Here is a 72089-nt window from a genome sequence, read left to right as displayed (position 1 = left end):
AGCTATAAGAAGGCGCGGTGGCCCGGCAGAAGAACCGAAGAGGGGGACAAGACCCCCGAAGTCGGGAGAAGAGGCCGGCGGCGGGGAGGAAGAAAGCCGGACTCCTCCACTAGCAAAAGAGCTACAAGAAGATAGCAGAGGAGTCCGGCGAGAAGACCCCCGAAGACGGAAGACCCCCGGAGCTGTGCAATAAAGTATTTTATCTCGTGTGTTGTGTTTTTTTTTGGTACTTTTATTTTACAGGTGAATGGGTAGGGGTACATTGTACCCCATACTCATTCACATAGGGTGGGGGGCCGGTATCCGGGGGCCCCCTTATTAAAGGGGGCTCCCGGATTCCAATAAGCCCCCCACCCGCAGACCCCGACAACCAACGGCCAGGGTTGTCGGGAAGAAGCCCTTGTCCTCATCAACATGGGGACAAGGTGCTTTGGGGTGGGGGGGCCGCACGGCCCCCCCTTCCCCAAGGCACCCCCCATGTTGAGGGCACGCGGCCTGGTACGGCTCAGGAGGGGGGGGGGGCTCGCTCACCCCCCTTTCCTGGCCAGCCGGGTAGTGTGCTCGGACAAGGGTCTGTTGTGGACTTGGGGGGCACCCCCACGCCGATTTTTTTCGGCGTTGGGGTTCCCCTTTAAGTCCATTCCAGGCGGCGGGGCCAGCGACCTCTCCTTCGTGGCCCCCGCCTACTTGGAGACGCGCTCGAAATGAGCGGACTTTCCTCTGCGTGTGTGGGCGAGTCCGTTCATTTCAAAAGTAGAGCGGATTGTATGGCGAACTTAGTCCGCCGTATTAGTCCGCTCAAAAAGTGCCGTGTGTGGGCAAGTCCGTTCATTCAAAAGTTTGGACGGACTGTCTGTCGGATTGTCTGACGAACTTAGTTGGGCAGACAATCCGCCCGTGTGTACGCGGCCTTAGGCCGCGTACACACGGGCGGATTGTCTGCCCAACTTAGTCCGCTGAACCGTGTTTCAGCGGACAATCCGCTCGTGTGTGGGCTTCAGCTGACTTTTTCAGCGGACAGTCTGACGGACTTTATCTTTCGGAATTTCCGTAATTTTGTCCGCTGAAACTTGGTTTTGTCCGTCCAAACTTGGTTTCAGCGGACAGTCCGCTCGTGTGTAGGCAAGTTGGACGGACTAAGTATCGCGCATGCTCAGAAAGGATTTACACGGCCGAAGGTTGCATTGCAGTGTATTGGACGTCGTTTTTCTAGTCCCGTCGTACGTGCTGTACACGTCATCGCGCAAGTTTTCAGCGGACTGTCTGTTCATCGTGTGTGGTCAAGTCCGTTCATTCAAAATTTGGACGGACTGTCTGTCGGATTGTCTGACGAACTTAGTTGGGCAGACAATCCGCCCGTGTGTACGCGGCCTTAGGAATGAACAGAGAAAGGAACTACAAATGGGTCAAATTTTGGCGAAGTGGTCCAATCCCAGTTAAACTTTGCAAAGAAGAGCTTCCCCCTAAATGGTTGGGATTTTGAATGACCATCAACACCAGACACAAGTACACAAAATAATACACAATTTTTTATTATAAATTACAAGATATGCATATCACTACCAGAGGGACATGTGGGCTAAACTGTATCCTCCTGGTGTATTAACAAATGAACAATCACATAAACAAAATAAAATATAATTGATAAAAATGCTTGTCCTATATCACCCACACCGTGTGTTAATACACCAGGAGGATACGGTTTAGCCCACATGTCCCTCTGGTGGTGATATGTATATCTTGTAATTTATAATAAAAAATTGTGTATTATTTTGTGTACTTGTGTCTGGTGTTGATGGTCATTCAAAATCCCACCCATTTAGGGGGAAGCTCTTCCTTGCAAACTTTCTCTTAGGAATCACCATCCACCCTTCTTTGTTCATCATCTCTTCAGGAGTTTCCACGAGGACATAACTTCCATCCCTGAGCAGCTCAGGGACAGTACTGGAGGCTCTCCTCAGCACTCTCGCTCCTCCTGGTGCTTACCGATGTGATACACTACTCCGTGCTTAACAGAGAGAACATCACAGAACGCTTGAAGTTCAGATGGTATATCAACTAGCTCAGAAGAAACAGCCCAACCTCCCTCAATAAACTAACTTCTAGAAAGCACTATGTACTGCTATATAATTAGTTTGCGGTGTAGATGTGCAGGAATCACCTGTGTCAGGATAGACATGAGCCATGATCTCGATAGGAGGAACACTCCTGTTTTCTAAATCAGGAACAATCATAATTACATGTAAACTTCCATCAAAAGGATATGACTCAGTGTTCAACCCGCATAATTCTATTCTCCCAGTAGACTGAAGAGGTATGTTGCTCAACTACTTCTAGTATTGTAATAGTAAAAAAGGGTATCTTGGGAACCTGTGTCAAAAGAGCTGTATGCCCGTTGACAGTAACTTTAAAAAAGATGTAAGGGCTTCTTTAAATTTTTTTTTTTTTTTTTTAGATTTATACTTAACTAGATGGATACAGCATCAGTCCGATGCTGCATCTGGCCCCCGGCACCCCTGCAATGAAAACTGAGTGATCGAACACCGCTGATCACTTGTTTCTGACAGCTCAGTGAGCAGAGAGCTATAGACTGTCAATCACAGCTCTCTGCTCATCTTTCTCCACGCTCATTGGGGCTAGCTGAGAGGCTGAGACGGGTGTCAGTCCAGGCACTTGGCAGATCCAGACTCCCATTGTTAGGATGACGAGGTGACTGGACTGATATCCGCGACGTCAGCAGAGAGCAGACTTCAGTCTGCTCGCTGCTGAAAACAGGTCACATGAGTGCATAACGGACTACACTCCTGTGATCTATAGGAGAAGCCCAGCCAAAAGAGCTTTGGCTGGACTTCTCCTTTAACTATAGATATAGACTCTGTGAGAGGTTCTCTTGGCTTTGGCTTAAAAATGCCCACACCTGCATCTTTGCTTCTGTACAGGGAATGCCACACTTAGCACTGTTTCCCCAGAGTCCTCATGACACTGTTTTGCAGAATGGCCACTGTGACCTCACCTGAAACACCTTCAAGAATCCTACTCATCTGTGAAGCAACTGGTTAAGCAACCAAAGATTTGGGTGGGTAAGACTCAGAATGTTCTCTTTAGGAGGAGTTAAAACAGTGATACTCTTTTGGAATAGGTTCACCTTCTTAGGAGTACAAAACTGAATATCAGCCTCTTGTTTCTTCACTAGCTTCAATAACTCATTGAGAGAAAGAATTCTGTCAGATAACACTATTTTGAGGATGAACTGTTGTAGCAGTGTGATAGATCAAACATGACAAGATTAATCGATTAATTTGTCATTTTGAACAGGACTACCCCCTTAGACACTGGTTAGTGTGCTCTTTCCAGACTTCAAATCTTTCTTCTTGTGGCACAAGGAACAGTACCAGAAAACACTTTGAACATGTGCTGTGCTCACATTTCAGTCAGTCACTAAAGATCCACTGGCATTGTCACTAGGGTGTTCACTATCATTATCTACCCTGTGAGAATTGTTAGCTGACATGTGTTCCTTTTTTACTTGAAGGAAAGTACAGGAAAGTCGACCAAAACATCTAGGTGCAGGTTACGCTCTTTAGGAGCAGGCTGCGGAATCTGGATTATATTGCTCCTCCACCAAACAGGCTGTCCCCACCAGCACTCCAAAAAAGCTGCATTATTTTGTGTCTTTTTATATCTATATTATAAGTTTTAGGGGTTCTATCAAATCCATTACTACTTCACTAGTGGGGTCTTTTTTTAGTTCATTATTTCTTTTACAGGGAATCCATACTAAGGAATCTTTAACGTTGTTACTGTTGACCTTTGCTTCTAAATATACCAATGCTTGGGTTTAATGTTGATACAATGGTCATACAGTTTAGCATGTTTGTCCTGAGTCAGTGACTTGTAAAGTGGTAAAGCCGGGGGCAGCTAGGAAAATAGCATTTTCAAAAGGAAGTCAACAGGTTTAATGTTTAAAATATTATATATAATATAAGAAAACTCAAGGATGAAAGCAACTCAGTTACTAAAATAAAAAAAATCAACAAAGAGTAACTGAAATGCTAAAATACTTTCCTATCCTGATGCTCCGCCATATTTCCTTTCTGTTCTAGCTACACAGCCAAAACCAAAAGCCATCAATCATGAGATCTCTGTTAAATGAAAGGATAAGATTTGGTTGATCATCTCCTACAGCAGAGATCCACATGACCAAATGCCTACATTTTTGGCTTATGTGAACAGTACTTAGGGGATGAGGGGACAGCATTTTAACAAGGAAGTTGTGTTATAAGGTCAATTACTCTATCCATCCAAATAGACTGTAGGCATTTAAGAATCAGGCTGCTTTAACTGCCTAAATTAAATGTATCAGCAAATTTGTTTTCTTGTCTTTCAAGGTGTAAAGGTTAACTTACCCTTTAAAGTGAATAGGCATCCTATGGCTCACAGTGTGCAGCTGTCTACAGGTCATGCTGACAAGAGGAGAGGCATATGCTCTGAACTGTGGGATGCAAGGGGCATATCAAGATCAGAACATCCAACTGGAAGCAATTATTCATATTGTTTAATAATTTGCCTAAGCATGTCAGCTGTCACAAGGAGAGAGACGAGCAGTGACCTGTCTTTGGTAAAGGAAGCTGCTGAACAAAGGCAAAGTTTCATTCTGGTTACTGCATAGATCTGGAGGCTGTAGTACATGAAGATTCAAATAAGCATACGCACAATTCTTGTATTTAGACAATATTTGCTTATCCAGTTCAGTTTTGAGTGAGGTAGTGTAACAATGCTTGTAGTAGGGTGACCACATTTCCAAATGGCCATTCAGGGACACACCCCCCGCCCAACCCCCCCCCCCTGCACCCACCCAAAAAATATGTTTTTTGATACTTTTTTTTGCCAATTTTTGGGGAAAAAAGCAAACAGTGGCAACCAGTTTAGACAGGTGGTATGCAATGTGTAGAGGGGGACATGGAGGAAGAACGGAGGGGGACACGGAGGAAGAATGCAGGGGGACACGGAGGAAGAATGGAGGAGGACAGCAGAATGGAGGGGGACATGGAGGAAGAACGGAGGGGGATAGCAGAACAGAGGGGGACATGGAGGAAGAACAGAGGGGGACACGGAGGAAGAACAGAGGGGGACACGGAGGAAGAACAGAGGGGGACACGGAGGAAGAACAGAGGGGGACACGGAGGAAGAACAGAGGGGGACAGGGAGGAAGAACGGAGGGGGACACGGAGAAAGAACGGAGGGGGACATGGAGGAAGATCAGAGGGGGACACGGAGGGGGACAGCAGCAGAACAGAGGGAAACAGCAGCAGAACATAGGGGGACACGGAGGAAGAATGGAGGGGGACACGGAGGAAGAACGGAGGGGGACACGGAGGAAGAACAGAGGGGGACACGGAGGAAGAACGGAGGGGGACACGGAGGAAGAACAGAGGGGGACACAGAGGAAGAACAGAGGGGGACACAGAGGAAGAACAGAGGGGGACACAGAGGAAGAACAGAGGGGGACACAGAGGAAGAACAGAGGGGGACACAGAGGAAGAACAGAGGGGGACACTGAGAAACAACGGAGGGGGACACTGAGAAACAACGGAGGGGGACACTGAGAAACAACGGAGGGGGACACGGAGGAAGAACAGAGGGGGACACGGAGGAAGAACAGAGGGGGACACGAAGGAAGAACGGAGGGGGACAGCAGCAGAACAGAGGGGGACACAGAGGAAGAACAGAGGGGGACACAGAGGAAGAATGGAGGGGAACAGCAGCAGAGCAGAGGGGGACACGGAGGAAAAATAGAGGGGGACATGGAGGAAGATCGGAGGGGGAGACGGAGGAAGATTGGTGGGGGACAGCAGCAGAATGGAAGGGGACACTGAGAAAGAATGGAGGGGGACATGGAGGAAGAACGGAGGGGGACACTGAGAAACAACGGAGGGGGACACTGAGAAACAACGGAGGGGGACACTGAGAAACAACGGAGGGGGACACTGAGAAACAACGGAGGGGGACATGGAGGAAAAACGGAGGAAGAACAGAGGGGCACACTGAGGAAAAACGGAGGGGGACACAGAGGAAGAACGGAGGGGGACACGGAGGAAAAACAGAGGGGGACACAGAGGAAGAACGGAGGGGGGCACGGAGGAAGAACGGAGGGGGGCACGGAGGAAGAATGGAGGGGGACAGCAGCAGAACAGAGGGGGACACAGAGGAAGAATGGAGGGGAACAGCAGCAGAACAGAGGGGGACACGGAGGAAAAACAGAGGGGGACATGGAGGAAGATCGAAGGGGGAGACGGAGAAAGAACGGTGGGGGACAGCAGCAGAACGGAGGGGGACACTGAGAAAGAATGAAGGGGGACATGGAGGAAGAACGGAGGGGGACACTGAGAAACAACGGAGGGGGACACTGAGAAACAACGGAGGGGGACACTGAGAAACAACGGAGGGGGACACTGAGAAACAACAGAGGGGGACACTGAGAAACAACAGAGGGGGACACTGAGAAACAACGGAGGGGGACACGGAGGAAGAACAGAGGGGGACACTGAGGAAAAACGGAGGGGGACACAGAGGAAGAACGGAGGGGGGCACGGAGGAAGAACGGAGGGGGGCACGGAGGAAGAACGGAGGGGGACAGCAACAGAAAAGAGGGGGACACAGAGGAAGAACGGAGGGGGACACAGAGAAAAACTGGAGGGGGACAGCAGCAGAAAGAATGGAGGGGGACAGTCAGCAGCAGAATGGAGGGGGAGGGGGACAGCAGCAGAATTGTACACTAACCTGGACTCCTGGAAGTTTGTCAATGTCTGTAAATTCACTGCAGGCAAACTTGGGGACCTCGTGGGCGGGAGGAGCCTGGGCTCTGGAGGAGGACTCTGAGTGAGAGGAGACGAGACTCAAGATGGCTGGAGACCAATTTAAAGCGGGAGTCCGCCGGGAGTCCGCCGTTTTTTTTTTTTTTTAAAGCCAGCAGCTACAAATACTGCAGCTGCTGACTTTTAAAATAGTGACACTTACCCGCCCAGCGCGCCCGCGATGTCGTCACCCGAAGCCGATCTCTCGATCGTCTCTCGGGTGCTGCCGCCGCCATCTTGGGCATGGGAATCAGGAAGTGGAGCCTTTCGGCTTCATTTCCCGGTTCCCTACTGCGCATGTGCGAGTCGCGCTGCGCAATAAGGATGGTCCCTGTCTCTGGGATCCGTGTGTTTCCCAGCAGGCAGCGGGGGACTTTCGGAAAGGGGCGTAGATTCTGCGGAAAGGGGCGTACCTTCTGCAGAATCTACGCCGGAAGTGGGTGCAGATGCCTGTACTGTACAGGTACCTGCACCCCCCTCCCCCCTGAAAGGTGCCAATTGTGGCGCCGGAGGGGGGGAGGATTCCAATGAGCGGAAGGTCCATTTTAGGGTGGACCTCCGCTTTAAGTGAGGCGCTCTGTCCCTGTGTCGTCAGTGGCGTCACTCTGGCTGGGGTACGTACTGTGCGGGAGCCTGCGCGGGGGGGGGGGGGTGCACTGCCCACACTGACTGCTAGTGCCAGACCAGTTCCTTCTCAGCCCGCCCCTCAGGCTGACGTCACTGGTTGCTAGATGCGGGGCGGCCCCTAGCCTAGCAACCAGACTGCCAGCATATAATGACTCATCCTCCTGTGCTGTCTGTGTAGTGAGTGTGACTGTGGCGGCGCTGCGGCGGCAGACAGGGAGACTCGCGGAGCAGACACTCTGGTGATCACTGTGTTTTTTTTCATTCCGGGACACTGTATTGTCCCGGAATGAAGGTGCCCGGGACACGGGACAAAAATGTTAAATCAGGGACAATCCCGGGCAATCCGGGACACGTGGGCACCCTAGCTTGTAGGTGTCATACTGGTCCCTTAACAGATCCACTAACATTACAACCAAAAGATATTTTGTTTGTGATATCAATGCATTTAGAATTTTTTATATAACAAAAATATATATAATGATAGCAAGGTCTCCCTACTTGGTGGTTCTACCAGTCTCTAAATTCAGAAGTTCAGAATGTCTCAAATTTATATAATTCCTTCTAGGCGCACTTTATAATGAAATAAAGGCAGGTTCTTATTTTTCTGAATTTAGTGTTTTTGGCACATACTGTAAACCCCTCCACCATCTGTTTAGCATTTCAGTAGTTATTTAAGAAAGGATCTAGAGGTTTTTATTCCAGAACAATTTTGGATTTGGTTTGGACCGAATTTTGCTTGTTCTGAGATTCCGCAAAGGGCCAAACTAAATTGTTGAGCCTCTGTTAGCAGCAGGAAGTGATACATTTAGCAGCATTATTACTACTGCTGCTAAATGTGATAGCCTTAACTCAGGTTGGCTGTTAGGAAGTAAGGATGAGCTCAGGTGTGTTTGCATACTCCACGTGCAGAGCTCGCAATGAAGTCGGCGCAGTGCTGCGCTAATCACAGGCAGTGAGACACTGCCCGATCTCTGCAGACACGCATCGGGGCAATGTCTCACTGCCTGTGATTAGCGTAATGCTGCGCCGACTTCATGGTGGGCTCTGAAAGTGGAGTATGCGAAAACGCCTGAGCTCATCCTTATTAGGAAGCCGACAGCTACTGGCAACCTAACAACCATGACGTATCCCCATTCAGCTGTCAGCTGAGGATTCCCAGCTGACTGTAAACTGTAGACAAGGGATTGTGTGATATTTACATTTTTAAATACAGGAAGGGATTTGAGGACAGAGTCCTCAATCCTCTTCTTTATTGCACCCACACACTAAACAGGAAGTTCTCTGTACAAAGTGCTTCCTGTTCTTTCACAAAAGAGGACATAGTAAACATGAATTGTCAATTCTTGAACATTTGATTTGCTGGTCCTCTTCTTCCTCCACAGCACACTGTCTTTGCCACTACAAGCAGGGAAAGCAGCTGGGGGATCACTGGGAATAGCAGATACAGTGGGCTGTACAGGGTAAACAAAGTGGTGTTGAATGCTGGTACCTGTTTGTCAGTGGATCTCCCCTCCTGGACTCAGGCAGTTTTCTCCACCACTGAAAGCAGGCAGAGAAGCAGGGGGGATCAGATGGGAACATAGAGGGACCAGGCTGTGCAGGGGACATAGTATTATTTTTTTGCTAACATGTAGCAAAGAGGATATGTATCATTAAGAGAAAAGGTTACCGATGTGGACAGCCGCACTCCAATATAAACGCCTTTTAAACGCCATAGCTATGACTAAGCACCATTGAGAGTGTGAAACACATCAGTTAATCTATCCCGTACGCTGCTGTTGTTTGAACTTTTGTTATTTTTATACAATAAAGAGGTTTATATTGGAGTGCAGCTGTCCAGATTCTCCTTCCTCATTGATATATATCAGTAGAGTGGTGCGTTGCAGTGGAGGGGGGAAATTCACTTTTTTAATTAATTGCTACAATAAGTGGCTCGTCAGTCGCTAGTCTTGACTGTTCATTTAATCAAGAGTCAGAAGGACAAATCTGATATAAGTTCATGATCACTGAAGGGGAATTTATTAAAACTGGAGCAGCCAGAAACTAGAGCAGCTGTGCATGACAACCAATCAGCTTATATCTTTCATTTTTGAAGCTTGACCAAACAAGCTAAAGATAGAAGCTGATTGGTTGCCATGCAGAGCTGCTCCGGATTCTGGCTGCTCCAGTTCTGATAAATTCCCCCTACTGTATTTTTTCTTCTGACATAAAATGTGAAATAGCATTATACATTATGTAGCGGCGGCTCCTGAAGAGCACGCGCTATGCGTTTTTCAGAGCTAAACTTTGCCTAAACTGCAGTTTGGTTTGGGCTTATTTGTCTAAATTGGACCTCTGCATCAGTCTGACTGGACTGTGAGATGTTCAGCCTGGCCACAGGTGGCACTGTCTCTTGTGCCAGGCGTGGAACTATGGTCTGGTTGGGTGCTTGAGTTACTCTCTGAGCCAGGTCAGTGGGAGTGGCCCTCTCGCTGAGCCCTCTGGGAGAGGGTATTTAAGATGCGGACGTCACGTGGTTAGGGGTTCCGGTCCAGTATGATGTGCTGACTTCATGGTCCTGGTCCTCCTGACCAGCCCCCAGGAAGGCCTGGGGTGCGGATCCACCCGACTTTAATGTCTCGGGGCTGGCTAGCCCGAGGCAAGGAAACTAAAGCAGGATTCTGAGGTGGTTGGGTGCCGTCTCTGGTTTGGGAGAGACCCAGTGTACTTCAAGCATTCCAGGGGAGGACTCTTTAGAAAAACACCACGTACAGGTTGGTTTTCTTAACAAGAGCCTGCAAGCGCTGAAGTAACCGAGAGAATCCAGTCTTGTGGATATCGCCAAGCAGGCTGAAAGATCCAGGTATCCTACAAGCATTTCAACTTTAGTTTCCCTACATGTTCTACAACAACGTCTGTGGCAGAGACATTATTTTGTACGTTCTACAACAACGTCTGTGGCAGAGACTTGTTCCTGAGTAAGTACCTTGTTGACTGCTAGGCCTTGTGAGAGAGGAACTGTCCAATCTGAGTGACCATCCAGCTGCGAATGGCTATTCTCTGGATGGAGTCAAAGTAAGCAAGTTCTTCAATGTTTTTTTGACTTTGACACTAAGAGTACCTGAACTTCCTTATCAACCTTCTGATCCCAAGTTGAACGATTGTTCAATTGACTGAGTTTTGCAAATAAAATCCATTCAAGTGGATCTGTTGTCAGTCTCAAGTTACTGGGCTATTTACCACAGGACATCCCCTAGACATGCCACAAGGAGAACGGAAGGTAACGGTAAGCCCAAAAATAACCAGCAGCTCCTTCGGGGGTTAGTGCTACAATTATATTTGAAGCCAATTAATTATCAGCCCTAAATCGCATTCTTCAATCGGCTTACAACTGGTCAGTCACCTTGTGCCCTTTATTTAGCATATAAAGATTGCATTTTTATTAACTCCAAACAGAAGGTTTAGACGGTCATTCCATGTGTGAATTGTAGTATGTGCCTGTGGTTTCCATGACTGCAACACACATCATCAGCCTACCACAGCCTACCTAGTAATCTGGCTTCCTGCTTGTTAACCAAACGAAGCAAACCTGTTGCAAACACCCTAATTTACCAAGGGAGGGAGCAATCTGATTTCACGTCGAGCTTGCATTGTTATGCTTCCATTCTGCACGTTAATCTCAGATCACCAAAAGACCCCCTGTTACAAAGCATTAGGCTCTTTAGAAGATTGCGATCATACTCACAGAAATAATTATACTAGAACTATAATAAAAGGATGTGCAAGCAGATTTCATTGTCAAGAAGAACATTAAGGCTGCAGATCGCACAGCAACACTGTGCGTCCCCATTCTCTGGTTCAGGGATGAATCAGGGCTGAATCTTTGCATGAATTTGGCCCTGAAACTGAGCTAAAGACGCACAATGTTTCTGTACAGTGTGCTCCACAGCCACCCCGGTGATATGTGAACCGGCTCCATAGAGAGTCAATCACATTCTCCTGCTATGCGAATTGGAATGCGGGGAAACTCGCATCCAATTCACATAGGTGTGAACCCAGCCTAAGTGTATATCAGGTAGTGTCATGCTTCATTTATGCCCCAACTCACCACTCACCATTGTGAGTCTGAAGCTGGCCATACACCAGTAAAATTGAATTCAAACATTTTCTTTTTAAGAACATTTATTCAATTTTCAAATCATTAATGGGGTCAAATCATCATTCAATTTCAACCAGAGTAACAAAAAAAAAAAAATCAAAGGAGCAAGATAGAAACTTTTTCTTTTGAGAAAAAGTTTCGAACAGTGAGTGCCGTTTTTGTACAGGAAATTTGAAGGGCATTCATCAAGTCATCAAATTTCCTAAAAAAAAATTATGAAATTTGTGCAAATATTTGAATAAATGCTTGTTAAAAAATCTACTTGTGTATGACCAGCTTCAGCCTGCAATCACACCTTAGTTGGTGATTTTAAAGTATTGTTTTTCTGACTTTCAGGCATTTTACAGGTTTTTTAAAAATCATTTTTTGCATGTGTATCAAGCTTCAAGCATTTGTTTCCTGGGCAGGGCAAGGAAAGAGAGCAGTTCTATAGAAGTAGAGCTGCACAATTAATTGTCAAGAATCGTTATTGCTATTTTTTCCCCGTTGCGATCTTGACCAAAGTTTTTCCAGATTCTATGCAGAGAATTCTCTCTGCTCTGCTAAAGCCACAGCTGTCAAAAGAAAGGAAAACAAAAAAAACAGGCAGTCTGCCAAGAATCACAACATTCTTTAGCAGTGGAACTCAAGTATAAACATTGCAACAATTTGTCAAAGCAATACACTTTGGTGTGTAAATGAGGAAAGTTTAACCACTTAATATAGATAATTAGAAAGAACGGGACTGTGCATGTTGTTCATAGTCAGGCATAGGGAAACAAGCACATAAACACTTAAAGGCATAGTTTACTTTTACCACAAACTAATATAAGGAGTGCCTGTGGATAAAACAAACTGGGCATCTTTGACTAAAGTTGAACAATGCCCTTGCTTTAGGTGTAGGCCATTTATGTAGCTCCTGAAACTTGACTGAAAAAGATCACATAATCCCATCCTGCCTTGTTGCTAGGACGTTGCTAAGAGACTCCTAGCTCTTACACTTCACCTCCACCATCACAGGAGAGAGTTTTCTTAGATTTAGATTTTTCAGTGTTCCAGCTCCCTGATGAAGTCACGTGGGCGTGATGATATACACGTCAGGATTGAGCGAAAGGTAGAATGGAAGTGACGCAGGCGTACAAGCTCGCTGCTCATGGAGTATATTTCCATTCTTATTTTGCTTAATGTGAGTAAAAATAGCTGTTCTTTTAAGAATAAACTTTGGAAAACAATATCACACTATTGGAGATTCCTTATTTATATAACACCACTACGGAGGGTATCAGGTAGACCATCATAGATGAGGCATTATCGATAATCTAGTTCCACAGGCTGGGCTCACTATAGAAAGATCCCCAGAGGCAGGTGGAGATATACGGACCCCCTATAAGAGCCATCTATACAATGCTGTTAGCTTACAGCAGTAAAGTAAGAGGCTTGTGAGCACTGAAGTATCATAGCAATTGTAGGAAGAGACATCGATCACCTTATTTTTACTGCTTTGTAATGCGGAGGAGATAGATCGCCTAGTTTTAATTACCGCATCAGATTCGGCATTGTCTGCACTTGCACTTTTTGCGTTAGTTATTGTTTTTGCATGTTACTGGCACTGTATATTTATATTCTGGTCACTTTGTGTTCTATTTATATTGGTCATTAATATTATATTAATATTTATTTTTATTTTTATGTGTTCAATCATAATATGTGTTGTTTAGAAGTACACGGTTATTTATTACATCCTATTTTCATTATTGAATTTCACATATTGGCCCTTGACAGCGCAACATCATCACTATTAGTGAATAATGCCCTTGCTTTAGGTGTACGCCATTTATGTAGCTCCTGAAACTTGACTGAAAAAGATCACATAATCCCATCCTGCCTTGTTGCTAGAACGTTGCTAAGAGATTCCTAGTCCTTACTCTTCACCTCCACCATCACAGGAGAGCGCTTTCTCAGATTCAGATTTTTCACTGTTAGAGAGTTCACCCCTGTGCACTTTAATGTAAAATCTTCTTTTTTTTCTTCCTGTTTTCATCACTGTATTACTGATGCAGTGGTATGCATTTTTCCATAGGCAGCAAGGCACCTAGGTTCAGATTAGTAAAAAATTTGGAATTCTTTTTAACTCCTGTGGACATAAAGCCTAATAGTCACCTCTTTTAGGAAACAAAATATGCAGTTAGGGGTTTAAAGCATATCTAAACCTAAAAACAAACATGTAATAAATCACAGCTTACAAGTTCTTAGATGTGGTGGCTGAAAATCTATGTTTTTTTCAGACTCTGTTCTTTTTATTTTTATCTGGTGATCCGACTAATAACAAACTTCCTAACTTAGGGTGGCTAAGCTCAATCAACACACTAACTATGGAGAAGCTGTGTTGTCATCTTAGGCTGATCTCCAAATATGGACTACAAACATGTCTTCTCTCTTCATCTTCATTACTTGAGGGACAAGGTAGTTCATACTAGATAGCTTGGAACGATAGTATTGCTTGTGATTTCAGTTCAGCTTACAGAAAGTGACATGGCTACTACTTTTCTTGCATGATCAACATGTAGGCAAGTGTGATTTATTTTTCCCCTGTAGGTGGCGCTGTGTTGCAAACTGCCTTATAGAGTGGATGGAGTAAGAGAGGAGCCTTCTTTTTCTGTAGCCTCCATAGGTGCCATCTCCATAGGTGTCCGATTGGACATTGCAACCATGGATGACCTCAGTGCCTGGTACGGTTCAGGAGGGGGGGGGGGGCGCTTGCTCGTCCCCACCCCTTTTCCTGACTGGCCGGGCTGCGTGCTCGGATAAGGGTCTGGTATGGATTTTGGCGGGCCCCCCACACCATTTTTTTGGGCGTAGGGGGTTACCTTAAAATCCATACCAGGTGACGGGCTTGCAAGGTGTCAATCTCACCGATGAAAGCGGCGAGATTGACTTCTTTCTCTAATCCCGTCATACCTGCAGTCACGTTCAAAATGAATAGACTTTAGTCCATGTGTGGGCAATCCGTTCATTTTGGAAAGTCCGTTGGACCTCTGCCAATAGTCAGGCGGGAAGTCTGTCGGACCTAGTCCACCAGAAAGTCAGTTCGTGTGTGTGCAAGTCCGCTCGTTCGAAAAGTCTGGTGGACCTCTGGTGCAAAGTCCAGTAGGTTGTCCGCCGGACCAAGTCTGCCGGAAAGTCTCATTGTGTGTACGCGGCATTAGATTTAAAGGAGTAGGTACCTGGAAGCTTGCCTCGTCAATCTTGTATAACCTTTCACAATTAGGTTGTCTGGGTACTGCTGCCACTGTTTACATACTGTCTGAAACTCTCTGTAGCAAGTAGTAGGCACTGATATCAAAGACTTCATATCAAGGGCTTGTGTGTAGAGGATTGCCCCGGTTGTTATCTGTTACCTGTTACCGTCTATTATTAACCAAATAATACATTTAAAACCCACTGTTGAACATTGTTTGCTATTCTTCCCATTGGGATACCCACCACACACTTTAATAACTTTTCTGTTTCAATATGTTTATTGAAAATTTTGAATAAACAGGAATAAACAAGACTACAATGTGCTCCTTGTGCGCCCTCGCAGGGGCTACAAAACATGAATATGAAACCGAAGGGCAAACCATCACATTATACTTATAAAAACACAAGAAGGGAAGGAAAAAGTGTAGGGAATGGTATCGAGACTGGCTCCAGTACCAAGCAATTCGTTCCTTTATCGTTTCCGGAGGGCAAGCCCTTCTCCCACTACTCCCTCCTAAGGGGGGCAGCAGTATTTGTTAGCAATGAGAGAGATTGCAAAGAAGAGTGAAAAGAGATAGGGAACAGAAGAAGGAAAGGTTGGGAGAAAAGAGGGGGAAGAAAGGAGGGGGTGGAGACGCCTCGCCAAAGGGAAGTTAGACCAAGCCCAGGCCTGCAGCTAGGAGCCCGGGGAACTCATAGGAGATCCACGGCTCCCAGATTTTTAGAAACTTAGCATGAGAATTATGGACAATACTGGACATACGTTCCTGAAGTAACATAGCAGTCATGCGGGTTTTAACCCCTTGAAAATCTACCCGTTGGGACTTCCAGGCTTGGGCAATGGTCCGCTTGGCCGCTATAAATAAATAAGTAGCCAGCTTTTGTTGAGGGCCTCGCAAACCAGGTACCGGGCAATGTAGAAGATCTAGCTTAGCGTCCCTTCAGATCGTAAGGTGGAAGAGTGTCTGCAGCAAACCGAAAATCCTAGACCAGAATCCCACCAGCCTTGGGCAAGCCCACCATGTGTGCAGAACATCACCTCGCTGTCCACAGTTGCGGAAGCATCTGTCAGTACTCCCAGGGAAAGCCCGGGCTGTGCGGGCAGGTACCCAATACCATCGGAACATTACTTTATATGCAGCCTCTAGGGTATTTGTGTTGAACGAGCATTTGGCGACCGTTTTCCAGGCCCTGCTCCAGTCCTCTGGGTCTACTGGGGCCTGAAGGTCCTTTTCCCATTGAGTCATATAAGAGAGGGGTGCTGATGGCGGGCGACCATTCAGAGAGGCATAAATGGCCGAAATAAGACCTGGGGACCCTGGGGCGTGCTGGCATGAATGTTCAAAAAAAGTTTTTTGGAAGGGGTAGGTGGACATGCGGCGCAACGTTGCAATCCAGTGCTTTAATTGGATAAAGTAATAATGCTCATTAGCCGGCGCCTCATGTGTTTCCCGGATACTCTCCCAGGAGGGGAATAAGCGTGAGGAAAGAACATTTTGGACTCGTGGGTAGCCATGTGAGGACCACCAGGAGAATGCCTGGGGCTCCTCCAGACCCGGGGGGAAAAGAGGGTTATGAGTGATGGGAAGTAGGGGTAGAAAGGGGGACATCAGATTACTGGAATAGCGAACTCCCACACCCGCAGACCATGGAGCAGCATGGGGCTTAGGGAGGGAGGGCGCAGATTCCTGGGGAGCCAGAGGAGTGCCTGAAGTGCACAAGGGTCACAGCCAGGCACCTCCAGGAGCACCCACAGAGGGACATCCGCGGTTGCTTGGAGCATAGTCAACGGAGAGATCTGGGCTGCTGTGTAATATTTAGAGATATTGGGGACCCCCAAGCCTCCCCGGAGCCTATGGGTATAAAGGGTCGCTCTAGGTACCCTGGGGCGTTTGCGCGCCCATATAAATTGGAGGATTTTATTCTGCAAGAGTGTAAGGAAAAAAGTGGGTACCCGGACAGGCAAAGTACGAAAATAATAAAGGACTTTAGGAAGAATCGTCATCTTCACCGCCGAGATCTTGCCTACCCATGAGAGAGTGGAGAATTGCCAGGCTTGCATAAGGGTGGACACCGTTCGCAACAGGGGATAGTAATTGGTCGAGAAAAGGGAAGAATAAGACGACACTTTAATAACTTTTAAGTCTCTGGCCTGTCAGACTTGTTAAGTCACTGAAGTCAGAATTTCTGATCTGCATACTTGTCATGGGCAGGAACAGATGGTATTGAAGGCAATGGGTCAGCATGACAACCAGGCAGCTAGCATTTTCAGAAAGAGAGGTGAGCCACGACCACCTCAATCTCTTAAACCAAATTCCCTTTAAAACAACCCAAACAAATCATAGATCATGAAAAAAGTAGGTTTTTACCTACCTGGCTGACGCCTGATTTGCTAAAACATTCCTTTTTTTCTGAGCTTAGTGCACTGATACTCTCCAATGCCTCTGGAGTGTTGAACAGGGGGGTCCCCCACTGGCCACTCTAGTTCCTCCTGCCATCACTGCAGGACAAAGTAGGGATGTAGCAAAATTAAAGATGATCATACACCACTATAAAAAAAAAAAAACTGATTCCTCCATCAATGCTATACAGTGCAGATAGACAAAGCCACCCAAAATTTTATCGAAATTTGGCCTTCACCGTGTATGGCCAGCTTTAGTGATGTAGCTACATAGTGGTGCCATTCAAAGTGTATGGCACAGCAACGCACTGCACTACTACTGTCAATTCCTCTCATGCCGTTCCTATGGTATTCAGTCATACGCATAAATAAGAGAACACAATTTGCCTGCCAGCATGTTATTCATTTCCTTTGTCAAACATATCAATGTTAATTTCAGATGTATTTACAATGCATTTCCATAGATGTGTCTGAACCATAAAACAATGTATTTAAACTGCTCTGCGTATTTCTTGTAGTTGCTGAAAAAAAAAAGTAAACACAAAGAAACCTTAATTACATGTACATTCTTTCATATTTGCATAGAGTACTTCTAGTTAGCCAACGATAAACACTTTTATTTGAAAACATGGATTTTAAATCTGCTAAAGGCATTAATGAAGCCGATGAGTTTACTGCATGTTAGCACTCCAGAAAGGAAGCCTGTTCTAAAGATGGTGAATGCCATTACTATCGCTCCTAAAAATGCTAGTTGTCTGGCTGTTATGCTGCTCTAAGGATTTTCTTACTTTGAGTAACTGACCCACAATATGTATGCAGATCAGGAATTCTGACTTGAATGCTTCTGCTTCTGCAAACTTTCATCCCATTTAAAAGGGCTCCCGACAGGAATGCCCGCTCTCACCCCTCCTTTTTGCCCTCTCGCTGGAGCCCTTCCTAAACAGGATTAGATTGAATCCGGACATCTCGGGCATTCAGTGGGCGACGTCTCCCATAAAGTTTCCACCTATACGGATGAACTATTATTCTCCCTGACCAACCCCCATATCTCTTTGCCAAATCTACTGAAAGAATTTGATCAGTATGGAACACTATCGAATATGAAAATGAACTACTCCAAATCGGAAGCAATGAGAGTCACTTTGCCCGTTCCCTTCAAGCACTCCTTCAAACTTAACTTTAACTTTAAATGAACTCCCTCTACATTGAAATACTTGGGCACCCACACCCCACCGAACTTAAAGGACATATTAAAAGTGAACTTTCCTCCCCTACTAAGTGAAGTCCGCTCCCTTCTGGACAAATGGAATCTGGGATTGCATTCCCGGTTTGGACGTTGTAATATCATCAAAAATAGCATCCTGTCTAAATTTTTGTATCTATTTAAGACCCTGCCCATCTCAATCCCTCCGTCCTTCTTTCGGCAAATTTATTTCCTCTTTACCAAGTTCATCTGGTCACACAAGTGGCCTAGGATCAGCAGACACCTCTTGACACTGCCTAAATTCTATAGAGGAATAGCTGCACCGAACGCTTTCAAATACTACCGAGCGGTAGTAGATTGGTGCAGACATAGGGACCTTAAATTATGGACACATCTAGATCAACAATTTAGCCCTATTCCTCTGAATAGAGAGTCATGGTGCTAGACCTCCTTACCTGCCTCCCTCAAGTCCCACCCTATAATAGGCCATACTCTCCATGTCAGACACATGGCCTGCATGAAACTGGAACTCTCCTCTGCCCATTCTCCACTATTCACCATATTGGGAAACCCCAGATTCCCACCAGGAATGGCGTACGGCCCATTCTGGGACCTTCCAGAAGGGGACTGCTTCCAAGCTTCTCATTTTTTGCGTACAAATGCCTGGTCCACACTTTCCATGTTGATGCTGCAAGGTGGTCAGTATAAACTGCCCTTCTGGCAAGCGCTGCAACTTCATCACTTCCTTTGTACCCTAGGCCCCTCGACTCAATTCTGCGATCAGTGGACTCTGTTTGTATTGTACTGTGAAGACAAGAACCCCCTCCCTCACACTCTATCAAAGATGTATGCCCTGCTCGTCTCCCCTCCAGATGACTTTATCTTGCCGAGCTTTAGAAAATGGGAGGAGGACCTTGATAGGGGCTTTACTGCTACACAATGCCAAAACATCACCTACCTATCCCTGAAATCATCCATCTGCACACGCACACAGGAATCCAACTATAAAATATTGATGCGCTGGTACCTTACCCCGTCGACTTTGAGTAAATGCTTTCCAGGAACCTCAGAACGCTGTTGGAGATGCGGAGACAACAGGGGAACCCTCCTTCATATTTTCTGGTCCTGTTCGAAGCTCCAACGATACTGGTCAGAGGTACAGAGGATCTCTCAACAATTCCCAGACTTCCCTATCCCGAGAGACCCAGCCTTCTTGCTCCACTGCTCACAAATTCCAGTTAGGACATACAAAAAATATATCCTCCGTCACTTAACTAACGCTGCCAAAGCCTGTGTCGCCTTGTGTTGGAAAGACTCCAATCCCCACTCCATACTATGTGGCTTAACAGGGTTAGGAATATCAATACCCTGGAGGATCTGGTGCTTAGTGCCCAAAATCAAAGAGAATGATATTCAAAGACTTGGACACACTGGAATATGTTCATATATTCAGATGAAGGAAAGTCCCTCCTGGAGAATTGAGGTCCTCCAATTAATTGTACTGTTGCACCCATGCATCTCATCACCCTACTACTTCCCCACCTCCTTCTTTTCTTCTTTTTGCTCTCCTTTTCTCATCTACCCCACTATTTCCCCACTGAGACACCCTAAGGGGTGACTATACGTCTTTATATTATAGTTCTCTCCTACACGAAACTGAAACATTCGCTTGCTCATCACAAGCGACATGTACATGGGTACCATCTAATTGGTTGAAGGGAGAAAGATACTGGACTGTTAGCACTGTCACACTAACCTGCCATTGAGCAACTCATCCTCAGACTAGGTTATGGCTCTTCCGACATAGCACCATATATATATTTTTGTCTCTTTCTCTGCTGATATGTGTTGTGGCAGTTATGTTATGTTATGTTATGTTATGTTACTCTTCTATATCTAATTTAATAAATAAAGAATTTGAAAAAAAAAAAAAAACTTTCATTTTCAGAAGCAGGTCAGCTCCATGTTTCTCTAAGTTTCTCTTAGGCCCCATGCACACTGGGCATTTGCCCATTTCTTCTACACGCCTTTCTCCTGGCAGAAGAAAAGCAGTATCAAAAGTGCTCTTAAAGTGACCTTTTTGTAAATGTGTTTAGGGGCATCAAGCTCTTGAGCTTCCATGCATTTCATTCAATCACATGACACACCTAGTATTAATGCAAGTTTAGATGCATTTAAACATGCCTACATGCTTTTAGGCACGTCGGGAGTTTATGAAGTGGAAAAATGCTCCTCTGCTGCCCCTAAAAGCCTCTGCCTCAAAACACCTGTAAATGCCTATGTTTGCATTGATACATAGGCTAACATGGAGGGGCATTTAGAGGCAGAAAAAAAAGTCATATGCCCTTAAAAGTGGTGTTTTTGATGCCATGTACATGAGGCCTCAGTAGAGGTTTCCTTTCAACTACTGATGTCTTCAGGCTGACATTAGCTTGTCTGAGTTATGCACTATGTGTCTATTGAGATATTGAGAAGAGCAGGAAAGGGAGCTGTTAGAGGTGCTGATATAATATCATTTTGTGAGATAACATGCCGATTAAAAAAAATAAATAAATAAATATATAATCGCAGTACCAGTCGTTAAGTGACAGGAAATGGACCAGGCACCCTGCACAAAAGATTACTACAGATTCCAGCTACCTGCAAGACACGGCTAAGTAATGTGACTTAAGACCCTTTTCACACTGAGCCACCCCGGGCATCAGTGGTAAAGCGGCATTATTTTTATCGCCACTTTACTGTCGTTTTACCATCGCTATTCGGCTGCTAAGGGGGCGGTTTTAACCTGGGCTTTCACACTGGGTTTTCAGCTGAGGCTTTTTTTAGTGCTGTAGTGCCTGAAAAATACCTCCCGTGTGAAAGGGGTCTAAAGCTTCGTACACACACTAAGAATATCGGATGAATGATTGTCCTTTTTTTTTTTTTTGCACGCTAGTCTCATATCGAAAGCCAATAGGTTACTAACGTAGAAACTCATATGACAAAATACAACTTCGGAAATTATGTAATGTATTGTAATCTAATCTTTACTTTCTAAGAATGTAAGTCTTGGTCACGCAATTATTTTTTCGTACAAATGCCATTCTTATTACACGAAAATCGCTTGTGGTGTTATTGTATGAGAAAAAAAAATCGTGTTTGTCCCTTCGGGTGCTTTCGCATTGAACTGTCATGATCAGCTCTCAAAAGCTGTGTACTAATGACACAAAAACAGAGGACAGCTCCAAAAGCAGTATTTTTCATCCGATTTTCTCATCCTGTGTACTAGTCAGAGAATTTTTCAAATTTTTTTTTATTTTTAGCTAGATTTCACCTTAATAGGTATAGTCTTGAGGAAGGAAGGGAAAGGAGGGTGATGATTAAAACCTTTAAATGCATTAAAGCTAATCTCCAGCTTTTAGCGAAATTTAAATATTTTGTTTGGACCAAGCTGCGACTCTTAGCTACATATAGTATACAGTGCTGTGATCTGGCAGGGAGTTGGGAACTTCCTACCCTATACCCATAACAAAATCAAGTCTATAAAGTAAATCAGCTACAATACTAGGCAAAACAATAGGAGAGACTCTACAAGAGGGACCATATGCAGTCCACACTTTTGTACCTAACCGATTGTATCTGATCTCCCCTATGCCCCCCCATATAACTTCATTTGGGTCTGTCTATTATCTGCTCAGGCAATAGACACTGCATTCTAGGGGGGGGGGGGTGTTACTTGTTCCCCCATACCTGAAAGTAGTTATTTAGTAATTTGTATATTTATTTCAGTGGTCTGGCAGTGGGTATATTTGTCTAAACATGTATATTAGTTATGAGCTAAACATATCTGGCTCAGTCCAGGGCAGGTTCAGAGAACAGTACTAATGTTTAGGTCAAATCTGAACCCCATTGAAGTCAATGTTCAAAAATAGTAATGGACATTTCTAGGTTAACAGACAAGGGATTGTCAAACAAATGGCGCGGGGGCTGGGCACTTCCCTGAGGAACATGTACCAAAAGAAAAAAAAAGTAAAAATTCAGATTGACAGGAAGAAGCAATTGTACTAATGCTTAATATGAAACATAAAAATTTCAAAAAAGCAGAAATTTTACTGGGAGAGAGATCCTTCTCAACAAAGGACCCCCTGGCAAGGTATCCCCTCCATGTTGAGGCCATGTGATCTGGTATGGTTTAGTAGGTGTATCCCCCTCACCCCCTTTCTTGACCTGTCAGGCTGAATGCTCAGATAAGGGTCTTGTGTGGATTCTTGGTGAGACTTTACACTTTTTTTCTTCTGGATTTTTTCATGGGATTCCCTCTTAAAATCCATACCAGATGCTAAGGATCTGGTATATAATTTGGGGAGGACTTCACACCGGCATCCCCACAGTAAGTGAGTGAAGCTGGTGACGACATTGGTAGGGATGAGCTGAACCCGGTTCGCACCAGCACTTGCGAGCAGACAAAAAAATCGGATGAACACCATTAAAAGTCTATGGGACACGAACATGAAAAATCAAAAGTGATAATTTTAAAGGCTTATATGCAAGTTATTGTCATAAAAAGTGTTTGGGGACCCGGGTCCTGCTCCAGGGGACATGTATCAATGCAAAAAAAAGTTTTAAAAAAGCAGTTTTTTCAGGAGCAGTGATTTTAATAATGCTTAAAGTGAAACAATAAAGTTGAAATATTCCTTTAAATATTGTGCCTGGGGGGTGTCTATAGTATGCCTGTAAAGTGGCAAAGTTTTTCCGTGTTTGGAACAGTGCCACAGTAAAATTAAATTTCTAAAGGAAAAAATTTAATTTAAAGTCTGCTCTAGCAAAACCTTCAGGAGCCGTTTATATTATTAATATTGTGGGTCGGTATTGATAGGAGCGCAAATAGAAGTATAGCAATTGCCCATAGCATTCAGTCTGATTTACCCAGTAATACTAGATTAAGGACAATAATGAATGTGATTGCTTGCATGCTTTTTGCAACATAAAAGGTAGAATGACCTTTAGTTGGTATCTCTGCAGTTGTCCTGTTAAAGGTCAGCCTCAGCTGTCACTGTAAGGGTAAAGCTATTTTAGGGCCTCTCTCCCCCTCTCTGCTGCTGCCATTGGACACCTGTTGCTGCAGCTTGATTGGATACTGGGATAGTTTTCCTCTGGATATATAAGACTGATATACTAAGTGCGACTAGGGGCCATTTCAGGGACCAGGACATCTGACTACTCCACAGGTTTGTTCCCCACATTCAAGCCACGAAGTACATTTAGTGGATATTAGCCCCTTGTGATAAAAGCTGTACACAGTTTATTGATCCATACATTAGTCATACATTTAGGTTCAACATCTACAATGCCTCACCGTCTGGTAATTGTGAGACATGGAGAAAGCTCCTGGAACCAAGAAAACCGGTTCTGTGGCTGGCATGATGCTGATTTGAGTGAGAAGGGAAGAGATGAGGCTAAAAGGGGGGCTCAGGCAATTAAAGAAGCAAAAATGGAGTTTGACGTGTGCCACACATCAGTTCTGAAGAGGGCAGTTCACACCCTGTGGTATATACTGGATGGCACAGACCAGATGTGGCTGCCAGTGTACAGATCCTGGAGGCTTAATGAACGTCACTATGGAGGCCTGACAGGACTCAACAAAGCAGAAACAGCTGAAAAGCATGGAGAAGAACAGGTGAAGATCTGGAGGAGATCCTTTGATGTCCCTCCACCACCAATGGGAGAAGACCACCCATACTACAAGCTCATCAGTAAGGTAAGAAACTGCATTAACTTATGTCTGATTACTAATAGCACTCTTCACTTCTGATGCCTTCCTTTCTCCATTAGATACATAAAATTGTTCTTACCCCTGAGTGATAACTAAAGATTAAGTATGCACAGCATAATTTTCACTGTATATCAGTGGCATTATATACAGTATATGCCGTGAGTACACATAAGGACATTTTATATTGCATTGTAAGATTTTCACATTGGATTGTATCTAATAAAACACCTCTCATTATGGCAGCAAAAAAAAAGCCCTGAGACCAGTAATATTCAGTGAGATATGATAAGTTTTTTGATGATTTAAAGATGAGCTCTAACGCAGCCTTAACAGTGTTAAAGTGATTGTAAAGGTTTGTTTTATTTTTTGTTTAAATAACAAACATGTTTGTTTTATACAGAGCAGCCCAGATCCTCCTTTTTTGGGGTACCCCGGTAGCGCTCCTGGTTTCTCCTCTTCATTGGGTGCCTACACGGAGAGCCACTTTCCATGGGGGCACCCATGTGGGCGTGCTCACGAGTCCCGCTGCTGCATCTATTGACACAAACAGCAGAGTTTGGCCCGCCCCCTGCAACACTTGTTTTGATTGACATAAATTTACCCAATGAGCTGCTGGGCTTGTGCTCATCGCTGGATCGATCAGGTTCAGGTAAGAAAAAATGGGGGGGGGGGGGTGTACGGGGGGCAGCTGAAGCACAGAAGGTTTTTCACTTTAATGCAGGGGTCGTCACTACCAGGCCATGGCCTTTCTGCAGCCGAGCTGCGGGTGCGAGTGGTCGGCATGATACACCTGGGCAGGCGGCATGAAAGAGAGAGCTGGGTGGATGGAAGAAGCGGGCGGGCGAGAAAGCATAGATGACATCATCTCTCCCCTCCCTCCCCCGTATCTCCGCTCTTCCGCCCTCAAAGCCGGTGTTCTGTCAGCCTCAGTGTCAGAGGTGCGGCGGGAGCAGAGAGATTGCATCATCTCTTACTGCCCACCCCGCATCACCGTTCTCCTGCGGCTTCTCGCTGTGAGAAAACTGAGCATAGAGCTCTCCGTGTTCAGCGGGCACAGATCCCCCCACCCCAAAAGTTAATCAGGAATGGCCAAGGGCGAAGCCAGAGAGTGACAGCCGAAGGAGTCCCGGACTCTCCCTCTGCCAGATGAGACCAGCTGTAACATGAGGAGGGAGACATCCTGCTACATCCAGAGGGGTGATAACAGAGATGTGACATCATCAGGGATAGGTGAGCTGTGTGTGGGAGTACAGGATGGGGTGTGCTGGGACTTGTAGTTCACCCCCTCAGCTGTCTGCCTGACCTACCACAAGGGGCGCTCCACTCACAGTGCTTGCTGGATGTCTGGCAGTGATCACCCTGCAAATGCTGAGTGCCTGGCTGTCCCTGGGGTCTGATCCTCCATGCCTGGGAGAAGCGTGTAGCCAGTGACAGCACAGCTTCAGATCTACATGGGGGGGGGGGGGGGTTCATACTAGCATGGCCGCCAGGCACCTGACATTTTCAGAATGAGCAATGACAGCCTCCATTTTCCTCTCCATTCTACAGCCAGATCCTCTGCTGCTATTCTGCCACAGGCAATGTAACAGGTGGTGTGGCAAGTGACATTCCACATCTGGTGACAGGCTGCGGCACGAAGCTCTGAAGGGATGGCACAGGTATGCTGTCCTTTCAGAGCGCATGTGCTGGTGACATCACTAGCTGCATGCAGTGTGAATATCTCCTAAACGGTGCAGGTTTAGGAGATATTCACTGTACCTACAGGTAAGCCTTATTATAGGCTTCCCTGCAAGTACAAGTCAAAAAGAAGAGTTTATTAGCACTTTAAGCAAGCCATAGACTATGCAATTTTCTTTCCTTCAACCAGGAGTGGAAGGAAAGAAAATCGAGCAATGTTCTTTCCTTCAATCCCTCCCACATGTGCAATTGTATTCTGACAAGCTGGTTGTTCTGACAACCCAACAGGTTGGTTGTACTAAATAGACTTCGGTACAACTAGCCTGCCCATAGATGGATGAACATTTGGACGGTTCAGCAGGAATTTTGATCAGTCTATCACCAGCCTTAGACTAGAATGATTCACCTACCAACATAGGGGTTGCCTGTAGAATTTGAAAACCCAGGTCTCAGTCCACTAGATTTAGTTACTGACAGGATGCAGCTCCCTCCCCACAGCCCTAACTTATACGTACCTGAGCCCGATCTCAATCCAGTGATGTGCACGAGAGCAGTGTATTCACCTCTCTCCCTCCTCACAGACTATGCCATTCGCTGTCGCTGCTGTCAATCACAGCCAATGAGGAGGGAGCGGGGGGGTGAGGCTGAGCAGTGCTCAGCGCACAGAGCCTGATCAGGAGCGGGCCTGCACGAGTGCCCTGATAGCAAGCGGCTTGCTATGCTAATGTCATGAGAGGAAATCCATAAGCCGCACATCGGAAAGAAAACCCATGTGCATGAAGTGAGATGAATGGCAGCCTCAGCCCAGGTTCCAGCCTGGCCTCACTTGGCATCTTGGAGCTTAATCATGATTAAGTGGCCTGGCTGGAGTCCGTACTGAGGCTGCCATTCATCTCACTTCATGCACATGGGTTTGCTTTCTAATGTGTGGTTACCTCTCTTGACATTGCTGCAGCTTGGAGCTAGGTCAAGCTCCCTGTCCCTGACTGCACTCACAGTACTCTAGTTTACCTCTATACCTGAGCGGCACATAATTTTGTCTTTTTGGCTTGGTGGGCACAGGAGTGAGGGTGGGGGACCTGAGAAGAGGAGGATTGGGGCTGTTCTGTGCAAAACCATTACACAGACCAGGTACAGTGAAGGAAAATGTTTTTGATCCCCTGCTGATTTTGTACATTTGCCCACTGACAAAGAAATTATCAGTCTATAATTTTAATGGTAGGTTTATTTAAACAGTGACAGACAGAATAACAACAAACACATCCATAAAAAAGTTATAAATTGATTTGCATTTTAATGAGTGAAATAAGTATTTGATCCCCTATCAATCAGCAAGATTTCTGTCTCCCAGGTGTCTTCTATACAGGTAACGAGCTGAGATTAGGAGCACTCTTAAGGGGAGTGCTCCTAATATCAGCTTGTTACCTGTATAGAAGACACCTGACCACAGAAGCAATCAATTATATTCCAATCTCTCCACCATGGCCAAGACCAAAGAGCTGTCCAAGACTCTCCTGTTAAAAAAAAAAAAAAGCTGTCCAAGGATGTCAGGGACAAGATTGGAATGGGCTACAAGACCATCACCAAGCAGCTTGGTGGGAGAGTGACAACAGTTGGTGCGATTATTCGCAAATGGAAGAAACAAAAAATAACTGTCAATCTCCCTCAGTCTGAAGCACATGTACAGGCCTGTCTGAAGTTTGCTAATGAAAATCTGAATGATTCAGAGGAGAACTGGGTGAAAATGTTGGGGTCAGATGAGACCAAAATCAAGCTCTTTGGCATCAACTCAACTCGCCGTGTTTGGAGGAGGAGGAATGCTGCCTATGACCCCAAGAACACCATTAGACATGTGTAATTAGTTCCGGTCCAAATATAAATTCGGATGCATTTTTGGTTATTCTGAGATTTAGATGTATCCGAATCTCTGAATGAAATAGTAAGGGATAGTAACAAATTTAGTTGAAATCCATTAAAATTTGCTTTGTTAATAAATTTTTTAACAAATTCCAACTTTTCAGAACAATTAGAATTTGGATCGGTCAAAAAATGATCGACCAATTCAAATTCTGTGTGAAGAAATAGCTGGTTGTTATGCAGAGGGCCAGGAAGCCGGCTGTTCACGTCCTTAACAACCATGAGTCATCATCTGTCAGCTGGCTTCTCCACTGACAGATGAATGTTAACTGCTTGTCGACTGCCAGCTGTCAAATGACGGCCAGGCGACACGGCTCTCGTTGCGGGAGGGCGTCATAGGACGGCCTCCCATTTAAACAGGGAACGGAGACACCACTCACTACCGAGGGGGATGAACAGCCATTGAGCATGGCTGTTCCACCCCATTGTGCATGGCGCATGCGTGCGATCGCGTGCACAATGCGCGTGCACGTTGGTGGCGACGTGTTCCCGGGAATACTGGTTATCACTGAGGCTGGTAAACAGCCATTGGCCAGCTGTTTACCCACATGATCGGCTGTGATCCTTTCACAGCCAATCACTAAATAGCAGCAAACCGCGGTAACGAGATGTTACCGGGTTCTCAGGAGATTACGGTAATATCTCGTTACCACTTACAGTACACACCAATCACACTGATTGTCCCCCCCAATAAAGAGGACCTGTAACCACCCATCATAGTACCTGTCACAGTCCATCAGAGTACCTGTCACAGTCCATCAGAGTACCCGAGTACTCGAGTACCTGTCATAGTCCATCAGAGTACCCGAGTACTCGAGTACCTGTCATAGTCCATCAGAGTACTTGAGTACCTGTCACAGTCCATCAGAGTACCTGAGTACCTGTCACAGTCCATCAGAGTACTTGAGTACCTGTCACAGTCCATCAGAGTACCCAAGTACCTGTCACAGTCCATCCGAGTACCTGTCCCAGTCCATCTGAGTACCCGAGTACCTGTCACAGTTCATTTGAGTACCTGTCACAGTCCATATGAGTACCTGTCACAGTTCATCTGAGTACCAGAGTACCTGTCACAGTTCATATGAGTACCTGAGTTCCTGTCACAGTTTATCTGAGTACCTGTCACAGTTCATCTGAGTACCAGAGTACCTGCCACAGTCCATATGAGTACCTGAGTACCAGTCACCAGGCCATACGAGTACCCGAGTACCTGTCACCAGGCTATCAGAGTACTCAAGTACCTATCTGCAGCCCATCAGAGTACCCGAGTACCTATCTGCAGCCCATCAGAGTACCCGAGTACTTATTTGCAGCCCATAAATAGGGAGGGTACTAGTGCACACAACCAAATACCTAAAGAAATTATCAAGAAGCTGCCAACATATGAAGGTGATCTCAGCACAGTAAAATAAATATTTCTAAATGATATGTGGCGCTACCTCACTTAACTGTAATAATTAAATTAGTGAAAAAATGATAAGTGAAAAAAATTATTAATCATCACATGTATATGATATAGTGCAATATATATCCTTAATAATATAAATAAAGTGCAATAGTGCAATAGTGGTAAATGTGCAAGCTTGCTGCACTTTATAAGTTGTTTTGCACAATATTCTGTCATATGTTTGCACATTTACCACTATTGCACTTTATTTGTATTATTAAGGATATATATTGCACTATATCATATACATGTGGTGATTAATAATTTTTTTCACTTATAATTTTTTCACTAATTTAATTATTACAGTTAAGTGAGGTAGCGCCACATATCATTTACAAATATTTGCAGCCCATGCCTCACAGAATATACGTTGGGGTGTTTTCTTTCCAAAATGGGGTTATTTGTGAGTAATTCCACTGTCCTGGTGCTTCAAAAGTGTGATATGTAGGAATGAAATGAGATGTGTAATTTATGCTCGTAGAACACCTGAAGGTACTACTTCAATGTTCGGCCTCTGTATGTGGCTAGGCTGTGTATAAGTCTCACACATGTGGTATCGCCAAACTCGGGAAGAGTAGCAGAATGTATTTTGGGGTGTAATGTTTGCTATATACATGCTATGTGTTAGAAATATCTTATAAATGGACAACTTTGTGTAAAAAAAAAAAATGTGTTTTCATTTTTTTCCCACATTTTCCAAAAACTTCTGGAAAAAAATGAACCGTTCAAAAGACTCATTATGCCTCATAGATTATACTTTGAGGTGTTTGTTTCCAAAATGGGGGTAATTTTGTGGGCAATTCCATTGTCCTGGTGCTCCAAAATTGTAATAGGTGGTTGAGAAATGAGATGTGTCATTTTTGCTCGTAGAACTCCTGAAGGTGCTACTTCAATGTTGGTGCTCTGTATGTGGCCAGGCTGTGGTATCGCCATACTCGGGAAGAGTAGCAGAATATATTTTGGGGTGTAATTTGTTGTTTGCAAAGAATTGTGGGAAAAAATGACAACTTAAAAAACTCACCATGCTACTTACTTAAAGTGGGGTGCCCCTAAAAAAAAAAAATTAAAAGTCAGCAGCTACAAATACTGCAGCTGCTGACTTTTAATAATCAGACACTTACCTGTCCCGGGGTCCAGCGATGCAGGGGAAACGAAGCCCCCCTCGTTCCCTGCTCCACTCGCGGCATCGTCATTCATACTGCGGGCACCCGCCTGTGGCTTCACAACCGGGCAACCACTGCGCATGCGCGAGCGGCGCAGGGTGCCCTGATACGCTGCACAGTCATCTGGGACACGTGACAGGTCCCAGATGACTATGCAGTGTGAGGGGAAGTGATGTCACCAGCCCGGGCAAGGAAGAAGGCAGACTACAAGGGACCCCCTAGCAACAGGTATTTAGAGGTGAGTAAAAAATTTTTTTTCCAATTATTTATTTTTTATTTTTTTAAAGATTTTTAAACACTGTTTTATTTTTTGGTGGCAACACCACTTTAATACCTTGGAATGTCTACTTTCTAAAAAGGGGTCATTTGGGAGGTATTTGCACTTTCCTGACTTGTTTGTGTCTCAAGAAATTAGATACACCTGATGTACTGAAGGCCTGATCAGATGTGATTGGCACCATAGTTTGTAGACTCTATAACTTTCACAAAGACCAAATAATATTCACTAATTTGTATACACTATATAATATACACAAATTTGGGTTATTTTACCAAAGATATGTAGTAGTATACACTTTGGCCAAAATTTCTGAAGAAAAATTACTAATTAGCAATTTTTTTGACAGAAACAAAGAAAAAGGCATTTTTTTTTACAAAGCTTACGTTTTGTTTTATTTTGTAGCACAAAAAATAAAAATAAAACACTAGTGATTAAATACCACCAAAAGAAAGCTCTATTTGTGTGAAAAAAAAGGACGCAAGTTTCATATGGGTACAGTGTTGCATGACTTAGTAATTGTCATTCAAACTGTGAGAGCGCTGAAAGCTAAAATTGGTCTGGACAGGAAGGGGGTGTAAGTGCACTGTATTGAGGTGGTTAAAGAAAAGAATGCCAGCAATTGCACGGTAATAGAGAAATGTTAAAAAAAAGTGGCATAGGGTTCCCCCAGTCCATGGCAAAATTAAAAAGAAAAACAGTATGGGGTACCCCCAAAATCCATACCAGACCCTTACTCGAACATGCAGCCTGGCTGGTCAGGAAGGGGGGGGGGACAAGTGAGCGGGCCCTCCCCTCCTGATACCACGCCACATGTCCTCAACATGGGGGGTTGGTGCTTTGGGGTACCCCACCCCAAATTAGCTTGTACCCATGTCGATGGGGTCTGCGGGTGGGGGCCTTATCGGGCCTTACCCGTACCCATTCACCCAAGTGTCAAAAAGTAAGAAAAAGATGCTTCGCCTCCTCAGAGGTCTCCTAACATATGAGCTCTCTATGACAGCTCTTTTATAGGCAAGGGTGGGGCCACCCGGGTATGTCACTCGGTGGCACCGCCCCCTTCTCATGTCACATGTCAAACACTAAGAGAGAGCTCATACGTTGGGAGACCTCTTAGGGGGTGAAGCGTCTTTTCCATTTTTTTTCTATTTTTACTATTTTTTTGGTAAACGGGTAAGGGTACAATGTACCCCGATACCTATTCACTTAATTTCTTCTAAGTAAGGATTTGTCAAGAACTGCCTCCTGTTTTTCTAACTTTTTTACACTTTTTTTGGTAAATGGGTAAGGGTAAGATATACCCGATACCCATTCACATAAGGGGGGGTTGGGATCTGGGGATTCCAATAAGCCCTCCACACGCAGACCCCAACAACCATAGCCCATGGTTGTCGGGAAGAGGCTCTTGTCCCCACAAGGTGCTTTGGGGTAGGGGCAGAGTCCCCCTGGCCAAAATGACCACCCCCCGATGTTGAGGACATGTGGCCTGGTATGGTTCAGGAGGGGGGGTGCACTTTCTTGTCCCCCCTTCTTCCTGACCAGCCAGGATGCATGCCCAGATAAGACACTGGTATGGATTTTGGGGGGAGCCCTACGCTGTTTTTTTTCGGCCTAAGGGCCTGGTATAGACTGGGGGAGGGGGGACCCTATGCCATTTTTTTTTTTTACAGTTTTATATTGCCGGAAAATCACGCAGAATTCAAGAATTCAAACCGGTTGATCATTTTTTGACCAATCCAAATTCTAATCATTCTGAAAAGTTAGAATTAAGTTTGAATTAGTTAGAAAATGAATAAATGGAACACATTTTAACTAATTCTGAAACCAAACTAAATTAATTCTATAACAAAATAAAATAAGTAACAAATCTATCCGAAATTAAACAAAATAAAAGTTCCGGTTCTGCACATGTCTAAACACCATGTCAAACATGGAGGTGGAAACATTATGATTTGGGGGTGTCTTTCTGCTAAGGGGCCAGGACAACTTTTTTGCATCAAAGGGACGATAGACGGGGCCATGTACTGGCAAATCTTGAATAAGCACCTTGTCCACTTGCCACGTCACCTGCCACACATTGCGGATTGTCCATTTGCCACATCACCTGCCACAAGTTGCGGATTGTCACTTTCCTGCTAAGGTGGGGAATGGGGATTGTCACATCTGTTTCCCAGTTTTAGTCAGGCAGCAGAGAGATGATGTAATCTCTCTGCTGCCTGCACAGTGAGTGATGGCGGAACTGCCAGTTTGCAGGGCGGGCACCGGGCCACCCGCTAATTGGCCACCCACTCACAGAGCCTCGCACCAGAGAGATTTGTCTTAATGGCGACTGTGTCTCCTTTATCTCTGACCTTGATCCTCACATGCCTCTGGTAACAGGAGTGGTCGCCTCATGTGGCAACTGCTTCTCCCTCACAGCTGGCAACAATGCGGTTCCCTGTCCGATGGAAGCTCTGAAACTTGGTTGGGCTTCCAGCCAAAAGTTTCAACCCCGCGCTGCTTCTCTCAAACCTGGATAGGCCTCAGACAGCCTAGCAGCGAGGTGATCCCAGGATAGGCCTCATGCTTCTGGCCTAGCAACCCAGAGCCTCGTAACACACGTCCTCCCAGACAGCGGTCTAGGTGGCACAGAACCCCCGATCACCTGACTTCTCCCAAATAAATAGGCGCTCCCAGCAGGCTACGGGACCAAGGAGACGAGTCAACCTATTCCCTCCTAGTCTGGACTATACCCTTATCATTCTACTGCCAAAGGCAACATTGCGACCCAGCGACAGAAGAGAGAGGTGCATCAAATCCAGAGTTAGGGAAACAGCCAGTGAACAGCTAAATTTGTTAGCAACCCTGTTTACTATCAGGGTGCTACAGGTATTATGATCACAAAGACCTCACTCAAGAGATAAAGACAGTAGTATAGGAAGAGTATGTTTCAAAGACAAATTACAGGGTAAAACATTCACTCAAAATACATCAATCAAAAGTTCTGTAGAAAACAATCAAATAATTTCTGACTTTAAAGAAGCAATTAGTCTACACCACAACTGCTTAGTCTGTTGTTAAGCATTTGGATGTTTTTCCATTAGGCAACAGCCCCCTAATTTATCCTTTGGGAGTGATAAGGGCTTCTGTGAGCATGAAGAGGCTGTTAAAAGCACAGGCGAACCATTGACTGCAGCAAAATTATTACGTTTAGCACATGAATGCAAAGCCAATTAAAATATGCATCTCCTCCTCATAATGGAATCTGAGTCATAAATAAAAAGGCCATTACCAAGTATATACAGTATTCAAGTTAATTCCTCTGCACCACAAAGTTACACCAGGAGGCTCATTTGGGTATAGATATTAAATGCTATTTACATCTTGTGATTTCTGCTATGCTGCTTTGAGAAAGGCACATTTCAGCAGATTTTTTTCTAAATTCCCTTAGAGCAGTGGCTACACTAATCAATGTTCCATTTTATTGACTGACACAAAATCATCTGAGAGCATTAAGTCCATTGGGCCTAATGTTATTTCACAGTTACAGGTGCCAAGAAGTTCATATGACTGTGATGGCAAATGGCAAGCATTAGCTTCTTTTGCCTGTGAAACCTGGATTTCACTGTCCTTTAGGCTGGGTTCACACTGCTGCGATGCGGGAAAGCTGTGAATCCGCTGCGGGTTCCCGCATCGCATGCCTCCCGGCGGCAGTTCACACTGCCCTATGCGAACTGCTGGGAGTGTCAGTGAAAAGTTAATGACACCCCCAGATCAGTTCGCATATCGCAGTGCGATCTGCAAACTCGGACAGGAATCAGATCGCATGGTGTGAACACCCATGCAATCCGATTCTGCTGCGGACCAAAAAAAGGGTCCTGTGCGAGTTTGAGCCGGATGCAATGCGAATTCAGCCATACTATCTGTATGGCTGAACTCGCATCGCACAGAGATCGGATGTGATTTGCACTGCAGTGTGGTGCGAATCACATCTGATCTCGTAACCACAGCAGTGTGAACCCAGCCTAAGGGTCTCTGGATGGCAGAATTGGGCCATGCATGGACAACTCTGTACCCTAACTTGATCTGCAACATGGCGGTTACCAAATTTGACAGACATTGGAATTGGACATCTGTATCAAATGCGGGACAGCAATTACGTTAAAGCGGAAGTAAACCCCTTTATTGGTGCAAGGACAGGTTAACAAGTCTAAATGGAATCACATACTTTTACACCACAGTATCAATTGACCTTAGGGTTCCTTGCTTACTCTCTGTGCTTCCTACTACAAAGAGGGTTATGTGCCATTGTTTTTTAAGCCAGTCACAAGCATGAGGCCTAACTGACTTAGGCCTCTTTTACATGACTGATCCGTTCAGGTCCGCCTGGCAGTTTTTTTAGGCAGACCTGAACGGATGCTCCATAGAGGTCTATGGAGCGTCAGATGTCAGCGGTGACATGTCTGCTGAAATCGGACCCACTCTGATCCGAAAAAGTGTGACGGAGGAAAAACCTACTTTTCCATCCGTCTGCTGATCGGATTGGGTGACGACGGACTCTGCAGTCTGTAGTCTTCCAATCTCCCAGTGTGCAGAGACGGACCTGTCATCTTCCTGCTCAGCAGGAATCGACGGAGCAATCCTCGCTGAGCAAGCAGATGTCCACAGTGCAGATCAGCACGGATCCGTCTTGTGTGAAAGAGCCCTTTAATTGGTTGTAAACACCCAGTGAAGTGACTAGCCTCAGGTGATACACAGAGCTGAAACATATCATCCTACTTTTGAGCAAGCTACCTGAGTGTTACCTTTCTCATGAACGCTGTGAATACTTTTCTTCACTGGATTTCATCGATTAATCATTGGGACTTTTTTTATATATGTTTTTCTTATTCTTTTTTGTCCATTTTTTGTGGGACTATGTATTCATTTTTTGATTGATTTTATTTTTGTGATTGAGTTACATACTTTCTGCACATTTTGTTATACAGTGTATATTGTTTTTTGCATTGTTCAGGACTTTGTTATATATATTTAGAATTCTTTTGAACTTTACAGTATATATTTGAACTTTATATATTTGTGCACTTTTTTGAGTAATGTTTATGTCATTTCTTGGCTTTTATTTATTTTTATTTATTCACATGGTTGACAATTTTGAAAAAAAAAAAACAATATTTTTTACTTTTTGCTATAATAAATATCCCTCAAAAAATGTAAAAAAAACGAATTTCTTCATCAGTTTAGGCCAATATGTATTCTTCTACATATTTTTGATAAACAAAATCACAATACGTGTTTTTGGGACCATTGACATTTATACAGCGATCAGAGCTAAAAATAGAAATTGATTACTGCATAAATGTACTTAGCTGTAATAAATTTGCCCTGGGTGATATTACTTCTGGGTAATGTTCCAGTGAAGTCTCAAACGTTAAAAATCATAGGAAGCTTACACGATCCACTGAGTATCCTCATGTTTAGAGAAATATATTGAGTACAACAAATACAGTGGTAGTTCTAAAGTACTAAATTTAGAGGCTTTAAACCAGTGATTCTCAACCAGGGTTCTGTGGAACCCTAAGGTTCCTTCAGAGGTTGCTGGGGGTTCCTTCAGCATTGGGCCATTTCTGCCTCTCAGATTAGTTCCCACCCACACCATTGATCTTTTTAGCTATCTGTAAGGAGGTAATTCTTCCCAATGACCACAAGTGTAAGGACCACTCCTCTTACTGACCACCACACTAATGTATCATGAGTTGTAGATATCTCATTTTTAGCAGGGGTTCCCTGAGACTGGAAAACTATTTCAAGGGTTCCTCTATGTTGAAAAGGTTGAGAAAGGCTGCTTTAAACTATTACACAAGGAAACAGTACTGTTGCCATTCATTAAATTATCTGCAAGAAAGATTGTTATATGTCATAAAACAATCTTGCTAGTTGTTCATTCCCCATAATTACATTTGGACATAACTATTTATGCAAATAAATACCAGTTTTTCTTTTTTATGTTCCCCTTAGGACAGGCGCTATGCTGACCTCAGTGCATCTGAATTGCCATCATGTGAGAGTCTGAAGGACACAATTGCTCGAGCCCTTCCTTACTGGAATGATGTGATCGCCCCACAGATCCGTGCTGGAAAACGAGTGCTAATTGCAGCTCATGGTAACAGCTTGAGAGGCATCGTCAAGCACCTGGAAGGTGAGAAGTATATGTATTATTTTATCTTTTTTTAGTTATCATGAATTAGGCCTGTTATAGAATATTTCAGTGCTGTATTACTGGACAGCACACATGCCTAACGTTTAACCCTAACCATGTTTATTCCCCCGGACTAGAATTATTATTTCACGAAAAGTGAATATATAGAGTAAATCCAGTTGGAAAGCATATTACAAGTGTTGTAGAATTATATTGTACATAGCATTGGCTCTCAGCACTCTTCCATCAAATCATCCTACCGACATTACGAGGACATTTGGAAATAATAATGCTGTTTACTTATATATTAAATAGAATATTATAGACCTGTGGCTGGGTGACAACACCGTGGAGAGAGAAGTGAGTTGAACAGACAACAGGACTGGGTCAATGTAGTTTAAAAAGTGAAGTGCAAACTGGGATGCACTCTGCTATAAAAAGCCTACCGTCTTTCCCCCGAAAGTAAGACATCCCTCGAAAATAAGACCTACTTCCAGTTTTCCCTCTCGCTGTAATATAAGGTATCCCCCCGATAATAAGGCCTCCCCGATAATAAGGTCTCCCCGATAATAAGGCCACCCCTGAATATAAGGCCCATGAAGCTACCGTAAGGTGTTTGACTCCTCTGGACCATAGCGGTGGGCGCCGCCACGCAACTCACTGATTGGCTGCAGCGCAGCTGGAGCTGTTCAGGCAGGTAGGTGCGCGGACTCTTTAAATCAGTGAGCTGCGTCTGGCTCTCTTGCTGATGAGTGATGTCACCCGTCATCAGAGAGCCCGCCCCGCTGCCAGCACAGGCTGCCACTTTCTGCCGCCTGCTGCTCGCTCTGCCCTGACGGAGTCTGACTGACTCACAATTAGACAGTGAGTCGCGCTGGGCAGGAGTCGGGCACATTGTGTGTAATCTGGCCTCCACAGCTACACAGGGGTGACTGAGGTGGGGGGGGGGCGATTGTCTGGTAAAGGCTGGGGGATGTCTGGTGAAGATGGGGGGGGGGAGACTAAATAATCCACTGGCACAGACGTGGGGGGAGGGGGGCTCACTTAAAATGACACAGGGTGGATTTGAGGGGGGGGGGATCAAAATGGCACAGGAGGATCAGAAGGGGGCGGAATCAATAAATGTGTACCGTATTAATCTTCATGGAAAAATAAGACATCCCCTGAAAATAAGACCTACCACATCTTTGGGAGCAAAAATGAATATAAGACACTGTCTTATTTTCGGGGAAACAGGGTATAATGTATTTCGAAAGGTCTTTATTTATACATGAATGTGTAAATAATTGCATCAATGTGTACAAAGATAAAAACTTGTTTTTGTATATATCAAACATATCGATGTGAACAGGACAGCCATTTATGCGTACAATGCTGCCTGCTTAGTAATGATGCACAGTTATTGTGATTACATTTTTCTCTGCTGGGAGAGAATGAAGAAATAGATTCTTGATTTACTAAGGATTGGTGCACACCTACAGTATCTCACAAAAGTCAGTACACCCCTCACATTTTTGTAAATGTTATTACATTATATCTTTTCATGGGACAACACTGAAGAAATTACACTTTGCTACAATGTAAAGTAGTGAGTGTGCAGCTTGTATAATAACAGTGTGCATTTTCTGTTCCCTCAATATAACAATAGAACAATATTGTTTAATATTGTTCTACTACAAGTACACTACAGGTTCCCTTGAATGTGAAAAACACATATGGTAATGCAAACAAACACACCATGGACATAAAATAGAGATACAAAGAAACCAGCAAGATCCACTTTTAGCGTCTGAGAAAAAAATAAATGTATAAATGACTTGGACTCCCAATGTATGTGCAAAGGACTTGTAACTAAAATATAAAGGCACCTTTTGCCTTGAAGGACACATATAAATAGTGCACATTGTTGGGCTGTGAGCACCTCTACCATGCCAGTTTTAGGTGTCCTGCTAGGTCAGACCCTGTACACCCCCCTCTCAGCTGGCTGGTTCAGTTACCCTGACCTTTTCACAATGACCTTACAGCGACATTTCTGAAATGACCCTATTTTTGGAATGCCATGAGGGTTAGAATTAAGTATATCTAACCTTCTACCATGCTGAAGTTAGTCCTTTTCTAGCCAGTTACTGCAAAACCTTGCAACTGCCTTTATATAACTTTTCGTGATTTACATACTGAAGTTTGTTTTTCTATTTAAACTAGAGATTGGAAACACACAGCGTTTCATTAACAGTATGGCAGGTTTCCACATTCTGATCTGCCATGTCAATGCAATATGTTTATGTTGTAAGTCTGCCTCAAAGGTAACTTGTGCTGAAATAAGGGAGCATCATCTCAAAACATTTCTTTCCTTGCGATCTGCTGATTTACAGTGCCTTGAAAAAGTATTCATACCTCTTGAAATTTTTCACATTTTGTCATGTTACAACCAAAAATGTAAATGTATTTTATTAGTAATTTATGTGATAGACCAACATAAAGTGGCACATAATTGTGAAGAAGAAGAAAATGATGAATGGTTTTCAATTTTTTTTTTACAAATAAATATCTGAAAAGTGTGGCATGTGTTTGTATTCAGCCCCCTTTACTCCGATGCCCCTAACTAAAATCTAGTGGAGCAAATTATCTCCAGAAGTCACCTAATTAGTAAATAGAGTTCAGCTGTGTGTAATTTAATCTCAGTATAAATACAGCTGTTCTGTGAAGCCCTCAGAGGTTTGTTAGGAACCTTAGTGAACAAATCACTAAAGCATCATGAAGGCCAAGGAACACCCCTGACAAGTCAGGGCTAAAGTTATGGAGAAGTTTAACCTCCCTGGCGGTATTCCCGAGTCTGGCTCGGGGTGGAATTTCAGAACCAAAAGCAGTAACCCCGAGCCAGACTTGGGATCGCATCCCAAGGATCCAGTGATGTCTCCCCGCTGTGTGAGCGGGTCATCCTCCGCTCGATGTGTCACGGAGCTAAGCTCCGTTCCCTGCGAGCGTTGCGACTCACGGGGACGGAGAACGGCGCCAAATTCAAAAAGTGAAACACACACTATGCATACAGTACACTGTTACAGATTACATTACTGTATGAAATTATTTCACATCCCTCTGTCCCTAGTGGTCTGTCCAGTGCCCTGCACGTAGTTTTATATTATAAAAACTGTTCTTTCTGCCTGGAAACTGGAGATTGTCCATAGCAACCAAAACTGTCCCTTTACATCAAAAGTGGTTTTAGACCAGCTAGAAAACAGCGATAATAAATTAGAATCACTCGCAGAATTGAGCGATAGTGATTTTTGGGGAGAGCCGTCATCAAATAATCAAATACTGAAAAGCAATGACAGTGACAGTTCTGCAACTGAGTAAATTTCAGTGTTTTTGATTTGATTACATTATTGAATAATTGTTATTATTATATTATTATTTGGTATAATTATTTATAGTTATTTATTTTATATTTTATATTTTAATTTATGATTTTGTTTTTCAAATTTTATCATACCCGGGATGTCTACTAGACTCTGGTTTGGACAAATTTAAGTGAGTTATTTCTAAGAATTACAGACCTACAATATAAAAAGCCAAATTTCCATGCAAAACATTGTACCACTTTAAGAATCAAAAATCTGAAATAATCATACTGCCAGGGAGGTTAAAACAGGGTTAGGTTATTAAAAATATCCCAAGCTTTGAACATCTCATGGAGCATTGTTCAATCCATCATCTAAAAATTGAAAGAGTATGGCACAACTGCAAACCTACCAAGACATGGCCGTTCACCTAAACTGACAGGCCGGGCAAATTGAACATTAATCAGAGAAGCACCCAATAGGCCCATGGTAATCCTGGAGGAGCTGCAGAGATCCACAGCTCAGGTGGGAGAATCTGTCCACAGGAAAACTATTAGGCCGCGTACACACGCGCGGACTGTTCGCCCAACTTTGTCCGTCCAACAGTTTCGGCAAACAGTCCGCTCAAAATTAGCATGGACGGACATGGCCACACACGACGGACGAACAGTTTGCTGAAACCGTGCGCGATGACGTGAACGGCACGTACGACGGGACGAAAAATACGACGTCCTATACACTGCATTATAACTTTCGGCGTGTAAATCCTTTCTGAGCATGCGCGGAACTTAGTTTGACGAACAAGCCTACACACGAGCGGACTGTTCGCTGAAACAAGGTTTCAGCGGACAGTTTTTCGGAAATTCCGTAAAACCTTGTTCGTCAAACTGTCCGCTGAAACTGTCCGCTGAAAGCCCACACACGAGCGGACTGTCCGCCCAAACACTGTTCAGCGGACAAAGTTGGGCGAACAGTCCGCGCGTGTGTACGCGGCCTTAGTTGTGCACTCCATAAATCTGGCCTTTATGGAAGAGTAGCAAGAAGAAAGCCATTGTTGAAAGCAAGCTATAATAAATCCCGTTTGCAGTTTGTGAGAAGCCGTGTGTGGGACACAGCAAACATGTGGAAGAAGGTGCTCTGGTTAGATGAGACCAACATTGAAGTTTTTGGCCTAAAAGCAAAACGCTGTGTGGTGGAAAACGAACTCTTCAGCAGGGACATGTAAGCTAGTCAGAGTTGATGGGAAGGTGGGTGGAGCTGAATACAGGGCAATCTTAAGCCGCGTACACACGGGCGGACTGTCTGGCCTACTTAGTCCGCCGAAACACATTTCAGCGGACAGTCCGCTCGTGTGTGGGCTTCAGCGGACTTTTTCAGCATGCAGTCTGGCGGACTAAGTATTTCGGAATTTGCGTAATACTGTCCGTCGGACTCGTATTTCGGTGGACAATCTGCCCGTGTGTGTGCCAGTCCGCCGTACTTTTGAAATGAGCGGACTTTTCCCGCCCGGAGAAAAGTCCGCTCATTTCGAGCAGGTATCCAGGTAGGCGGGGCCCGCAAAGGAGACGTCGCTGGCCCCGCCGCCTGGTATGGACTTAAAGGGGAACCCCAACGCCGAAAAAAATCGGCGTGGGGGTCCCCCCCAAGTCCACAACAGACCCTTGTCCGAGCACGCTACCCAGCCGGCCAGGAAAGGGGGGCGAGCGAGCGCCCCCCCTCCTGAGCCGTACCAGGCCGCGTGCCCTCAACATGGGGGGGTGCCTTGGGGAAGGGGGGGCCGCGCGGCCCCCCCACCCCAAAGCACCTTGTCCCCATGTTGATGAGGACAAGGGCCTCTTCCCGACAACCCTGGCCGTTGGTTGTCGGGGTCTGCGGGCGGGGGGCTTATCGGAATCCGGGAGTCCCCTTTAATAAGGGGGCCCCCGGATACCGGCCCCCCACCCTATGTGAATGAGTATGGGGTACAATGTACCCCTACCCATTCACCTGTAAAATAAAAGTACCAAAAAAAACACAACACACGAGATAAAATACTTTATTGCACAGCTCCGGGGGTCTTCCGTCTTCGGGGGTCTTCTCGCCGGACTCCTCCGCTATCTTCTTGTAGCTCTTTTGCTAGCGGAGGAGTCCGGCTTTCTTCCTCGCCGCTGGCCTCTTTTCCCGACTTCGGGGTCTTGTCCCCCTCTTCGGTTCTTCTGCCGGGCCACCGCGCCTTCTTATAGCTCTTTTACAGGCGGTGGCCCGGTCTTCTGTTGCCGCCGTCGCCGCCGCCTTCCGTTCTTCTTCTTCTTCTTCTTCTCCAGGAGATGTTGCCTCGACGATCTCTCCGGCCGGAATGCCAGGGACGCACTGCGCGGCCACTTATATAGGGACAAGGGGCGGTGTCACATGGCTTTATGTCACATGGGTTGGTCACATGGGTTGATGTCACATGGGGACTATGACATCGTAAGGGGGCGGGGTCACCATGTGACACCAACCCATGTGACATAAAGCCATGTGACACCGCCCCTTGTCCCTATATAAGTGGCCACGCAGTGCGTCCCTGGAATTCCGGCCGGAGAGATCGTCGAGGCAACATCTCCTGGAGAAGAAGAAGAAGAAGAAGAACGGAAGGCGGCGGTGACGGCCGCGACAGAAGACCGGGCCACCGCCTGTAAAAGAGCTATAAGAAGGCGCGGTGGCCCGGCAGAAGAACCGAAGAGGGGGACAAGACCCCCGAAGTCGGGAGAAGAGGCCGGCGGCGAGGAAGAAAGCCGGACTCCTCCGCTAGCAAAAGAGCTACAAGAAGATAGCGGAGGAGTCCGGCGAGAAGACCCCCGAAGACAGAAGACCCCCGGAGCTGTGCAATAAAGTATTTTATCTCGTGTGTTGTGTTTTTTTTGGTACTTTTATTTTACAGGTGAATGGGTAGGGGTACATTGTACCCCATACTCATTCACATAGGGTGGGGGGCCGGTATCCGGGGGCCCCCTTATTAAAGGGGGCTCCCGGATTCCGATAAGCCCCCCGCCCGCAGACCCCGACAACCAACGGCCAGGGTTGTCGGGAAGAGGCCCTTGTCCTCATCAACATGGGGACAAGGTGCTTTGGGGTGGGGGGGCCACGCGGCCCCCCCTTCCCCAAGGCACCCCCCCATGTTGAGGGCACGCGGCCTGGTACGGCTCAGGAGGGGGGGGCGCTCGCTCGCCCCCCCTTTCCTGGCCGGCCGGGTAGCGTGCTCGGACAAGGGTCTGTTGTGGACTTGGGGGGAACCCCCACGCCGATTTTTTTCGGCGTTGGGGTTCCCCTTTAAGTCCATACCAGGCGGAGGGGCCAGCGACGTCTCCTTCGCGGGCCCCGCCTACCTGGAGACGCGCTCGAAATGAGCGGACTTTCCTCCGCGTGTGTGGGCGAATCCGTTCATTTCAAAAGTAGGGCGGATAGTATGGCGGACTTAGTACGCCGTATTAGTCCGCTCAAAAAGTGGTGTGTGTGGTCAAGTCCGTTCATTCGAAAGTATGACGGACTGTCCGTCGGATTGTCTGACGGACTAAGTTGGCCAGACAGTCCGCCCCGTGTGTACGCGGCTTTAGAAGAAAACATGTTGGAGTCGGCAAAAGACTTGAAACTGGGGTGGAGGTTCACCTTCCAGCAGGACAACAACCCTAAACATACAGCCAGAGCTACAATGGAATAGATCAAAGCCTATTCATGTGTTAGAATGGCCTGGTCAAAGTCCAGACCTAAATCCAATTGAGAAACTGTAGCAAGACTTGAAAATTTCTGTTCAGATGCTCTCCATCCAATCTGACAGAGCTTGAGCTATTTTGCAAAGAGGAATGGGCAAACATTTCACTTTCTGGATGTGCAACGCTGGTATAGACATATCTAAAAAGACTTGCAGCTGTAATTGCAGCGAAAGGTGGTTCTACAAAGTATTGACTCAGGGGGGGCTGAATACAAATGCATGCCACATTTTTCACATATTTATTTGTAATACATTTTGAGAATCATTTATCATTTTCTTTCAACTTCACAATTATGTGCCACTTTGTGTTGGTCTATCACATAAAATCCCTTTTGGTTGTAACATGACAAAATGTGGAAAATGTTCAAGGGGTATGAATACTTTTTCAATGCACTGTAATAACTTCACTACTTTCTGAGTCACTGACCAGGAAAATGCATGCATCCAGCAAAGTCAGAGAGAAATCACAAATACTTACAGTATCTCACAAAAGTGAGTACACCCCTCACATTTTTGTAAATATTTTATTATATCTTTTCATGTGACAACACTGAAGAAATTACACTTTGCTACAATGTAAACTAGTGAGTGTGCAGCTTGTATAACAGTGTAAATTTGCTGTTCCCTCAAAAGAACTCAACACACAGCCATTAATGTCTAAACCACTGGCAACAAAAGTGAGTACACCCCTAAGTGAAAATGTCCAAATTGAGCCCCAAGTGTCAATATTTAGTTTGGCCACTATTATTTTCTAACACTTCCTTAACTCTCTTGGGCATGGAGCTCACCAGAGTTTTACAGGTTACCACTGGAGTCCTCTTCCACTCCTCCATGATGACATCATGAAGCTGGTAGATGTTAGAGACCTTGCACTACTCCGCCTTCCATTTCAGGATGCCCCAAAGATGCTCAATAGGGTTTAGGTCTGGAGATGTGCTTGGCCAGTCCATCACCTTTACCCTCAGCTCCTTTAGCAAGGCAGTGGTCATCTTGGAGATGTGTTTTGGGTCGTTATCATGATGGAATACTGCCCTGTGGCTCAGTCTCCGAAGGGAGGGGATCATGCTCTGCTTCAGTATGTCACAGTACATGTTGGCATGCATGGTTCCCTCAATAAACTGTAGCTCCCCAGTGCCTGCAGCACTCATGCAGCCCCAGACCATGACACCCCCACCACCACGCTTGACTGTAGGCAAGACACACTTGTCTTTGTACTCCTCATCTGGTTGACGCCACACACGCTTGACACCATCTTAACCAAATATGTTTATCTTGGTCTCATCAGACCACAGGTCATAGTTCCAGTAATCCATGCTTCAGCAAACTGTCTTTAGAAGAGGCTTCCTTCTGGGACAACAACCATGCAGACCAATTTGATGCAGTGTGCGGTGTATGGTCTGAGCACTGACAATTTCTGAAAAAATATTTTTTTTAAATTAATTTTAGTGCACACAAACGCAATACAGTACCCATTTTTGGGAAAATATAAATAAGGTTGTGCTGCGTAAATAGATACCCAACAGGTATATGCCTAAAATTATGTGTGCTTGTGAAATGGCAACAATTTCAGTATGAAATGATCCATAGGCAACATTTTAAAGGTCATTTTTAATCGTGAATAATGGACCTAAAAGTATTGCTCTCACTCTGACCTGTGCAGCACAATCCTCGCTTTCCAATATAGCCAAATCTTAGCACATGCGTTTATGTATGAATGTGTGTGTGTACATGAGGACAGAAATTATTTTATGTCACTTTAATTTTTTCTTTATTTTTTTTTGTTTATGTTATCACGTAGGGAACCAATAGTGTCCTATGTGATAGCAAATATATACTATAGCGATTGGTTCAGTTTAGTTAGTGGAGCACAGTTTATGCTCCACTAGCTGCGTCCCTGGCCAGCGCACTCAGGGAATGAAAGCTGTCAACCAGGAAGTAACATAATACACATTAGTTGGTTCATTCACCAGAGGAAAATCGGCAAACTGATGTTGCGCTGAGCTTCCTCCACCTTATCCAGTGGCACCCACCATGCCGGCCCAGGCACGGACCTTCAGGTGGGACAGCGGAGCCCAGCATACATGGAAGGAGGTCTCATAGGGAGGCAGTGTGTTCTGGTTGCCTGTGGTGATTGGGTCTTCAAATCACTTCCAGGATAAAGTTGACATTTGGCTCTTTTTCAGTGTGAGTAAGGCTGGCCATAGGCGGTTGGAATCTCAGCCGGTTCAGCAGGAACCAAGATTTTAATTGTGTGTGGGCACGCTGAATGTACCAAGTTGATTGATAAATCAACCTGGGTGCAACCAGCTTGCTGGATTCATTTCCAATTATCGCTAGTGGCTGCTATAGCCACTAGCAATAATCACTGTCTTCTCCTGGCGGGGACAGCTTCCCCTGCCCACCCCCGCTCACCACCAAGAGAAGACAAATGCTCAGCAGGAGGGATTCCCCAGTCAGCACTGTCTGTGTTGAGCACTGTCTGTGTTGAGCACTGTCTGTGTTGATGGGGAAATCGTGCAAATTTCTTTTCTGAAACCCATGGTAGCAGGAATGAAATTTGCACCGTCTATGGCCTGCCTAAAAAAATGCCTGTGTAAATCCAACCACTAAAATCTCATGTTGTTTAATATGTTAATGTGATTTTCAAAAATAATTTTCAATATTCTTAAATTTATATTAATATTTCTGGGCTCATCAGAAATTGTTGCAATGGCACATTCTAATGTAAAAAAAAAGGTCTATTGAGTTGCATATTTTGTGCTTTCTCCTAAACTAATTTCCATTACCATTTTTGCATGTCACTTTGTAAAAAAAAAAGTGATCAGTTTCATTACTATGCAATTATGCCAGACTAACTGTGCACAGCAGTACTAATATCTAAATTGTGTCTATCATTACAGACTCTGACATTGCACATTTCCAAATGTAGTTTACTAAACTGCCTCCATAGAGATAATAGTGTCAACATGCAGCGCTGGGCTGTTAGAGCCGGTTCACACAGGGGCAACACGACTTCCAGCGCGACTTTTGGAGGCAACTTGGACATGACTTGAGTATGAAAAACAGCATGCCTTGGGGTGACTTCAACATGACTTGGGGCAACTTATAACACGACTTTAAGTTGCCCCCAGGCCAAGCGACTTTGGCCATGGCCAATCACAGAATAATCAGCTCTCGAGGGGGAACTCCACTCCAAATTTTAAATAAAAAAACCGGCATGGGTTCCCCTCCAAGTGCATACCAGGCCCGTCTGGTATGGATTTTAAGGGGAACCCCCTACACCAAAAAAACAGCATGGGGTCCCCCAAAAATCCATACCAGACCCTTATCCGAGCACACAGCTAGGCCGGTCAGAAAAGGGGGTGGGGAGGAGCGAGCACCCCCCTTGAACCATACCCGGCCGCATGCACTCAACATGGGGGGTTGGGTGCTTTAGGGTGGGGGGGCTGCAGGAACAAGGGCCTCTTCCCGACAACCTTGGCCGTTGGTTGCTGGGGTCTGCGGGTGGGGGGCTTATCGGAATCCGGGAGCCCCTTTAAAAAGGGGGCCCTCGGATCCTGGCCCCCCACCCCATGTGAATGAGTATGGGGTACATCGTACCCCTACCCATTCACCTGGGGAAAAAAGTGTCAATAAAAAAACACACTACAGGTTTTTAAAGTAATTTATTAGTCAGCTCCGGAGGTCTTCTTCCGACTTCGGAGGTCTCTTCCGACTCCACCGCTCTCCAGCCTCTTCTCCCGGTCTCCGGGCTCTTCTCCCAGTCTCCGGTTCTTCTGCCGGGCTCCTCCGCTATCTACTTACAGTTCTTTTACTAGGGTTGGCCCGGGCTTCTCCACCCTTCTTCCCTCTTCTCTCTTCTTCCAATGTTGACACGACGCTCTCTCCCGCTGTAATGCTGTGTGCAAGGTGCGCGGCGACTTATTTAGGCATGGAGCGTGGTCACCGGGTGATCTCACATGGTGACCTCGCCCCTTATGATGTCAAAGTCCCAGCATGGAATCCATACCAGACCTAAGGTCCTGGTTTGCCCTTGGAGGGTGAACCCATGCCGGTTTTTAATATTAGAGAGGCGACATTGTCGCTTCAATATAGATGGAGATCTGACTAGAAGTCGGGTTGAACTCGTACAAGAACCTTTTTTGAAGTCGGAGCGACTGCTGTAGTGTACATTAAGACGGCTCTATTCACTACCATTGATTTTCTCAACCGCGCGACTTGGGGGGACCTGAAGTCGGATCCCGGGTTGCCCCTGTGTGAACCGGCTCTTACCCCAAAAAACTCTCTGTATTCACTATTTGTGCTTATTTTTGTTTTAGTCCTATTGATGAATTTTCCCCAGATTGAATCACTGACAGCTGTAGACCAGGTGTAGGCAGTTTTTAAGGCAACGGCTGAAAAACAACTTACTTGATAGGTTTTCATACACTCTCACACAACCAGCTGAACAGCTGCTTAAAATCGGCTAAGGGTGAGCTCAAATGGGTTCTGTTTTTTCAGCATGCCTAATCGCTACTGGGAAGAATATCGCCATTTCACATCTGTTTACAGAGAAACGGTGGACAGCTGTTTCCACTAAAATTTTCCTACAAAAAAGCTCCAAGCAAAAAAACAAGCTGTTCCAGTAAAAAGTGCGAAGACAATGTGTGAAACACAGAATTCATGATCATCTTGTTCTGCTCTACCTGATAATTTGCTATGGATTAATGCACTTTGATTATTGCTAAAAATTGCACTGAAGAAGACACTATGCCCAGCTCTTTTGTAGATGTAAGAAAGAAAAACATGTTCCATTTATGGAAACTGTTCTATCTATCTGTATCTTATTTGATATATTATGACATGGCCAACATGATTCATTTGTAGGGGTTTCCCGGTACAGAACAAAAGGTTTTCACAGCTCAGGTGACATTCACTCAATTTCTTTGAGCTCCTTACTTGCACACCATAAAATAGAGCCCTGTGTGAGTTGGATACTCATGGAATACTCACAATGTAGAGTAGGGATTGGGCAGGTCAAATAGGCATTGGCTGCGAGTGCTGATCGGATGCTGATCGCCAGCTGTTTATCCAGCATGCCCGATCAACAGCAGCCTAGCCAACTACTGTCAGACAGGCTGCTGTACACACAGGCCAAATCTCGGCTGTTTTCTGATGAACTGGCTGATATTCATACCAGGCTTTAGATTAATCAGTTTGCAGAACAGGTTGCTGTACCACGGAGAACTGGATTGGGACATGATTGCTACATAGTTAACATGCCAAGTATGCAAGAAAGCTTGGCTTTGGCTTAGGTTAAGAACATTATAAAAGAGTAGCATTCTCTAACCATCTTCTAAAACGTGACAACAGTCTCTAGCAGTGTGCCGTAACTTTTTAAACATGATGGCACTCAATTAAAATCTTCTTTATAATCTATAATGTTTTATAACATGGCAGCTGTCTTCTCCAACATTTTCACATAGTAGTTTCATATGTGTGTATAAAAGGGTAAAACTGAATTTTCGCTTGGAGTTGTGTGTACAACACAGTGGGGGTTATTTACTAAAACTGGAGTGTGCAAAATCTGGTGCAGCTCTGCATAGTAATCAATCAGCTTGCAGGTTTTATTGTCAAAGCTTAATTGAACAAGCTGAAGTTAGAAGGTGTTTGGCTACCATGGACAGCTGTACCAGTTTTTGCACTTTTCAGTTTTTGTAAGGCTAGTCATAGATGGTTCGAATCTCAGAAGGTTCAGCAGGAACCAGCCGAGATTCAAACCATTAATGGTCAGGCTGAATGTACAAAATTGATTGATCAATAAACTTGGGTACAACCAGCCTGCCGGAATTGCTTGCAATTATCGCAAGCGGCTGCTATAGCCGCTAGCAATATTCACTGAAAACAATTGCTTGGCAGGAGGGATTCCCCTGTCAACACTGACTTTGTTGATAGGGCAATCATGAGAAATTTTTTCCTGCAACCAAAGAAATTTGCACTGATTTTGGCCTGCATGAATCAACCTTAGAGGGTCAGGGTAGGTTATCAGTACTAGCGAGTTAAAAAAAAGAGGAGTATGTATGTGTAGAGATCAATAAATATCTAATTTATAATACAATGTGAACTCTGCCCATAAGGAAACTATCATGTTGTCTTCAGTTGAACACTTTAGATTGCAGCTCATTGTGACTGGTTCAGTAAACATCAAATCATAACTAGAAAAACTGCAGGGGCAAGTGGCACAACTGGCCCAGATAATCAGAGGTCGCCAAGCTTCTTGCTGCTGTTTTATACATCATTCAGCCTTGAAACACATTTTCTATTGAAAGGTTTGGGGACCTTCGACATTCTCTGTCACTCACGTATAATATTATTTTAACATTTCTGCCCCAGTAATTTGAGAGAAATTCACACCATTTGCACAAGGAGCTGTCCATGCGGGGAGGACACAGTGATTATTGCTAGTGGCTATAGCAGGTGGCAATAATCACAAATCTGACATGCTGGCTGTACATTCAGGCTACCCATAGATAATTCAAAACTGCTGAACCTACCGAGATTCAAATAATCTATAGCCACTTTAGTCATGTGGCTAGCAATGCTGGTGTGTGTTCCTGATTCTTATTAGAACTGAGAAATTGGCTTAGATGAGCAACAAAATTTCTTTAAAGAGAAGTTCCAGCCGCAAAAATTTTTTGGTTTTTTTTAGTCAGCAGCTACAAGTACTGTAGCTGCTGACTTTTAATAAGGACACTTATCTGTCCAGGAAGCATGCAATGTTGGCCCACCCCCCCTGTCCATCGGATTGGGTGCAGGCTTCGCTATTCCAACTAAGGGTAACCGGCAGTCCAGCAGTGGAGCCTTCAGGCTTCACAGGCGGTTCCTACTGCATATGCTCAAGTCGCACTCTGTGTTGCCAACCGCCAGTATTTTTACTGGCAGTCAGTAAAAAATGGGCACTTTTCTCCTGCCAGTAAATGCCAGTGAAAGAAAAAGGTTGCCAGTAAAAAATATGGCTGTGACGTATGGCCAAGACCATCTGAGTGCCTGCTACTGTGTGTTCGGACTGTGCTGGCAGTGTGTCGCATGAAGTCATGGTGCAAGCGAATGGAGCAGCCAGAGCCTCAGGTGCAGGTCTGTGGAATGGGAGGAAGGCAAGCCAGGAGGGGACTGAAGGGACCACCTGGCATGGAGAGAAAGGGTCACTGTGACTCAGGAAGGGATGTGTCATGTTGGTGAGGTGCCATCATCATCTGTGCTGCTGCACACTGCTGTCAGTGTCACAGTGATAGTCAATTGCATGTGTGTGTGCCACCCATTCTAATTTCTTGCCCTCTCGATTCCTGTCCCTGAGCTACTTATTTACTATATCGAAAATAAAATAAGTAATATGTTTTTATCTTAATATCTACTTTAAGTCACTTTGCTAATTGCATATTGTACTTGTTTGTAGCCTAAATACTGAAATTTGCAATTAAAACTTAATTTTGTAATTTTTAAATATGCCAGTAAATTTTGGGTGTCGTGTCAGTAAATTTCAATCTGGTAGGTTGGCAACACTGGTCGCGATGCGCTTTGTGAATGGCCAGCTCATCTTCTGGGACACATACAAGTCCCAGAAGGCAGCGGGGGTGAAGGGGGATGGCTTGCCTCAGAAGAGGACATGACATCCTGCACCGTGGCCAAGCTAGGACGGAAGTACACTTAGTACTTCAAAAAAGGTAAGAAAAAAATAATAATTTTAGATATCCAAAAACGAGCGGTGGAGGGGTGGTCTTAAGTTTAAGACCACCTTGTAAAAGTGGGTGGAACTCCATTTTAACTTACAGATCAAGTCAAGTTGAATGTAATTTAACTACTATACTACTACTATACTGGATATTGAATTCTAATGAACCTGACCTAGCTTAGAACAACAGAGCTGAAGTACAGTACCTCTGCATGTCTTCAGATCAATTCCTTTGTGCCCCTTGAGCCAAAGCCCAGGAAGTACATAGAGACAGGGGCGTACCTACAGGGGTAGTAGGTCATTTGCGACCTGGCCCCATGCAACAGGGGGCCTGTGCAGCCCCCTTGTATGCCTGGATAGGACGAGTGGCTGGGATGGCTGCATATATGGAATCGATCTGTCCATTTTCCCCCTGCAACCGCCAAATGCCCTCCTGCAGGAAGAAAATGGACTAATAGATTTCTCTATAAGCAGCCCTCCCTGCCGCTCCTCCTATCCAGCTTCCTTTGACTGTCCTCTTGTGCTCTCCAGTCCCCCTTTCCCAGCCCCCTCCCCCTTGCAGCTCTGACAGTTTTTTTTACTGGCCCCTTGCTTTTCTAAATGGATAGTCAGTGATCTGTACTGATCACTGACTCTTTCCATTCATAACTGAGGTATAGTAAACTGCTTCAGTTTGCGAATGATCAGGAAGCTTTGTACAGAGGTATTCCTGTCCATTTATTCTATGCAGCTTAGGCAGCAGAGGAACAGATTGAGGGTTGTGTCCTCAATCTCCTTTCTCTGTCTCAAAGGTGGAACATCATAGGTCTGTTTAGACCATTGATATCTCACCAAAGCCCCCCATAAAAAATTGTAAAAAAAATAAATGGTAAAAAATAATACAAAAAATAAAATAACAAAAATGAAAAATACTGACAGCAGTGTCGGAACTACCAGGGTCACAAAGGTCACAATTGTGACTGGGCTTGGAGAAAAGGGCCCTGGCCGGGGTCAGGGGGGGGCCCTTTGTGATTTCTTGCTCTGGGGCTCTGAAGGTTCTAGTTACGTCACTGCACAGAGAATTTACTTCTTTTAAGCAAGATTAAGTCCCATCCCCTTTAGTACTAAATCTGGCCATACACTAGTAGAATTTTGTTTGAAAATTTAGTTTTTAAGAATGGCCAGTTGATATTCTAATGGTTGGTGGGGTCAAATCAACATTAGTTTTCAACCACAGTGACAAGAAATTTAAAGGAGCAGGATGGTACATTTTTCTCTAAGGAATACATTTTTAAAAGTGAAAGTGATTTGTCCATTCACTCCAAAATCAAATGTTAGGAAAAAGGAAAATTTCAAGTACTTTTGAACACTCGAAAATCTACTAGTATATGGCCAGCTTAAGCCCAAGCCTTGCCACTCAACTGTCATATAGCAAAGCCTATATTGTCTACTGAAAATTGAGCATTTAAAGTGGAACTGTAGCTATGATCTAAATACGATTTTCAGACAGGCAGGAATTTTAATGCAGAGGGGACATCTTCTCAAGGACAAGGTCCCTTCTGCATTAAAACTACTTACCTGCCTGCCCGCCCCCACGCCCATGTACAGTGAGCCATGCACGTGCAGCACACTGTAGAAATTCATCAATACTGAATCTGAGTGAACTGCCACACATGCTCAGGAGTGACATTATCCCCACCCAGCTAGCTAATGACAGCGGACGTTGTTTTTTAAAGTTACTCTTTATTAAGTATTTTGAATTTAAAGAACAAAACAAAGCCTATTGGGCATACCCAGGCTTATAAGGTAAAACAAGAAGACATAAAAACAAAAAACAAACTATTAACTATTCACTTGGCAACCAAGATGACGGATTTGAATACAGCCCATTGGTATAGGCGTAAACAAAATAGGCACCACCTAATCTGCACTACCCTACAGATGCCCTCAATAGGTCAGTAGAATTAAATCAGAGAGGCGGGTGGATCTCGTGGGGGCATCCCCAGAAGGGTTTGTCCCCATGGAGGTAACCCAGATATCCCATGTTTTAGTGAATTTCCCAGGACAACCCCTGGACTCATAAGTGAACTTATACAGCGGTATTGTTGAGTTAATCAGAGCTTCCCAAAAATTGAGGGTAGGTGCCAATGGGTATTTTCATTTGAGCACTATAGCCTTGCGGGCGTAAAGCAATAGCAACCTTATCAGTGTTCTCATCGCTCTGGACATGGCCAGTAGGTGAACCAGACCAAGTATACAGACATCCTCCATCAGTGGTACCGAGATCATAGTGCACTTTTTAATGCACTCAGTAACATCTTTCCAAAAGGATTGGACCACTGGGCATAATCAGTTGTTTGGGTAAATCTGATGAAATTTTTGTGGGGTGATATATACCCTGTGGAGTATTTTAAATTGGATTGGTCTATGTCTTGTTGAGACTAGCTGTTGCATAGGATATTCCCAGACATCCTCCCAATCCTCTGAGTCCATATCCAAGACCACCAGGCACTAGCTGGCCAGCAGTTTGTCAAGACCATCATGAATAGATAAAAGGAGAGCTTTGTATATTGTGGATAGATGTTTTGAGTATTGTTCCACTTCCAATTTTCAGGATGGAGGAGGGCTTACTTTTTTTTCTTGTAAGGTTGCTTTAATTGACATCATGTGCAGATGAAATTAATGAAAATAATGATACAAAAGTAACAGTATGTTACATTGTATCTTTCTATATTCTGAGCAAGTATTATTTAGAAACACTGTCAGGCTACTTGCTTGACAGCTGAAGCTGACAACCTTCTCTGTGCACACAACCATGCCGGCTTTGATAAATCAATCATTGGCTAGTTGTTTACTGAGGGGGGAGAGTTTGTAGCACAACCAAAGTCTGCAATTAAACAAATGCTTTTACATTTCACAATAAGAATTACATTATATACTTACAATGCCTGTAGCCTATAAAATATTACATCAGAACATCTTCAGTGAAAAACTGACTGACTATGACCTCTGTGAGATGTTCAGCCTCTGGTTAATTTTCACCATTTATTCCATTATTATAACAGGAAATTATGGAAGAGTTCAGAGGAAGCAGCTTTGTTCTTATGCAGGACAGTTCATGGTTATATCTGTTTCCTCTTCTGAAAAAACACATTGACATTCATTAAATAATAAGATCAAGTTATATCATGTCTTTTTTTAAATTATTTGTAGAATGCTTAAATGATTTTTGTGAGCTTTAGTCTCTCTGGCTCAAATAGCTTGTTCATGACCTTTTTCTTGCAAAGCTTTCAATTATGGCAAAGATCTCATTTTTTCTGCTGCAATTCATGCTGGACAAAGGCACAATATTATCCCGTCTTGTTCCACTGCAGATCAATGTTGTTTTAAACTTGATTTAGAACACTAAAATATTACATCTTGGTCAGGAATATGTACCCAAGTGGGAGCGCCTAATGGGTTTGCAGAGTTGTTTTGTTTCTACAGTAAATTCAACATAACAGTTTTTATTATTTATTACATTTTAAAATAATGTGCAAAAAAATTAAACATTTATACAGGGTATACATAATGAAAGATATATTATAGTATAATGAATGTGAAGTAGTTAATATTTGTCCAAATACATAAAGTTATAAACCTTAATTTATCCTTTCAGTGGTCACGTGTTGTCTAGATTATGTAGCCACTCCTCCTGCACTGATTACAGTGCAGATGTGAATGGCATTGGCTAAAATCTGTGGCAACAAGACTGGTTCACAGGAACAGGCAGGCAAGGCAGAAAGTCACAGGACCATACTGGCTGCTTGTATATACAATTAGGTGCAGTGTACACAATTAGTGAATGATGTTAAAAAAATGTGTCAAGAGGTAGTTGAGAATAGGTGGACCAAAATGGGGGTACTCTGCACACATTGGCCTTGGTGAGCAGATTAACAACGTTGGAAAACACAGCACTAAAAGAGCTCTCTCCTGATGCTATGGAAGCAAGATAACATATAAATATGTATATTGTAATTATCATGATTGGAAACACAAGCCCAACTCTAGAATTCATTACAACATTTTCTTTAGACTAATGGCACAAGTTTTTAATTAATGTAACAGATTTAGTTTGTTGCATACATTTAGAAGATTCAAAGCTAAAGGGTAGTATTTGGAGCGTGAGGTCCACATGTGAAGTGGGGCTTGGGTCAAATGGTCCTGCTGCTCTCCATCTCATAGGGGCAGCTACTGGTCCCTTCCTTGGGAAAGCTGGACCATAAGGAAGGCTGAATTTGGAAGCATTGAAGCAGTAAATATGGCTATGGCCACACCTAGGTCACGCATCTGATTTCTGACTTTATACATGAACAAGAACATTGTTGTTCAATCGTTTAGAAAATAGCGGAATAGGCTTTTCTGTCCTCCACTGCCTCCCAGAGCTTGCATAACTTCATGTTCATTGTTTTGATCATGCGATTTATCCATCTTGATTTCTGTCATTCGCTTTTCCTTTTTTCTTCCATGTTTCCCAGCATCAGAGTCTTTTCCAATGAGTCCTCTCTTTGCATTAGGTGGACAAAGTATTCGAGTTTCAGCTTCAGGATATGTCCTTAGAGTGAATTTTGAGGGTTAATTTCCTTCAAAATTGACTGGTTTGATCTTCTTGCCATTCAAGGGACTTTCAAGAGCCTTTTCCAACACCATAGTTCAAAAGCATCAATTCTTCAACGTTCAGCCTTCCTTATGGTCCAGCTTTCCCAGTCATAAGTTACTACTGGGAATACTGATGCTTTGACTATACGGCACTTTGTCGGTAGGGTGATGTCTCTGCTTTTTATAATGTTGTCTATGTTTGCCACTGCTTTCCTCTCAAGAAGCAAGCATCTCTTAATTTCATTGCTACAGTCACCGTTGTGATCTTGGAGCCTAGGAAGATAAAATCTGTCACTGTTTCCATTTCTTCTCCTTCTATTTGCCAAGGAGTGATGGAACCGGTTGCCGTGATCTTAATTTTCTTAATGTTCATTTTCTCAATGTTCAATTTCAGGCCAGCTTTTGCGCTCTCCTCTTTCACCTTCGTTAGGAGACTCTTTAGTTCTTCCTCACTTTCTGCCATTAGTGTGGTATCACCTGCATATCTCAGGTTGTTATTTCTCCAGGTGATCTTAATTCCGGCTTGTGATTCATTGATCCTGGCATTTTGTATGATATACTCTGCATATACGTTAAATAAGTAGGGTTACAATATACAGTATCTCACAAAAGTGAGTACACCCCTCACATTTTTGTAAATATTTTATTACAGCTTTTCATGTGACAAAACTGAAGAAACGACACTTTGCTACAATGTAAAGTAGTGAGCGTACAGCTTGTATAACAGTGTGAATCTACTGTCCCCTGAACATAACTCAACACACAGCCATTAACGTCTAAACCGCTGCCAACAAAAGTGAGTACACCCTAAGTGAAAATATCCAAATTGGGCCCAAAGTGTAAAAATTTTGTATGGCCACCATTATTTTCCAGCACTACCTTAACCCTCTAGGACATGGAGTTCACCAGAGCTTCACAGGTTGTCACTGGAGTCCTCTTCCACTCCTCCATGAAGACATCACAGAGCTGGTGGATGTTAGAGACCTTGTGCTCCTCCAACTTCCATTTGAGGATGTCCCACAGATGCTTAATAGGGTTTAGGTCTGGAGACATGCTTGGCCGGTCCATCACCTTTACCCCCAGCTTCTTTAGCAAGGCAGTGGTCGCCTTGGAGATGTGTTTGGGGTCATTATCATGTTGGAATACTGCCCTGCGGCCCAGTCTCTGACGGGAGGGGATCACGCTGTGCTTCAGTATGTCACAGTACATGTGCAGCACTCATATGTCTATTTCCCAAAGACAACCTCTGGATATGACGCTGAGCATGTGCACTCTACTTCTTTGGTCGATCATTGCAAGGCCTGCTCTGAGTGGAACCTGTCCCGTTAAACCACTGTATGGTCTTGGCCACCATGCTGCAGCTCAGTATTCAGGGTCTTGGCAATTTTCTTATAGCCTAGGCCATCTTTATGTAGAGCAACAATTCTTTTTTTCAGATCCTCAGAGAGTTCTTCGCCATGAGGTGCCATGTTGAACTTTCAGTGACCAGTATGTGAGAGTGAGAGCGATAACACCAAATTGAACGCACCTGCACCCCATTTACACCCAAGACCTTGTAACACTAACAAGTCAAATGACACCAGGGAGTCAAAATAGCTAATGGGGCCCAATTTGGACATTTTCACTTAAGGGTGTACTAACTTTTGTTGCCAGCAGTTTAGACATTAATGGCTGTGTGTTGAGTTATTTTGAGGGAACAGCAAATTTACACTGTTATACAAGCTGTACACTCACTACTTTACATTGTAGCAAAGTGTAATTTCTTCATCTCGTCATAAAAAGATATAATAAAATATTTACAAAAATGTGAGGGGTATACTCACTTTTGTAAAATACTGTACATCCTTCTCACAGCCCATTCTCAATTTTGAACTGGTCAATTGAACAAGAAAATACACAAATAAACATTCATTGTTGTAAGACAAATTAACTACACGGTTTTTGTGTTCTTAAGTCACATCAAATTCAACCAATTTTTTTCTGTCATGTATTATTTTAAGTCACTTTTAAGTAATTTTTTCAAATGATCATACTTCTTTCACCCTGGTCTGACCTCCGCACAGCCCTTCTGAAGGTCATTCTGTTACTATTCTTAAATCACACCAATTCTAGAGGTCCAGCTAGTTATAAATATCCTCAGCTGCTTTTCCTGGATTCTCTCTGTTCACCCTGCCACCTTGTGGTTTGCTATGGTACTGCAGATTACAACTGCAATATGACAATGCATAATCGCTAAGGATGCAACTGAGTGATACAACTAACATTCATTATACTGAATCAAATAATACCTAATCTTGGCTATGGAGTGTTGCACTCTCAACAAAATGTCTTCTTAAAAGGTGTTTTCCACTGTAGTTCACAAGCAAATCTCTGTCTAAGAGCTTTTACATGTCTCAAGGCATCCCATGATCTCAGCAGGCGTATTCTTATATATGTAAAATTTTCATGTATAATTAACACCAGTCAAAGAAAGGCTTAGGGCAATTATGGGGCAAGCTTTAATCTATGACTGCTCCCTATCTAGTCACATATTTCCACTACAAAGGGTTTAAGACATTTACAAAAAAAAAAACTACTACTACTGACTGTTTCTGACTAATCTGAAACATTTAGGCATTTTATGTAGGTGACAGCAGAGGTGGCCATATGATAACCACAAAAATGGGCAGCTACTGTCATTGTTGAAATTCATTTTCATTTTCAATGGATATTCATATCTGAGAATTGAGTTTTCTGGTTCTAAACCAATTCTAAAATGGCCTCATCTGTCAAATAATCGTTCTGTGTTAGGCTACTTTAATGCATACTTGCTGAAACTATTTCAGACTATTTTCAGATAAATATACTTTAAAGTCTCTTTTTTATATTGATAGCAAAAAAATAAAAAAGTTAATCTAGAAGTATGAAAATGATATGAACATATGGAAGAGCATCTGGTTAGATGTCACACATACACATCACAGTTTGAAATAACCATATATGGATGGTGTGTTGATAAATACTGGATTTCTTGTTATGAAAAGCCATATTCTTTTTATATTTTGGGATTTGTTCTTTTCAACATGGCTTTCTACATTATTCTGCTTTTTGTTTGTTAGTTGCTGGAAAGGAGTAATCCTTCGATGCATGTTCAACTTTACAGAAAAAAAGTACAATCATCAACAGTTTGAGTGAAACTTAAATATGTAATAATCTATCTAAAATAAGCTGTGGAGGGGCCAAGCCCGGGTCATCAAGCCAACATTGCTTGATGACCCGGTCTGAAGACTGGCTAGGCTACTCCAGGACATTAATATGCTTCTTCTTGAGCCACTCCTTTGTTGTCTTGGCTGTGTGTTTTGGGTCAGTGTCATGCTGGAATACCCATCTACGACCCATTTTAAATGCCCCGGCTGAGGGAAGGAGGTTCTTACCCAAGATTTGATGGTACATGGACCCGTCCATCGTCCCTTTGATGCGGTAAAGTTGTCCTGTCCCCTTAGCAGAAAAACACCCTCAAAACATGTTTCCCCCTTCATGTTTGACAGTGAGGATGGTGTTTTTGAGGTCATAGGCAACATTCCTCCTCCTCCAAACATGGCGAGTTGAGTTGATGCCAAAGAGCTTGATTTTGGTCTCATCTGACCCCAACATTTTCACCCAGTTCTCCTCTGAATCATTCAGGTGTTCATTAGCAAACTTCAGACAGGCCTGTAAATGTGCTTTCTTGAGAAGGGGGACCTTGCAGGCACTGCAGAATTTCAATCTTTCACTGCATAGTGTGTTACCAATTGTTTTCTTGGTGACTATGGTCCCAGATGCCTTGAGATTATTGACAAGATACTCCCATGTAGTTATAGGCTGATTCCTTACCAGTCTTATGATTATTGAAACTCCATGAGGTGAGATCTTGCATGGAGCCCCAGACCGAGGGAGATTGACAGATCGCTGCAGCCGGCTGGTGATCAGTGAGTATGAGCTGTTCTTTACAGCTTTTTACTCACTGATCACCAGTCTAGTCTAAAACACAGTGTAAACACAATGTCCCCACACATGTCCCCAAAACACACATGTCCCCAAAATAATAAAAACACATGTCTCCAATAATAAAAACATGCCCCCCACATATGTCCCACTAAAATCACATGTCCCAATGATTATCTGCACACATATGTCCGTGATCACCTGCACACATCTGTACATGATCATTTGCGTACATATGTCCGCGATCACACATACCAATTATTATACACTTAACGGATTTTTTTTTACCAAAGACATGTAGCAGAATACATGTTGGCTTAAATTTATGACAAAATTAGATTTTATTGGATTTCTTTTAAAATAGAGGGAAGAAAATATTGTTTTTTTTTCCAAATTTACGCAAATTTTTTCGCTTATATTGCAAAAAAAAAAAACGGAGTCGTGAATAAATACCACCAAAATAAAGCTCTATTTGTGCAAATAAAATGATAAAAATTTCATTTGGGTACAGCATAGCATGACCGCGTAATTGTCATTGAAAGTGCGAGAGCACTGAAAGCTGAAAATTGGTCTGGGAAGGAAGGGGGCGAAAGCGCCCTGTATTGTAGTGGTTAAGCTAGATGTGTGTAGACATGTGAGAGGGTTACTGATATAGCATATAGATCATTCTAAACCTTATACTACCCAGAACAATATTTCTCATCTTTCTAATATATTTATCCTGTAATGTAACACTGTATTACATCAAATATTTACTAAGTACCCCTCTGGCAAGGCTATACTGTACCTTATATCTCAGGCACCGTCCAACTCATAAAACACAAATAAAAATTGCTCCCGCTCTCTACATTTGTATATGATTCCAGACAAATCCTAATGATTTTAAAATAATATGGCTATACCAATTCTGCTATCATGGGTACTCCACATCAGCAGAACTCTTTGCACCTGTCAGCTGCCCCCATGATGGTATCCAAAGAACATGTTGCCCACCTTCAAAAAAGCAAAAAAAAAGCAATAAGTTCTGATTACAAGTGCAAATGTTTTCCCACAATTGTAAGTAGCATTTACTTGTATTCTGCATGATTACAGACAAATAGAAACAATATGACTGGATTCTGGGCACATTGAGGTTATAATGTGAAATTATTGTTGTTAAACAGAATAATGCTGTTTGCTTTAAGGTTAGAGCAGACAGCTAATCTATGCAAAAAGACAAACTCTTTTCATAAAATACCAGGCAGGCACACCAACGTAAAATTATTTCTGTAGATAACATGTATGGAAAAACACTTAAACACTTTGCACAAGAGACACCACCTTCTGAAACACTTCGACCCTAGTTATGAGATGGCTAAGCCTGGAAGTAATGCAATTTTGTGGTTGTGAAAACTGAATTACATTTTTAATTGCTGCTTGAACTGTCATTATTCCAGACTAACAATATTCCTTAAACTGCAGTCCACGTCTGTTCAAATAACATACCACAGTTTGAAATTTTACGTTTTGGATAGCGTGGAGTCGGGGTTAGGACCTTTGTTTTTACTGCTATCTGCGACCTCTCTGGGGAGAAAGTTGATGACATTTTTCCAATGGACTTACAAAACTCCAGTAAAACATTTCAAAGCATTTGTTTTTTTTCTATTACAATAACAACCAGTGTGTCAGGGTCTGACAAGTTTTGACTGTGAAAGGAAGTGATGAAAAATCTCCCCAGAGGACAAAAAAAAAAACAACAAAATTGTGGCTATTATACTATTTTTGACTACTACTGGTGATGGTTCACACAGTTATTCTTCAATCTTTGCAGCAACAGATCACACACTTTGGGGGTTATTCACGAAAGTAAAATCTACTTTGCACTGCAAGTGCACTGAAAGTACACTTGGAAGTACAATCACTCTAAATCTAAGGGGTAGATCTTAAATGAGGGGAAGCTCCGCTGATTTTATCATCCAATCATGTGCAGGCTAAAATGCTTTTTTTTTTATTCTCCTTGCATGTCCCCCTCGGATCTACAGTGACTTTACTTCCAAGTGCACTTTCAGTGCACTTTCAAGTACACTTGCAGTGCAAAGTGGATTTTCCTTTAGTAAATAACCCCCTTTATCTTGCAGCATGCCAAACCCTGTCTCAACAGGGAGATCCTGATAAGTAAAAAACTCCCGAACCTGTCCAAACACTGTATTACTACTATGAGGCTCAACTCCCTCAAATCCCCATACACTCCTCAAGGTGGGCCTTTAAGAATAAATATTTTGGATGATCTCAACACTGATGAGCTACAAAGTGCCCTTCCTGGCTCAATACGTGCTTTTCAACCTAAAACCTTCATTCTTCTTCAAGAATCATTTTCTACTATCTACTATTCTACTTCTTGACTGCAGCTAAGCAAATAACTGCTGACTTTGGCTGAAATTAAGAGTGGAATTCACGTAGTCATGCTCTATGAGAAAACAGACGTTCAGCTGAACAGTACAGTAGACAAATATTAGGTGATACCCATGGACCTTACATTATCTCCCAACAGGATCTGAGCTGGACCTTTTGAGCTTTTAAATAAGGGCACATCTGTGTTTCCCATACTAGCACCACCCCCCAGAGGCGGCTCTCTAATTAGGCAAATTAGGCGGTCGCCTTAGGCCTCGCCGCCGCAGGGGCCCCGCGAGTCGCGACCGCCTAATTTGCCCATACCACAAGCTCCATGATTCGCTGGGACCGCCTTGCATTCTTGACCCGAAGTCCCGACGAATCAGATTCCCACGGCTTGTGCGGGGTGTCTCCGTTCCCGCATGCCGCAAGCTCCACTCCACTCCGTTGTGCATTGCAGCCGGGATCTCTCCCCAGCTGGCTGACACACAGTGCACTGTGGAGCGGAACGAACTGAACCCGCCCCTCCTCCTGTGCTGTGATGTTTTCCTGTACACAGTGGAGGAGGAGGGAATAAGTCACAGCATTCACCGAGAGCCGCGCTGGTCTGAGGCCTGTGTAATCTAAACATTAGCCTTGGAGGGGAGGGGGGCATAAAGAAGAGGGCGAGGGACAAGCAGAGTTAACTTGGAGCTATTTGGGGGAGAGGATATCCATCCATCCCCCCATACCATCCCAGCTCCATCCACCCCACCCCAATTCCGGCTCCATCCATCCCCCTGATCCAATCCCAGCTCCATCCATCCCCAGCTCCATCCACTCCACCCCAATCCCATCCCGGCTCCATCCCCCCGATCCAATCCCGGCTCCATCCATCCCCCCATACCATCCCGTCTCCATCCACCCCACCCCAATCCCATCCCGGCTCCATCCATCCCATCACGGCTCCATCCATCCCCCCCAATCCAGTCCCAGCTCCATCCATCCCCCGTAATATCCCAGCTCATCCACCCCACCCCCCAATCCAATCCAATTTCCATCCCATCCCCCCTTATCATCCCAGCTCCATCCACCCACCCCAATCCCGGCTCCATTCATTCCCCCAATCTCATCCCAGCTACATCCATTCTCCCCGATCCCATCCCAGCTCCATGCATCCCCCCAATTTAATCTCTGCTCCCTCCATCCCCCCGATCCCATCCCGGCTCCCTCCATCCCCCCCAATCCCATCCTGGCTCCCTGCATCCCTCCGATCCCCTCCCGGCTCCACCTACCACCCCAATCTCATCCGAGGTCTATCCATCCCCCATTCCCATTTTGGCTCCATCCATTCCCCGATCCCATTCCAGCTCTACCCCCCCCCCCCCCAATCCCATCCCTGCTCCATCCATTGTGACAGGCTAAGGAGAGAGAGTCACACCAGCACACTATCCTGCCAAATGCAGGGGGGTGACACCATGTTCTACCGAACCAGGTGACACCAACCCTAGTGGCGCCGCTGTGTGCTGGGGGGGACTTTAGGACTTGTGCTACAAGGGGGCTTGGATATGAAATCCACCCCCCAGCACATATCTTCTCCCCTCCCAAAGCCCCCCCTAGCACATATCCTCCCCCCAATCAAACAGATGCTGTCTGCCACAAAGGGGTTGGCATGCATTTGATGGGCACAGAGGCTGCATTTGATGGGCACAGAGGCTGCATTTGATGGGCACAGAGGCTGCATTTGATGGCACAGTGGCTGCATTTAATGGTCACAGTGGCTGCATTTAATGGTCACAGTGGCTGCATTTGATGGGCACACTGGCTGCACTTGATGGGCAGAGTAGCTGCATTTGATGGGCACAGTGGCTGCACTTGATGGGCAGAGTGGCTGCATTTGATGGGCACAGTGGCCACATTTGAGGACACAGTGGCTGTATTTGATGTTTCTTTTTTTTGTTGTTGAATTTTTCAGTTTTCTTTACACCCCCCCCCCCCAAAGAATTGTGAGCACCAGCCGCCACTGATCTTGTATCATGCCTGAAGCCTCTGACTATCTCCTGTATTACGTCTGCAGTCTCTGAGCATCTCTTGTACTATGTCAGCACAGTCTCTGACCATCTCTTGTGTCATGTCTGCAGTCTCTGACCATCTCCTGTATCATGTCTGCAGTCTCTGGCCATCTCTTGTACCATGTCTGCAGTCTCTGGCCATCTCTTGTATCATGTCTGCAGTCTCTGACCATCTCCTGTTTAATGTCTGAAGTCTCTGACCATCTCCTGTATCATGTCTGCAGTCTCTGATCATCTCCTGTATCACGTCTGCAGTCTCTGATCATCTCCTGTATCATGTCTGCAGTCTCTGATCATCTCTTGCATCATGTCTGTGACTCTCTCACTCTGTGGAAGGAGCTCCAGAGCCCCCTCCACATTAGAGTTTGCAATTTAAATACAAGTTGGAACTCTGTGATGTAAAGGGTAATGCAGTGGACTCTGATATAAATGTAATTTTTGGTCACCAGAGCTCCCCCCCTCCCTTACATTAGAGTTCCCCTTTACACCAAAGTCTGCAGGTTGCCCCTTAGATCATGATCCACAGCATTCCCCTTTATATCAGTGTTCACTTGCACTGTAAGGGGGAATCCTGCAGACTCTGATATATGGCGCAACTCTGTGCTGGCTGGGTTATATTAACCTGACCTTCATGTCAAAGGAAAAATATGCGTGTTATATATAATATACATATATATGTAATATATATATATATATATATTTGATTAAAGAAGAATTGGTTAGAGAAAATTCTATAAACAGTGTATTCATAGTTCATAGAATTTAAAACTCTTAATATATGCAATTTATACAGTTAATTTTTATTGCTTGAATTATTTTTCCCATTATGGATGTAAATGGGGCCTCATGTCTCAAATTTGCCTAAGGCCTCGCAAAGCCTAGAGCCGCCTCTGCCACCCCCTGCCCCCTTTTTTCTTTAACTCTACTCTTTGCCACTGGCTTTCCTCTACTCTACTCCCGCAATTCACATACCTGTTATATTGGTAGATTTAGGTTCCCGGTATCCTCCTATAGACCCCATTCCTCCTTTGTGTGTTATTGTGATAGGATAGCTGTAATCATATTTATAGATGGTAACTGCCTTATCCACACACTGTATACTAAATCCTTTTTTTCCACAACTGACCCACCTTTTGCCACACTGTGTTATCTTGTATTGCTGTGACTATAAAATCAATGAACACATTGGGCAAGAAAAATGAGACAAAGTTTACACTCTATCCATACCTTTTTTTTTTTTTTTTTGTTGAGATGGGTTTTAAATTTATCATAGAAAAGTGTTCACTGCTGGCCTTTATGACACGTAGCACCTCAGTATGGAGATCTAGCCACTTTATTGAGTCTTCAATCACCGAAAGCATAGGGGTAGATATATAAATTATAATGCTGCATTTATAAGTGTGTGCGCTGCACTAATGAAAAACACCTGTTTGTGCTGCCACTTAATATTTAATAAACATGCAAATGAGGTGAAACAAATGTAAAAAAGAGAGACAGAGAGACAAATAATTCCACAGTAGCACAATAAATGAATCTACAAATCTCCTAAATACTAGCATTGTGAAATGATCAATATAAAACACCCATACATAATGAAAAGTGTCCTTATAGCATTTCCAAAAACTAGATATATGCTCCAACATGCAAATCAATATGGTAATATGGTCCAACTTAAAGTGATGAAAAGATAGTGAAGAAAAATAATTTTGATCCACCAAAATCCTTCACCAAAATGATGTGAGCCAATTCCACTCCCTTAACCCCTTCCTGACCTGCCACCACAGTTATACTGCAGCAGGATGGCTCCCCTGCGTGAGCCGTCGTAGCTGTACCTCAGCTTTTTAAGACGCTTTTGCAGGCGCGCCAGCAGCCACTGGGCACCCGCGATCGCTCACGATAGAGCGAAAACCAGGATCTGTTTGTGTAAACATACAAATTCTGGTTATTTCGGGAGACTAAGTAGGAACACCGATTGGTCTCCTCCCCTAGTCACCCCTCCCCACAGTTAGAACACACCTAGGGAACACAGTTAACCCCTTGATTGCCCCTAGTGTTAACCTCTTTCCTGCCAATGACATTTATACAGTAATCAGTGGCTACTTCTAGTTCTGATCGCTGTATAAATGTCAATGCTCTCAAAAAAGTGTCAAAAGTGTTCGATCTGTCCGCCGCAATTTTGCAGTCACGATAAAAATCTCTGATCACCGCCATTACTAGTAAAAAAAAGGGGGGAAAAAAAGGACATCAATTTTGTTTAGGTATAATGTCGCATGACCGTGCAATTGCCAGTTAAAGCGACGCAGTGCCGTACTGCAAAAAATAGCCTGTCAGGAAAGGGGTAAATTCTTCCAGGACTGAAGTGGTTAAGAATAAAGCTCACCAGATGCTGTTGCCATTCACTCTCGTGTCTGGCAAATATCGCCTTATTAGATGTTATTGAAGAGCAGCTTATACATGCCAATCTCCATTCAGATTAATAAAGGCACTCTCCACATGAGAGGATAGAAATTGAGACAGAGCCTCCAATAATGTAAAAACACCTTAAGGTAATCTATTTATTAAAAGTAATGCATGAAAGATTCAAAATCACCTTGTTAAAATTCCAAACATGCCAGGTGACCTCATAGCTTCCTTCTTACACATGGAGTCACTGTCTCAGCATTGCCGTGTAGCCACACCTCGATGCGTTTTGTCACTTCGGACTTCGTACGATTACCTTAACCATTTGGATGGCCAAAGACCAGAGCATTTTTTGCAATTCGGCACTGTGTCAGTTTAACTGACAATTGCGCGGTCGTCCGACGTGGCTCCCAAACAAAATTGATGTCCTTTTTTCCCCACAAATAGAGCTTTCTTTTGGTGGTATTTAATCACCTCTGCGGTTTTTATTTTTTGATCTATAAACAAAAAAAGACTGACAATTTTGAAAAAACTCAATATTTTTTACTTTTTGCTATAATAAATATCCCCAAAAAATATATAAAAAAAATCATTTTTTCCCTCAGTTTAGGCTGATACATATTCTTCTACATGTTTTTGGTAAAAAAAAATAGCAATAAGCGTTTATTGACTGGTTTGCGCAAAAAGTTATAGCGTCTACAAAATAGGGGCTAGTTTTATGGCATTTTTATTAATCTTTTTTTTATTACTAGTAATGGCATCTATATGAGATTTTTATCATGACTGTGACATTGTGGTGGACAGATCGGACACTTTTAGCGCTATTTTGGGACCATTCACATTTATACAGCGATTAGTGCGATTAAAAATGCACTGATTACTGTGTAAATCTGACTGGCAGTGAAGGGGTTAACCAGTAGGGGACGCTGCAGAGGTTAAGTGTGTCCTAGGTAGTGATTCTAACTGTGGGGAGGATGGGCTACGTGTGTCAAGACACGGACCACCGCTCCCGATCACAGGGAGCTGTGATCTGTGTCCTGTCACTAGGAAGAATGGGGAAATGTCTACATCAGAATTTCCGCGTTCTTCCTCTTCCTGAGATGATCGCGGATATCCCCACGTACATCTAGTCTGCGGGACCCGTGATCACACTCATGGAGCTTGCGGCGGGCGGGCGTGCGCATGCCCACATTGCTGCGTCTTAAAGGGCAACGTACGGGTACGTTAAAGAGGAAGTAAACCCTTCCAAACAACTTGGACCTACAGGTAAGCCTAGATTAAGGCTTACCTGTAGGTCCAAGCAATATCTCCTAAACCTATATGGTTTAGGAGATATTTGCCCGAAAATGGGCACCGCTGTCTACGGCGCATGCGCCGTAGACAGCGGTGCGCAGGCGCACTAAATGCGGCAAATCCATGAATGGATTTGCCAAATTTGTCGACTCCCGTGCGCATGCGCCGGATTGACGGCTTCGCCGAGTGGCAGCGGCGGAGCTGCGAGACGCGACTCCCGTGCGCATGCGCGGGAGTGACGTCATCGCGGCTTCGCCGCTGTGATTCGTCGGAGCTGCGAGACGCCACCAGCAACATGGATGCGGCGGACTACAGGGATCAGCGGCGACTTCGCTGGCTCCTGTGTCAGGTAAGTGACACATAATGAGCTACTATGCGATGCATAGTAGTCCATTATGCTTTACCTTTGCAGGGAAAAAAAGAGGAAGTAAACCCATCAGGGTTTACTTCCTCTTTAATATGCCTGTATGTGCCCTTCTGCCAACATATATCAGCGTGAGCCAGTCAACAAGGGGTTAAGGGGTTTTTACACTATTGGAAGCTCTGTCTCAATTTCTATCCTCACATGTGGAGAGTGTCTTTATTAATCTGGATGGAGAATGGCGTGTACAAGCGGCTCTTCAATATCATCTAATAAGGTGATATTTGCCAGACACAAGAGCGAATGGCAACAGCATCTGGTAAGCTTTATTCTGAAGGGAGTGGAATTGGCACACATCACTTTGGTGAAGGATTTTGGTGGATCAACAAGATTTTGTTTCCCTATCTTTTCATCACTTTAAGTTGGACTGTATTACCATATTGATTTGCATATGTCGGCGCATATATGTATTTTTTGGATATGCCATATGGACACTTTTCATTATGTATACGGTATGTGTTTCATGTTAATCATTTCACAATGCTAATATTTAGGAGATTTGTAGATTAATTTAATCTACAGTGGAATTATTTGTCTCCCTCTCTTTTTTTTGAATTGACATTTGTTTCACCTCATTTGTATATAATGCTGCATTTACACCAAATTTTCTCATGTTTTTTTGGTCACATATGTCAGGCCACAATGATGGTGTTCCTGAAACACTTAGGTGTGAATGTGTCCCAATTCCTACTGATACTTAATTCATACATATGTTTTGATCATGCTGTATTTTGTACCTATTGTGTTATTTAGGTAAACAAAAAATAAATAAAAAATTAACATGTTGGAAAATTATTTTGACTGATATCCCCCATTCGTTCCGTGTCCAGTAAGCACTTTTGTGCTGGAAATTCTGAGAGGTAGTTCACTTTTTTTTAATATTGAATGAATATTTGTCAAATATTCCCAAAACGGACCTGTCAATGGCCAGGCTAACTGGACTGGCTAACTGGACATTCACATGCCCTGTATCTGCTGGAAGCGAGGGAGAGAGGGAAGGAGGGAGCATGTCCTTCTTATAAGTCATGCATCTGTATGTGTAACATTTGAACTATTCAGGTCTAGCCACAATTGTGCAGTAGCCAGAAGAGTGCCACCTACTGGAATATCTTAAATATCTATATGGGATATTTGATATGTAACACTATAAATAAAATATATATACTAAAAAACACAGCACCCTTTTTAAAAAGGGAAAAGGCAATGTAAACATTGCAGTAACCCATAGCAACCAATGATGCCCTGTATACACGACTAGTTTTCCCGTCGGAATAAACTTTGAAGGTTTTTCCGATGGAGTTCCAAAGGAATTCCGCTGAAACTGTCACACCAAAGTCTGACCGGCAAGAACGCGCTGACGTACAACATTTACGACGGGACTAGAAAAAGGAAGTTCAATAGCTTCCGTCTCGTACTTGCTTCAGAGCATGCGCTGTTTTTGGTCCGTCGGAACAGCATACAAATGAGCGGTTTTCCCGATAGGAATTGGTTCCGTCTAAAATATTTAGAACGTTTCTAGGTCCGTCAGAATTTTCGACGTAAAAAGTCGGATGGGGCATACACACTTAAGAGTTCAGGCTTCATTTTTTTAAATTCTACAGCCAACCTGGTAAGTAGGTGGTCTGGCAGAGGCAGCAAATGCAGCAGGTATGGAAAAGCAAAAATAAATGCTATAAAACAAGTTTGGTGAAAGAGGTCCTTGGGATATAGTATTACCATATATGATTTTGTCAACTACTAAAAAGTGAAATGTGATAGGCTACAAGAATCACATCCACACTCCTGAATAAGGAAGTAAACAATTTCTTTAAGTGTTGTATAGTAGACACACCTCTGTGCCTGATGTAGCTTATCAAAAATCTGTTTCTATGTGAAAATAGTTTTGGTGACCCCTTTTAACAAATCTCCATCACATTTTCATATCTCTTTACAGGAATGTCTGATGCTGCCATCATGGAGCTAAATCTCCCCACTGGAATCCCCATTGTGTATGAGCTGGATGACAATTTAAAACCTCTTAAACCTATGGCCTTCCTTGGAGATGAGGAGACAGTGAAGAAGGCTATGGAGGCAGTGGCTGCCCAGGGCAAGGCTAAGAAATAGAGGCAATGTAAAGCCCGTCAACAATGTGGACTATTTTTGTGAAAAAAAAACAACTCTGCTACTGATTGTAAAATCTTATTCATTCAATCATGTTGTAATTAGTGCTCACTCTTATCACACACGGTCTTATTTTTACTGATTCCAGCCTTATCATAACACCCTATTTTGGTGACCACTCTGTCTAAAACAGAGATGCATAAGTCAAGGCTGGAATTCCCAGAATATAAGGTACTGTATAGCATTCATTTTTCTGTCATCAATTGGAGACCACATTTGGTTCTCCTGATGATACGATACCTCTTCCAAAATGTTTTAACGTCTCTAGTCTACATTACAACAGAGGATATAACCATGTCGATGTATACCCTAAGCTCAAGGTCTCCACATACAACAAAATATATTGGACACAACAGAGCCTGGCAACTCTTCACAACCCTGCAACTTCTGAAATGAATAATTATTTGGTTGTCCACCCTTTCACACACACAGGTCCTCATGATCAAAAGCATCCAAAAAAAGAACTGTTATCATTACCTGTAGGGAACAATCAGATTATTTTCATTCACATGGTCTCTAGTGAAACATAAAATAGAAATTTCTGACCCATCCACCACTCATACCATCCCCTGTATCTATATAGATTATTCTCATTGTCTTACACGTGTTTTTCTATTAAAAAAAATGTTTTGCTTGTGATCCGTAACAGTGTTCTAAATGTCATTTGTAATAGCCAGGCCCTGAAAATCCATGAAACATAAGTGCCCAATATATTTTGCTTTCAGAACATTTTGTCATACTATTTTGTAATGTCCTTGACAAATCTGCAAATTTGTTCTTGTACCCAAATAAACAAATGCTGCACCTGGGTCTAACGTATTGTGTTACAGTTGCGCATAGCAATGTATTCAGAATTTAATTCAGTGATCTGTTGATGCTAGCCAGTCTGACCAACATCAGGCAAATTTGAATGACATATGAAGAGCTATGGAGACTTAGGCATTCAATGTATGTGATAGAAAATAATTAGTGCTGACTGGATAAGAATGTCAGATGAAACATATTGACCTATATATTACTTCATACATTATCTAGAGAAAGATCAACTCCTTAAGGTACCTAAAGACATCAACCTATCCCCTTTCCATCCATTTAAAATTTGATTTTGGAGTGTTCGTGTTTCTGAAGGCCCTTCCTGGTTGTAGCAGATATTTTCTGTCCAAGTCTTCTTGGAGAAAGAGTTG

General features: G+C 44.0%; 1 protein-coding gene across 1 annotated transcript; it reads left to right on the top strand.

Moving 5' to 3' along the window:
• Positions 1-23594: 23594 nt before the first annotated feature.
• On the top strand, positions 23595-71714 carry PGAM2 (phosphoglycerate mutase 2). The gene is made up of 3 exons (XM_077469637.1): positions 23595-24180; positions 36674-36854; positions 70679-71714. The coding sequence occupies exons 1-3, from the start codon at positions 23770-23772 to the stop codon at positions 70846-70848; spliced, it is 762 nt and encodes a 253-aa protein (XP_077325763.1). The 5' UTR covers positions 23595-23769; the 3' UTR covers positions 70849-71714.
• The last annotated feature ends 375 nt before the right edge of the window (positions 71715-72089 follow it).

Source organism: Lithobates pipiens, unplaced genomic scaffold (assembly GCF_037356315.1).
Source record: "Lithobates pipiens isolate NorthernLeopardFrog02 unplaced genomic scaffold, aLitPip1_a1.2 Scaffold_8, whole genome shotgun sequence".
NCBI lineage: Eukaryota > Metazoa > Chordata > Amphibia > Anura > Ranidae > Lithobates > Lithobates pipiens.
This window is presented reverse-complemented; position numbering and strand designations above follow the sequence as displayed.

Bases quoted from the DNA above. Each gene is read 5' to 3' on its own strand.
- PGAM2 (XM_077469637.1), top strand. From the start codon at position 23,770: ATGCCTCACCGTCTGGTAATTGTGAGACATGGAGAAAGCTCCTGGAAC. The intron at 24,181-36,673 runs GTAAGAAACTGC...TGTTCCCCTTAG, and splicing joins ACTACAAGCTCATCAGTAAG to GACAGGCGCTATGCTGACCT. The intron at 36,855-70,678 runs GTGAGAAGTATA...ATCTCTTTACAG, and splicing joins CATCGTCAAGCACCTGGAAG to GAATGTCTGATGCTGCCATC.